Source organism: Citrus sinensis, chromosome 5 (genome assembly GCF_022201045.2).
Source record: "Citrus sinensis cultivar Valencia sweet orange chromosome 5, DVS_A1.0, whole genome shotgun sequence".
Classification (NCBI taxonomy): Eukaryota; Viridiplantae; Streptophyta; class Magnoliopsida; order Sapindales; family Rutaceae; genus Citrus; species Citrus sinensis.
Window position 1 is genome coordinate 35,572,308 of NC_068560.1, and position 69,813 is coordinate 35,642,120.

At 35.9% G+C, this 69,813-nt stretch overlaps 9 protein-coding genes and 1 long non-coding RNA gene across 17 annotated transcripts in view; 7 read left to right on the top strand and 3 right to left on the bottom strand.

Moving 5' to 3' along the window:
* Positions 1-959: 959 nt before the first annotated feature.
* LOC112497701 (uncharacterized) lies at positions 960-2,229 on the bottom strand. The gene is made up of 2 exons (XR_008054932.1): positions 1,677-2,229; positions 960-1,529 (listed from the first exon to the last, which is right to left on the bottom strand). It is a non-coding gene; the product is annotated as an uncharacterized LOC112497701 (long non-coding RNA).
* Positions 2,230-11,499: 9,270 nt separating this feature from the next.
* LOC102624204 (probable WRKY transcription factor 7) lies at positions 11,500-13,452 on the top strand. Its single transcript, XM_006473215.4, has 3 exons — positions 11,500-12,490; positions 12,586-12,711; positions 12,935-13,452. Exons 1-3 carry the CDS (start codon positions 11,700-11,702, stop codon positions 13,095-13,097), a joined length of 1,080 nt encoding a protein of 359 aa, XP_006473278.2. The 5' UTR covers positions 11,500-11,699; the 3' UTR covers positions 13,098-13,452.
* Positions 13,453-16,911: 3,459 nt separating this feature from the next.
* LOC102624485 (probable inactive receptor kinase At5g67200) lies at positions 16,912-20,154 on the top strand. Its single transcript, XM_006473216.4, has 2 exons — positions 16,912-18,756; positions 19,468-20,154. Exons 1-2 carry the CDS (start codon positions 17,334-17,336, stop codon positions 20,037-20,039), a joined length of 1,995 nt encoding a protein of 664 aa, XP_006473279.2. The 5' UTR covers positions 16,912-17,333; the 3' UTR covers positions 20,040-20,154.
* Positions 20,155-21,040: 886 nt separating this feature from the next.
* On the top strand, positions 21,041-30,926 carry LOC102624757 (uncharacterized). Of its 5 annotated transcripts, none has more exons than XM_052441956.1 (3): positions 21,041-21,439; positions 21,667-22,039; positions 24,831-25,615. In XM_052441956.1, exons 1-2 carry the CDS (start codon positions 21,248-21,250, stop codon positions 22,030-22,032), a joined length of 558 nt encoding a protein of 185 aa, XP_052297916.1. In that variant the 5' UTR covers positions 21,041-21,247; the 3' UTR covers positions 22,033-22,039; positions 24,831-25,615. The 5 variants fall into 5 exon arrangements, with proteins under 5 accessions (XP_052297916.1, XP_006473282.2, XP_006473281.2 ...); XM_006473219.4 differs by lacking the exon at positions 24,831-25,615 and adding an exon at positions 22,749-23,083; XM_006473218.4 differs by lacking the exon at positions 24,831-25,615 and adding an exon at positions 22,306-22,323.
* Positions 25,376-37,130, bottom strand: LOC102625522 (kinesin-like protein KIN-4A). Of its 2 annotated transcripts, none has more exons than XM_006473220.4 (26): positions 36,243-37,130; positions 35,179-35,325; positions 34,934-35,083; positions 33,691-33,944; positions 33,132-33,319; positions 32,927-33,051; positions 32,589-32,625; positions 32,340-32,431; positions 32,116-32,226; positions 31,753-31,866; positions 31,437-31,530; positions 31,129-31,238; positions 30,624-30,722; positions 30,421-30,534; positions 30,219-30,335; positions 30,025-30,105; positions 29,193-29,264; positions 28,441-28,534; positions 28,174-28,205; positions 27,981-28,078; positions 27,807-27,905; positions 27,477-27,698; positions 26,973-27,135; positions 26,535-26,690; positions 26,129-26,448; positions 25,376-25,781 (listed from the first exon to the last, which is right to left on the bottom strand). In XM_006473220.4, the coding sequence occupies exons 1-25, from the start codon at positions 36,363-36,365 to the stop codon at positions 26,236-26,238; spliced, it is 3,105 nt and encodes a 1,034-aa protein (XP_006473283.2). In that variant the 5' UTR covers positions 36,366-37,130; the 3' UTR covers positions 25,376-25,781; positions 26,129-26,235. The 2 variants fall into 2 exon arrangements, with proteins under 2 accessions (XP_006473283.2, XP_052297914.1); XM_052441954.1 differs by lacking the exon at positions 36,243-37,130 and adding an exon at positions 35,783-35,898.
* Positions 37,131-41,664: 4,534 nt separating this feature from the next.
* Positions 41,665-44,307, top strand: LOC102625998 (SUMO-conjugating enzyme SCE1-like). 3 transcript variants are annotated; one of them, XM_006473223.4, is made up of 6 exons: positions 41,668-42,023; positions 42,146-42,226; positions 42,944-43,096; positions 43,196-43,309; positions 43,419-43,506; positions 43,969-44,307. In XM_006473223.4, exons 1-5 carry the CDS (start codon positions 41,952-41,954, stop codon positions 43,479-43,481), a joined length of 483 nt encoding a protein of 160 aa, XP_006473286.2. In that variant the 5' UTR covers positions 41,668-41,951; the 3' UTR covers positions 43,482-43,506; positions 43,969-44,307. The 3 variants fall into 3 exon arrangements, with proteins under 3 accessions (XP_024952076.2, XP_006473286.2, XP_006473285.2); XM_025096308.2 differs by lacking the exon at positions 43,419-43,506 and having other exon boundaries at positions 41,665-42,023; XM_006473222.4 differs by having other exon boundaries at positions 41,670-42,023; positions 43,419-44,307.
* Positions 44,308-46,911: 2,604 nt separating this feature from the next.
* Positions 46,912-49,290, bottom strand: LOC102626675 (uncharacterized). Its single transcript, XM_006473225.3, has 2 exons — positions 48,192-49,290; positions 46,912-47,686 (listed from the first exon to the last, which is right to left on the bottom strand). Exons 1-2 carry the CDS (start codon positions 49,102-49,104, stop codon positions 47,190-47,192), a joined length of 1,410 nt encoding a protein of 469 aa, XP_006473288.2. The 5' UTR covers positions 49,105-49,290; the 3' UTR covers positions 46,912-47,189.
* A 2,354-nt stretch (positions 49,291-51,644) lies between these two features.
* On the top strand, positions 51,645-53,353 carry LOC102626968 (uncharacterized). The gene has a single exon (XM_052441955.1). The coding sequence runs from the start codon at positions 51,720-51,722 to the stop codon at positions 52,971-52,973; it is 1,254 nt and encodes a 417-aa protein (XP_052297915.1). The 5' UTR covers positions 51,645-51,719; the 3' UTR covers positions 52,974-53,353.
* Positions 53,354-57,895: 4,542 nt separating this feature from the next.
* LOC102627433 (ethylene-responsive transcription factor RAP2-1-like) lies at positions 57,896-58,966 on the top strand. The gene has a single exon (XM_006473228.4). It carries the CDS (start codon positions 58,108-58,110, stop codon positions 58,594-58,596), a length of 489 nt encoding a protein of 162 aa, XP_006473291.2. The 5' UTR covers positions 57,896-58,107; the 3' UTR covers positions 58,597-58,966.
* A 10,562-nt stretch (positions 58,967-69,528) lies between these two features.
* Positions 69,529-69,813, top strand: part of LOC102627740 (WUSCHEL-related homeobox 4) — a 1,131-nt gene continuing 846 nt past the window's right edge. The window contains exon 1 of the mRNA XM_006473229.4: positions 69,529-69,802. Coding sequence (XP_006473292.1) covers positions 69,587-69,802 — 216 coding nt within the window. The 5' untranslated portion in view covers positions 69,529-69,586. The remainder of the gene's footprint in view (positions 69,803-69,813) is intronic.

Sequence of the window (69,813 nt, forward strand, 5' to 3'; positions counted from 1 at the left end):
AAATGTTACAACGTCTCCAAAATATTTATAAGCTGTCCTACTCCTTCGATCAGCCCAAAATACATTTTTCAATCGATCCTGCTCATCCAAATCAATGCTAAAAAAAAAACCATCGCATTTAGCTTGTTTTGTCTCGAAGTACTTTAAAATTGTCATAGCATCTCCTTTTCTAAGCTGTAATAGTTTTGCTTTATCAATAAAATTTTTATAATCTTTTTTCTAAAAATGACATATTTTCATGCCCACCAGCTTCAATAATAATAGAATTAAAATTTTAGGCAATATTAATTCCCGCAGAATCATTCATTTTAATTTGCTTTTTTACACTTGCACTAATTCTACGGTTACAAGGGAAATATCTTGCTTTGTCCGAACTCAATCCATGATTATGCTGAAGGTTTAAAGCTCGAAGAATCCATTTTCCCTCTTCCTTTACACAACCTCCGATTTTAGCTTCACAACTAGTTTTCACAACATGCTTCAACTTCAGTATATTACTAGATCTACTATCTGCTTTGCCGCTACCGCCACATGCAAAGGTCGCATCGCTCCCTTTCTTACTTGTTAGCTTATTCATGGGAAACACTTCTTGTCTACTGTACGCTTTATAAAACTTAAACATTTCCTCATAACTATCGAATAACATGCCAAAAGTTGGCTCAAATTTCTCCAGTGGCACATCTTCAACTACACGCTCAGTTTCAAAATTTTTCATTCCTACAAAATAATTAACATTTATATTCAGTTTCATAAAAATTAAATTTACAAAATTTCTAAAACAAATAGTATTGAAATAAAACAAAATTCATAATATAACTCACAACATATGACGGCAATTCACAACATAAACACCAAATAAAATAAAATTCATAACATAACCCGCAACAAAATTTACATTGCTTAAATTCTAGAAGCTTACATTCCAACGTGACCCACCAAAATTTCTAAAACAAATAGTATTGAAATAAATTCTGCATACCATAACATAACCCGCAATAAAATTCACAACATAAACACCAAAGTTGAAATAAAACAAAATTCATAACATAACCCGCAACAAAATTTACATTGTTTAAATTCCAGAAGCTTAAATTCCAACGAGACACAGCAACAACACCAAAAAAAAAAAAACAAACTTAAATTCCACAATACGCTTAAATTCCACGTCAGATCTTTCACGTAACAGAAAATTAAAACAAAAAGAATAAGCTGAAAAAAGCCACTGCTCACTTAATGTTTGTCGAGAGAGCCGAGAGAGGGGGAGAGGGAGGAGGCCGTGATCGGTTGCTGGCTGGAGAGGGAGGAGGCTGTGAACAGTTGCTCGGGCTGGAGAGGGAGGCCGTGATTTGCGTGAGAGAGGAAAATGAAGAGTGAAGCTACGTGAGAGAGAGAGGAAAGTGAAAGATGATTTACCAGGCTCTTCCGAACCCCTAACCCTGCTTTTGCCGCAAAATAGGGGTTTCCACACTGGGAAGCTGTTCTCTCTTTCCTTTTAAAATCATTAGTTGATTGAGATCTTCCATCCCTAGCTGCAGCCATAACCCTCAGAATCAAATTAACACTAGGTTACATTTATCTCACATAAATCCACGCACGCATCTGCATGACATTAACAAATGCACATAGAATGGAACGACATTTAAATTACGAACAATAAAGAATATTCTAACAGGTACCTTTTCCTGCGCTGATCTTCTTCTTCTCCTTCAACATAATCTTCGTCACTGGCACTGTTATTACTAGCATCCTGATATTTTTCTTCTTCTTCTTCTTCTTCTTCCTCATCATTCTCAACCTTAATCTCTTCTATTAATGTTCTCTTCTGGCATCCCATCTCCCAAATATTTTAACATTGATGTCATATTCACCATTGTATTGGAACAGTAAAAAGTCTCCTGTATATATAGAATTATCTTTAGAAAACTTTCGGCAACCATTTAGAAAATACACTCTTTTATCTCTATAACCTACATCCGCATGTCAAAGTTTCCCCATTTCATTACTGAGGAAGACCTTCTCAGGTATCAATCTCCAAGGATGCTCTAATAGCATCGGGAATTTTCATAACAGAGTTTCATTTTAATCACAGAAAGAAACTACTTTTTTTTTTTTTTGTTTAATTTTAGTTCTTATTCTTATGTAATTTTACTCTTCATCTTATGTGAGTTTTAAAATTCATGGAGTTATCTAAACATATTTTGAAATGAATATATGCCTGACAGAGCAATATTTTCCCTTTATCCAGTTTCTACCAAAAAGCCATTTTGATACACTGATTAATAGTAAATACCACATATAAAAGAAATCATACAATGTAGGAAGTAGATGATGTCTTAACAAGTAGTCAACGACTATAATTCGACATGGTTGGCTACATTTTATTTAAATAACCAAAATATTCTTTCAGATTTTCTAAAAAATTGGGAGCACTGCTGGAACCTATGGCACTTAGCGGTTAGAAAACTCAAACAATATTATATCGCAAGTAGGTGGCTTCACGGGGATATAAATCTCTGATATTTGAAGGAAACTACGGTCATGCCAATTGTCTCAGCCCTCTGGGTTTCCACGGTTGACTATATGACGCCCAATTTCTGCCGATAGCTGGAGCATAGTTCATGTTGTCGTGATCCTACTTATTATAACCTCACTAAAGAACTATGATCCCATCAGCTTTTTGCATGTATGTATCAAAAGACACAATTAAAAGCACACAAAGAATGTATACAACAACCCAACCGAAGAATACGGGGCACATTGCAAATGAAATAATATTAAACAGAGGAAAAGGGCTGATTTATTTATTTTTTACAAATGAGTCACGTACTCTTCTGGATGGGCCTAACGAAAACTTGAAATTTTCCCTGAACATAATTTATGGGGCAGATATGGGGCAGTGGGTTTTTTTTTGTAACCTGTTGCTTTCGCTCGTTAAAAGGTATTTTTTTTTTTTTGCCCTTTTTGGGATTATTATTATAATTTTTGTCCTCTTCTTTTCTTTGGGCTTTAAAATGGGATGATTTGAATCCTGAAACATGCTTGATGTACAAATGAAAGAGGCAGATAATCTTACGCCTTCTAGTGAGTGTTGCCAATTGCCATTTTGATGAGAATGAAACTGTGTCTGTCCGTACTCTATTTTTAGCTTGTAGTTCTAGCGCGCGCGCAGTGGGACCACGTTATCGACGTGGATTCTTTTCGGATAACATAACTGGTTGATTATATATATATATGTATATATATGTATGTATGTATTTATATATATATTTTTAAAAAAGAAAAAATTATAACAAAAATATATCCCGCAAATTGTACGAGAAAGGTGTTATTTGGGTGACAATAGTACCGAATTTGCAAATTGGGCTGGATAAAGTTTCTCTAATGATCCGACCCAAATGAAAAAATTAAAAGAAAAAAGTCAAAAGGAAATAAAATCTGTTTTCTTCCTCCGCCAGTTCCCCACCTCTACCGGAAGACTCTTTTTCTTCGCCCGGAAAGACATTGTGAAAGAAGCTGCCAGAGAATATTATGTAGAAATTTCTAAAAAAAATTAGCTTGATAGTCAACACAAAAATTCAAAACTCAATCACATCAAAAGACCAAGCTAATTCTTTTTATTTTATTTATGATTAAGCTATTTTTTTTATTATATTTAGAAAATAAAGAGAAGTTAGGAGGAAAAAAAAAAGGGATATTATCAATTTACTACCAAAGTTTTACTGACATATCATGTCAGTACCAAGGTTTGCCGAAAAGTGCATTTTATTACCAAAGATTTGCGCGGTTATCATTTTACTACCAATCCGTTAATAAAATGTTAGTGCTCAACGGAAATAATGTTAAAAGACGATTCTGCCCCCAGGAACGTAAAAGACAATTTTAACCTTTGAAAAGAAAGAAACAATAGAAGCAAAAATTACAAGAAATGCCCAAGAAAATAGCCGTTAGAACCAAAAACGGCTATTTTCTTGGCTTATAAAAGCTAGAATTTACAGGCTTACAAACATATTAGCAAACCATTTCATCAACACCAGCAGCCTCACTGTCATAATCAACACAGTAGCCTTATAAACACACTTATTTCAAACACAATCTTATTTCAAACCATTTCATCAACCCGTTTGAAACACCCCAGCAACCTCACTTGAATACTAACAACCCCATCTCAGCAGCAACAATCTTATTTCAAACACACTAGCAACCTCACTTAAACACTAACAACCCTATTTCAAATACACCAGTGGCCTCATTTCAACCCTAACAACCCTATATCAACAGCAGCCTGATACTAAACACCAGCAATTCTGAAACACACCAGCAACCCCATAGTAAACACCTGCAACCTCAGACTAAACACCAGCAACCTCACACCAAAAGTACTGAAATTTAAACACTTTTGTCATACAAAAACAACAAGAATAAGGCACAACAAATACTTGAATTCATTGAAAACACAATATCCACCTCTTTCCTATCTTCAGTCAAAACCAAACAATTTTTCACCCTTCACACATATAAATTCAGACAGAAAAATGGCCTCCAGCAGCCACACAAGCATTAGTTCTAGGGGTCGAGCTAAGAAACCTGCAGAAGTAACCTGCAATCCTAAATATTGCAACTGTGGAGTACAGGCATGTGCTATGGTATCTACTACGTCGGAAAATCCTAACAAATTATTTTGGATATGCAGGTATAAAAAGTGTAATTTTTGGCAATGGGCAGCAAAAGAAGATTTAGAAATGCGTAACAGCACATCTAGTTATGGCTTGAACCTAAATGAAGATGTACTGAAGATGAATGAAAGACTACGAAGCATTGAAGCAAAGTTAAAATTGGTCATAGTTTTTATTTGTGGCCTCTTGATAGGCTTATTTATGAGAAAGTAATGTAATAGAAGTAATTTAATATGTAAGCAAAGTCAAAAGTAATCTAAAGTACTTCCATTATCAATGGTGAAAATAAGAGTTTGTGCTGGAAATGCCTATTCGCAGAACTGTCAGTTTGTGAATTCAAAAAACACCATAGCAGGCTAATGCACTAATAATAGTTTGTGCAATCAACAAACACCACAGCAGCCTAATGCACTAATAATAGTTTGTGCATTTAAAAAAAAACACCACAGTAGCCTAATGCACTAGTGACAATTTGTGCATTTCAGATACATAATATCCTAACAATAACAGTCTGCTAACCATCTATGACCTGTGAAGCTTGTGAGCCTTGAGTTGGATTTGGAGAAAGATTGTCAGCTTCATATCGGCCTGCACAAATATATATATATATAACTTCAGTATCTATGAAGCATTCAGAAAATTATAACAATATCAAAAAACACCACATTACCTCTTCTTGCTCTACTACCTCGACCTCTACCTCTAGATGGCATTCCTCTTCCTCTGTCACCTCCTCTTACTCTGCTACCTTGACCCCTGTTACCTCCTCTTACGCTGCTACCTCGACCCCTGTTACCTCCTCTTCCCCTACTATGCGTAAACCTCTCGTCTGGACTACTCATAACCTATTTAAATTGAAATATATAAATATAAAAAAAATTATGCAAAACTACAACAAACTAAAAATTATTCCATATTCAAACCAACATTTACCATTCTTTTTCTTCTCTTCGAAGTAGTTCCTGTATTAGAACTTTCTCCCGGCCCACTGAGACCCTATTTAAAATTACATATTCAACAAAAATTAATAAAGAATTAAGCTTGGTATACACAAAAATAATTAAAAAAGTAATACATTGATACCTGATTCTGAGCTCTTATTTGCCTTGCTATTGATGGCCTCAATGTGCACTTTCGGACATTGTGGTTCATCCCACCACAAAAGGAGCAGCATACATAGAATGATCTGTTTTTTTTCACTGGCTCAGTGGCTGCCCTCTTCCTTGACTTTTTCGGCCTTCCAATCTTCTTAGTAATCTCAGGCGGAGAAAGTTTTGGTCTATCACACGGTTCCCAAGTAACTTTATCAGGAATTGGTTTAAACATCACAGAATAAGTGTTCAAATATGCTTGTTTCGTGAAGTATTTTGGCAGGTACTCTTCTGTTGTGTGTCTTGCATGACTAATTGCAGCCATAGCATGAGCACATGGGAGTCCGGATAGTTCCCAATGACCACAGTCGCAGGACCTGCTCACCAGATCAACAATGAACCTCCTCGCTGGATAATAACTCTTGTCTTTAACCTGAGAGCAATAGAATTTAAAAAAAAACATATATTATACATATAACTCTTTCTCTACTACAAGTGAATTCAGATTGTAATTTCAAGCAATTATAAATATGTGTTTTACTTTAAACTTGATATACTCACAGTTCAGCTATATAAAAATATATTTGAAAACAAAAATATTTCAGATTTATACCTGAAAGTGAAGATCACCAGAAGCCATTGCAGTCATCTTGCTTCCGGTCTCATAAGCATCATCTAATTCCTTTTTCACTCGAGGTGGAATATTGGACCAAGATTGTGCTTCTTTTCTTCTTTCTGTGAATAGTGTCATAAACATGCATCGAATTTCTTCAAGCATAGTCAGGCAAGGCTTCTCTCTATGGGGTAAGATCCAGCTGTTGAAGCACTCCGAAGTGTTATTACTTGTGCGATCTACTTTGCAATTATTGTCATACTCATATCTTGACCAAGTAAACCCAACAAGTTCTCTCTCCAACCACTGCCATGCCTCTAACTTCTCATTTTTCAACTTTTCCATTGCAGCTGCATGGTCAAACTTATTAGTGCTACTGACAGCTCTCCAAAACAGATTCCTCAAAGTAACTCCAGGATGATCTTTAGAGAAGTTAGAATATATATGTCTAGCACATGGCCTATGAAATGCAGTAGGCCATGTATTCCTAATTGCTCCCAACAAACCCTTTTGCCTATCGCTGCAAAAGGTGATCTGATCTGATCCATTATCGAAATACGAATGCAGAATTTCTAAAAACCATGTCCAAGTTTCAGTGTTCTCTATCTCACACACTGCTATTGCTAATGGAACCATTCCATTATTAGCATCCATACTTACAGCAGCTAATAGAACTCCACCATACTTTGATTTCAAATGACATCCGTCTAACCCAATGTATGGCCTACAACCATTATGAAGCGCATTTCTTTGGGCTGGAAATGCCATAAAAAATCTCTGAAATAACACTTTTTCTAGCCTAGTTACTGTATCGCAAAGTACTTTGCAAATTGCACCTGGATCATACTTCAGAATCACTGCAGCATATTGAAAGAGATCCTCATAGCCCCTTGCATGGTCTCCATGAATGTCTGTCCTTGCCCTTTCTCTAGCTCTATATAGCTTCAAATTCCCTATCCTCACACCAAATGTCTCTTGCATAAACTCGTGAAGAACAGAAATCTTCACATGGGGATCCACAGCGACTTTGCTCTTTATTTTCTCTGCTATCCATTTGCTGGTCACATTCATTGACATTTCGGTCTGTCTGCAATCATGCTTATTCTGCAACTCTTTAATTACAAATCCACCCTTACCCCTGATTTTACCTCCCACCACATACCATGGACAGCCATCAGTCTTGCATTTACCGTAAAATCTCCTACGGTCATTGTACACCTTTGTAATTTCAAAGCTTTTATCCACCATCACTTCACCCAACACCTTCCTAAAGTGGTCAACATCATCAAACACGTCTCCTAACCTCAGCCTATGCTTACCATCATGCCTTGGCTTATACATATGCACTTCAATATAATCTTTCAATTGAGTAGTGCCCAAATCAAAATCTGAGTCAGATGTATTCGCCAAAAATTGAGGATCTGCATCAATTGATTCATCATCAGAGCTAGCTCCCCCATCATCCATAACTCCTGCATCCTCAGCTATGTTTTGGTGATTTATACGACTACCATCAGCAGCAAATTCCTTCTCAAAATCTGACAACCAATCATCATCGTCATTGTCATCAACATTCTGCTGAACATTCTCATTCCTAACATCTCTGCCTTCACTCTTGGAAGGTGATTCATCTTCATTAGCATCAGTCTCACACCCAACATTCTCAGCAAGGTTTGTTTGTGGCCCATGAATGCCTCCAGGCCTAGATAATGGTTCATTTCCACTTTCATTTACCCATGCAACTTGCTCTGCAGATAGCTGAACTCCTAAGGCATGTAGCAGGGATTGTATCACTCCACCAAGTTCTAAATCAGGACGTAGGGTTGGCAACACACTGACTTTAAATATTGGCACTTGTAATGAGTCATGTGCCGTGAACATAATCCGCAACATTGCATCAGTACCTACAATAACTTCCACATTATTCCTTGGGCTGGTGACAAGTAATTGCACACTTTCAGGAGTGGTTAACCCGTCTTCACTTGTAATCTTCACCACCTCATTCTTCAGCTGCAGCAGACTGCATTCATCTGGTTCAATCAACCCTTTACAATGGTTCTTGCCTTTGTAGATTATATGTAGTTGTATTGGTAACATGATCTGCAAAAAGCAACCAGTGAACAAAAATTAGTAACGTTAATTCTAGTAATATGAACATAACACAATTCACAACTTAATTATAAAAAGCAAACAATAACAGAAATTCTTATACTGGTAACAAGATCCACAATAAATAAGGAAAAATTCTCAAACCTAGATCTACAACAATAACAGAATTAACAAAAAATTAACAAAATTATAATGTCAGTACCATGGACAACGACAAAGAACACATTAACAAAAAATTATGCTACAAAATTAATATTATAATCTATGAAATTCAAGTATTATTCACAACAAAAAACAAAAACAATTTAATTAACAAAAAAATTAATGAACAATAAGTGAATAAAAAGGCAGATCCAGCAACTCACTAGTGGAGTCGGCCGTCACTCAGTTGCCAGGGAGACAGATCGGAGACGGAGGTTTCACAGTGAAGTTGATCGTCACTCAGCAGCGATGAAGAGAGATCGGAGACGAAGGTTTCAGAATGAGAGAGGGGGTTTAGCTTAAATATTCTGTCAAAACGCTGTGTTTTGCTTCAACTCAAAATTTCATTAATGCCCTTATTTTCGGAAATGGCTTTTATGCCCTTATTACATCAGCAACACATCAGTAATTTTTTAACGTTGTTAATGGATTGGTAGTAAAATGATAACCGCGCAAACCTTTGGTAGTAAAATGCACTTTTCGGCAAACCTTGGTACTGACATGATATGTCAGTAAAATTTTGGTAGTAAATTGATAATATCCCAAAAAAAAATACAGTATAAGATAAGAGGATACTAGTCCCAATCCCTGACAAAAAATTGAGAGTAACTTGGCATTTCTATCAGAGTTTTCCTTAGCTTGAAAAAAATTTACATGTAGTTGGTATGGTGCAAATTTCCATACAACTTCATTGATAAGATGTTTAGTGTTTGAAAATTCGAAATTGGAATTATTTCTGCTTGGAATTTTTCTTTTGACTTCATGAAGTAGGCGTTGGACTCTCTTATGCGTTGATTGTGATCTTTTAATTAATTTAGCAGACAAGCGAAAGATTAGCAAACATTTATTAGCAAGCCAAAAATTAAATTGTAAATAGTCAACAAAAGAAGAAAGCACGATTCGAACAGAATAATAAATTGTGTTAATAGGCGGCCAATACATTTGCTTGTTGTGGAAGAATAACGGTTGGACACGTGTTCTTTTCTCCTTATCGAACATTCAAGTTTATGCCAACCAACAACATAAATTTTCAACAAAAAAAATTCGGGCAAATCTTACGTTTAATGTGTCTAATGTCTATTGTCATTTTAAATATCTGCATATGAACATCCTTCATGCTTCACCTCAGATGCACTGAATTATGGAGAGTTTCATCAATAAAAACAATAGCAACCCCCATATTCAAGTCATTTCATCTTGTGATCTCAAAGTTTGTTACCCTTTTTGGAGGAAAATATTTTATTTTTCTTCCTTTTGATGCAAAATTTCAGAGCAGCAACTTATATAATTGCTCTCCAGGGTCTGATCGAATAATTTTAAAGTAAATTTTTTTAATTGATTTCTTAAGCTCGAATATTAGGATAATTGAATCATTTTTAAGTAAACTTTTTAATTGATCTCTTAAGTTCGAATATTGGGATGATAGGGGGTTAAATGTATCAATTTGAGATTTTTTTTTTTCATCCCTATATTAAAAAAATTAAATATATTCAGCTAATTGTTTTATGTCCTTTTTTTTTTCTTTTTCTGCTCCCTTTTTAATTGGGTTTATTGCGATTTGAAATTTCATGATTCATCTACGCGTTAATTCCTATTCTTATAACTTTTTGCGATGAATAATTTAATTGCATAGAATTGTGATTTTAAAATTTTACTCAGTTCTTAATAGTTCATTGTATTTAAAAAAGAAAAAGAAAGAAAACAGCATTATAATTTTGACAGAATCGGAGATAAAATAAAACGTTGAAAGTAGCTAGACGATATCAAGACAACTTCAAATTTCAAAACGAAAAAAACAAAGACAAAGTGGGGCGAGTGATGATATCTTCGTTGCCGTTTCAACTTTTTGTGCATTATTTTATGGTATAGGATGTTATAGGCTTTCGAGGTTTCACGTCGCCTAATAATGCCTCTCTCTTTTTTTGTTCGTATAGTCTTGATCTGGGTCTGGGCACATGCTTTTTCGCTTTGTTTTAATTTTGAAGAGCTGAGCTCTATGTTGCTGCCCTAACGTACAAATTATTTTTTTTCACAGATAAATTATACATGTACACATACATTGTTGACGGATAAATAATGAAGCGAAAGAGGAAATTTGATTTGATTAATTATCTCTGCGTGCATGTCAATATTAGTTGTTGGCTTTTTTTCTTTTTTTTTTTACTGGATAATAATATAAACTCTTTTTAATTTCAACGTCCACTCGTGGCCATCATTTTCAACGTCTAATTGGAGGCATCCAGGAGCAATGGGTCAATGCATGGTGTGGAGCAGCGGGATTTCAAATTCAATCAGCTGTGTAAAATGGATCTTGAAAAATGAAAATGAATCCAAGGGTGGTGGTGGTGGTGGTGGGCCATCATAACAGGAAGTAGGTTATTTTACGAAGGAAAGAAAAGAAAAGAGGGAATCCCATGTGACTTGCGGGGTGAGACTTTGACGCAGCTTCCGGTGTCCGGTTAAAGAGGAGCTCCTGGTCCCACAAAACCCCCCCACCTCTTTCACTGAATGACTTTTGCATTAAAAGCTGTTAAAGGTCAACTCTACATTACTGTCCCCAACTAACCTCTCTCCGATTTTACCGAGTCATCGATTTCCAACGGATCATCACAACCTTTTGACCTTATCCCTCTCATCATTTTACACGGTCTCCAAGCGGTTTATCCCGTTACCGGGACCCACGTCAATGAGGCAGTCAACATCCTGACAAAATCTGCCACCTGGGATGTTTTTATTGGAGGTTGGGTTCGACAGGTCAGTCATTTCTGATGCCTTGCATTGCATTTGCGAGAGGGCATCAGTTTGACTCGAATCTATAACAAAACAAAGCCAAGCGCACCACACCCCCCACTTTTATCATCAATCTTTAATAAGTCATTGTATTGTTTCTTTGCTTTTTCCTTTTTCTTTGCTTTCTTTCATCGTCATTTTAACAAATTTTCCTTGCCTTGGACAACAAGATTTAAATAGCCTCTGGGCTTTGGCTCTTATTAGCGCACGGTTTTAAAAGAAATGGCCGTGGAGCTGATGATGGGTTACGGTTGCGGTGATAGTTTTGCAGCAGCTGTCAAGATGGAAGAGAACGCTGTGCAAGAAGCTGCATCCGAAGGTATGCAGAGCATTGGTGAGTTCATAAAATTATTGTCTCGAAGTGGTCAAGTACCATCTGAACAAAAAACACAGTACCAAGAATCCACATCTCCCTCTCCAACAAATCTCGAACCCGACAAGGAAATCAAGGTCGCAGCTGAAGTGGCCGTGAACAATTTCAAGAAAGTTATTTCTCTACTTGGTAGACCAAGAACAGGGCATGCAAGATTCAGAAGAGCTCCTGTTGGTAGCCCTCCTCCTCCTCCTCCTCCTCCTCCTCAAAAAGAAGAAAAAGTACATCTTCAAGAACCAGCAGGGCCATCAGTTCAATCTACAAATCATCTTTCAAAGGAACAAGTTTCTGCCTTCAAGGTTTATTGCCCTACCCCTGTTCATCGTCTGCCTCCGTTGCCTCACCAGGTTCATAAGAGTAATCCTAATTCTACCGTGGTGACTAAGTCCGATCATGTGCCAAGTAGTATCAATTTCTCAGCCTCTGCCACAAATTCTTTCATATCCTCGCTCACAGGCACAGCAGGGGATACCGACAGCATACAACCTTCTTTCTCATCTGGGTTTCAATTTACCACACCATCATCAGCTGGAAAGCCACCTCTGTCTTCTTCCTCGCTCAAGAGAAAGTGCAATTCCATGGATGATGCTGCTCTCAAGTGTGGCTCATCTTCAGGGCGCTGCCATTGCTCCAAGAAGAGGTTGGCTTCATTTCTTTAACAATCAATTTCATTTGTTCTATTTTTCGTTTGATTTAATTCTGATTAGGTTTATGTTAAATTGAAAATCTGTGCAGAAAATCAAGGATTAAGAGAGTGACTAGAGTTCCAGCGATAAGCTCTAAGATGGCTGATATTCCACCTGATGATTACTCCTGGAGAAAGTATGGCCAGAAACCCATCAAAGGTTCTCCTCATCCAAGGTGCGCAAGTGTTAACTGACTCGCTCGGTTCATTTCTCGAACATAATCGTTTCACTGCAGCATCCACTAACTCCTCCTCCTAATGACGCCATTCGGCATTAATTGTGTTTGTCTAGTGGGGCTGATTGATTTGACTTTTTCACGTGCTGACATTATAATCTGAGTTGACTCAGGGCCTGAGTGTCTGAATTCTCATTAGTTTCTTTGGTGTCTCCATTTTCAGGGGATATTACAAGTGTAGTAGCGTGAGAGGCTGTCCAGCACGCAAACACGTGGAACGTGCACTTGACGATCCAATGATGCTGATTGTCACATACGAAGGTGATCACAACCACGCCTTCGCTGTTCATGATGCACCTGCTGCTATGGTCCTCGAGTCATCTTAGTCAAACCCATCCAACGGCCAAAAACAACATTTCCGAAAAGATGGAAATTGCGTGGGGGCAGATCAGGCGATCAGCACCGTGCTCGAATGGTCAACGTAGATACTGTTGGGCTCTGGCGTGTCCACAAGAATATTGACAAGTGAGGTTACCTTAGCATTTAAAAAAGGAGGAAAAAAAAAAATATATATATATATATATATATATATATATGGGATTCCTTTGTTTTTGGTTTCTCTTTTTTTCTTGTTGAAGACTTTTGTTTAAAGAGATTTAAAAAGAAATAGTAAAAAGTGTAGAAAATGTGGATTTTGTGGGAGTTGAATCATGCAAGTAGTGTTTTTTTCCTTTTTTTTTTTTAATTTTCTTATTGTTCTTATACTCAAATGGAATTTAGCTTTTTTTATGAATTGTATCTATGTACCCGATGGTGGTGGTGGTGGTGGTGGTGGGGTTCTTGTTAGGATGCTTACTTTATTTTATTCCAATTTTCACTCGAATAATATGCAATTTTAAATGAGAAAAATGGCGCTGCAGTCAATGGCACCGAAAAATGTTTATTATTTTAGAGGAGGATGTGTCGTTTATGCGACGGTTGACCCTTAGATTGCTATTTTAAAGGGTTAGGATACGTTGTAATCGCTTTATCATAGAGCACTTCGTTGTAATCACATAATTTAGGTGATGATGTATTTTTATTTATTTATTATTTTACTTATAATTCATTCTTTATCCTTAGAGCAAGGTGGGATTGCCCTAGTTTAATTATGATAAAAAATGGTTGAAGAGAAGGACAAGTCTTGGTGGTGGTTTTGTCAAGTTGCAATTGGTGTATTTTCCTCGGGTGCTTTGAGAATGAAGCGATATGATTCCTTTAAGACTTTCCGATAAAGCATTTGCGACAGTGACCCCACCAAAAATAGAGTGCGAATACAATGCAAAGTCAAAGTGGCTGGTTTGGTTGATGATAATTCGGCCTCCCCCACTAATTGCTTACTGCTCTCATGCACTTTAGAATTAATTATGCTTTAATGAGGATTAATCACATTTACTTGGTTACTGTATAGCGCGCGTGTATATATATATATATATAATTATTTTTAGATGCGGATATCTGTTTTTTTTTTAATACGAACATACATATTATTAAATTGTGTGGTATAAAAGAGTTAATTTTTTAATAAATTATAAAATCGTATAGTTTTAAGAAATTAAAAATTAACTCTTTTAAATGTCATAATTTTAAAATGCGTACGTATGAACAAAAATGAGGACAATGAGAGAAGAGATGTATGTAGGGCCTTTTGCAATTTTTAAAAGCCACACTTGCTCGACAACATGGCACGGCATCTATTGTAACTTGAACCTTTGGCCGTATTTGAGATGTCTATTTTTTTAAAAAAAATTTAAAATGAATTATTGGCTGACCAAGGAACCTGGTGCAATTTAAAACTGTCAATACGTTTGTTTTGTTTCACACTGTCAGTAACTTTTTGAATTATTATGTGTACAGTTCATTGTTATATGGAATCTGTCTGAATGTAAACGCTTATATTTGTTAAGAGTATTGATTATCTTGGAGCTATTTTAAAGTAAAGTATAAATTATAATTTCACACGTAAAGTGATAAATAATAAAAAATATATTATAATTTTAATCGTGTGATTATAAAAATATGTTCTACCTTAGAGCGATTCCAACACAACCAAATCCTTGTTAAATAATAGTTCGAAAATCTATTCATCTATTCATCTATCCTTATACGACGAGAAAAGTTACTCTCTTCGAAACTTGAACCCGTGCCCTCAAAATAGGGCTTTATTGCATAAAACGATTCACATGATTTGATGTTTATATCACGGTAGAGAACATGCATACGGTTGAGTTTTCCATTTAGATTCAAATGTTCCATTTTATTAATTGGTCAAAAGACCCTTGGTCAGTGCTCCTAAAATCAATTCTTCCAGTATGGAGCACCTTCATTGATGATTAAGTTCATTTGTATAGGCTTGTTTTCTTAGACTAAACTATTTATTATTGTTAATTATTAATCTTAAATAAATATAATGCTATTAAATAATATAACAATATTATTTAAATAAATATGATATTATTATTTTTTAAAAATCTGACATATTATATTTCAATCAATAGAATTATATTATATTTAATAACGGAACGATAAAAAAGGAAGAGGTGAAAGTGGATTTCCACTCTTATCTTCCCCAATCGGAGTGGGAATCCCACTCTTCGCTTAAAAAATGAGTGGGACTCAAGCAATGAAACACCAACTCCCCTTCTTAAATAAATAAATAAATATTGTTGTGGGAGCAATCGAGACACTACTCTCACTTTAATAAGTAAACATAACATTATGTTATCTCTTTCTTAGGAAAAAAAATTGAAAAGAAAGCATACTCTAAATGATACACATGTTATTGTATAATTGCCAAGATTTCATACTCAATTACAGTGATCATAAGCATGGGATTAGCAATCCAAACAAGCAAAAGCACGAGGAGATTGTTTTTATATCGATGATAAAGTCTCTTGAGTAACTTATAATTTCCTCTTAAGAAAAAAAAAAAAAAACACTTATAACTTGTTTTACATTGCTTTTTATGGTGCCAATGAACAACTAACCGTACGCATAATTATCGAAGGACAGATTAGGTTCGAGCATTTTTCTGGGTCATAAGTAGAGTGTTATAGACTATTGATACTTCTCCAAAATCATTTTTTAAGCCCTTGGATATTTAAAAACCTATATCAAAATTATACGGAGGACATAATATATCTAATTAAACATGTTTTGAATACATTATAGAAGTGATTGTTTTACAGGAAATCTTTAAATTATTATTTTTGCTAAAGAAGAGAATATCTTTATGATTATGGGGTGTGAATAATAAGAAAGAAAATTGAAAGATTGTGATTGAATGGGAAATTATTTTAGTTAAAGTTTGCCACTGAAAGTGAAAGGGGTTTTTTAAACGTTATAAGAAATATATTTTATTTTAAAATATTTGAATGGGTAAATAAAGGAAAGTGTTTTCAAAGATTTAAATTGGGGTATTAATAGTGTAGAGGTGAACTGAGCTAGCATGGTTTTGAGCCTAGGCCCACAAGTCCTTGTCGTAACTTGGTTTTTCAAGAACAAGGAAACCTAAGGGCCGTTTTAAGTTTCAACACCATGGGTCAATCTCATATCATTTGGCCCAGGTCCAGGCAGTGGGGGCAAAACGCAAATTCCAGAAATGGGCCTTGGGAATGGGAATTGTATTATGTATTTTCAATAACTTATGAGCCCACGTACTTATTCTCATTCCTTTTCTAAATAAATAACCAGTAACAGTATTGGGATTCCGGAACGTGATTTTTTAATTTTCTATTTTAAATTAAGTAGAGCCAATTACAATATGTGCTTTAATATTTTATTTTTATACTGAAGTAGATTTGCCCTTTTTTTAATTATTTTTATAATCTTTTGATTAATAAAAATCTCATTTATTTTGTTCCCATATTTTCTTTATCCTTAACCTTTGGATTTATCTTTAACCTTTGAATTATAGCCATATCTAACCATCACCAAGTCGGATTTATTGGATGGGGTGAGTCACTGCCCCACATCAAACTTAAATTACTTCGTCAATTACTCAATTTATGTTCCCATTAAAACAGTACATTACTTGCATCTCAAATTATACCCAACTGTGAACTCACATGGCACCGTCCATACGCATAGGTCAAAAAGAATTCCCCCAACATAACTTGACAGGTGTGACACACAAGAAAAATTAAAAGAAGAGCTAAAACATAAAAGCAGCAGACTAGAGAGTGGGACTCACAGGCAGGAGGGGCCCTTTCTCGCCTTGCCGGAACACCAATCATAAAGAGTATGCTGGTAACCGTACACATTAAAGATTTAGATATTAAGAGCTGATACTTCTTTCAATTTTTTTTTTTCTTCGCCCACTCCCTTTCCCTTCACGTGATTCTGAGTATGCAGTCCCAGCCAGCTGCTTCTTATCAGCTCTTACAATGACATTACATGCTTTGTCACTTAACTGAAACCTTCCATCACCACCTCTTCCCTTTCTCTCAAGTCTCTGCCCTGTCAAGGGAATGAAATGGACCTGTAATAGTTACTTTTTACAGCGAAAGGTCAAATAAACTGAGAAGAGGAAGAAGAGTGCCCCTGTTTCCTGTTTCAGTTTTCATTACACTAACCAAAACACCATGTCCACGAGAAGAAAACCCCTTCTTCCGCAGTTGTTATTTTTCCTATCAAATACTTTTCTGTTGATTACATCTTGTTCTGCTTCTCGTTCTGCGTCTGCAGTGAACTCACTGCTGCCGTCTGATGCACAAGCGCTACTGGCATTCAAAGCAAAAGCCGATTTGAGAAACCACCTCTTCTTTTCACAAAACAAAAGCTTGCATTTTTGTCAATGGCAAGGAGTTATATGTTACCAACAAAAAGTGGTGCGAGTAGTTCTCCAAGGCTTGGATCTTGGTGGCATTTTTGCTCCCAACTCATTGACTAAACTCGACCAGCTCCGAGTCCTGGGTCTACAGAACAACTCACTCACCGGACCCATTCCCGACCTCTCGGGCCTCGTTAATCTCAAATCTCTCTTTCTTGATCACAACTTCTTTACAGGTTCTTTCCCTCCTTCACTCTTGTCTCTTCATCGACTTAAGACCTTGGATTTATCTTATAACAATCTCTCGGGACCATTGCCAAAAGAATTAGCTTCACAAGGCCGGTTATACTCTCTGCGTCTTGATGTGAACCGGTTTAACGGTTCGATTCCTCCATTGAACCAATCCTCTCTCAAAATATTCAACGTTTCTGGTAACAACTTCACTGGCGCCATAACGGTGACATCCACGCTGTCACGTTTTGGTATCTCCTCTTTTCTTTTTAACCCTAGCTTATGTGGCGAGATTATTCACAAAGAATGCAACCCCAGGCCACCCTTTTTTGGGCCATCAGCGACGGCTGCAGCGGCTCCACCGCCAGTGACTGTTCTTGGGCAACAGAGCGCACAGATGCATGGTGTTGAGTTGACCCAGCCGAGCCCTAAGAGCCACAAAAAAACTGCAGTCATCATCGGTTTCTCATCTGGAGTCTTTGTTTTGATATGTTCACTTGTTTTGTTTGCAATGGCTGTGAAGAAACAGAAACAGAGGAAAGATAAAAAATCAAAGGCTATGATTGCATCGGATGAAGCGGCGGCAACGGCTCAAGCTTTAGCCATGATTCAAATAGAGCAAGAGAATGAGTTGCAGGAGAAGGTGAAGAGAGCACAAGGGATCCAAGTGGCCAAGAGTGGAAATTTGGTATTCTGTGCGGGCGAGGCACAGCTGTATACGCTGGACCAGCTGATGAGGGCTTCTGCTGAGTTGCTTGGGAAAGGGTCTCTGGGGACAACGTACAAGGCAGTGTTGGACAACCGTCTGATTGTTTGTGTGAAGCGGCTTGATGCAAGCAAATTAGCAGGCACAAGCAATGAAATGTATGAGCAGCATATGGAATCAGTTGGTGGACTCAGGCATCCAAATCTTGTGCCGCTCAGAGCTTATTTTCAGGCCAAGGAGGAGAGACTCCTTATCTATGATTATCAGCCCAATGGCAGTCTCTTCTCGCTCATACACGGTAAGTTCCTCTGCAATTGTTTTTATTTTAATTTTTCATGTGTGGTGCAATTACTCAGTGAGTCAGCCCATTAGGTGATTGGACTCGATCTTGACTCGGTTTGACCGCGGTGACCCCTAGAATATGTAGCCACGTAGGATTTTAATTTGCAATCGAAATTATTATTATTATTATTATTCTAATTTGGGGTTGTTTATTAAATATATTATACAAGTGAAAGTGATCCTTAAGAAAAGCATAATTACGTGCCTGATCAGTTTGGCATCGGTTATATCATAGATTTTCACGAGCAGCGAGAATCTTGCTGCTGATTGACATTGGGAATTGAAATGATTTATTTCGTTCCAATTATTTTAATCAACATTGGAAAGTACTCCTCTACTCTTTTTACCCAACCAAAATGCAGCGGCGCCGGGGAGACAATTCAAAAATCAAACCTCAATTCAAGTGGAGAGCAACGTAGTAGTTATGCAATTATTAGTGTAGTGGGTCCCACGTGGGTTGCCTGCGGACTCGGTCAATTCTTATTCTTTATCCTATGGTGAATCGAAAAATCCAACGCACCATCTCTCTAGATGAACTAAATAATATTACGCGCAGGGATGCGCGCTTGCACGCACACACTTTTGTTGCTTTGTCCCATTATGGAGGCAGAATCTCTATTGAGTTAATAATAATGATATGATTACGTCCGAAATGGCCAAATTGCAGGTTCAAAATCAACAAGAGCAAAGCCACTACACTGGACTTCATGCTTGAAAATAGCGGAGGACGTGGCACAAGGCCTCTCTTATATTCACCAAGCATGGAGACTCGTCCATGGCAATCTCAAGTCCTCTAATGTGCTCCTTGGCCCTGATTTCGAGGCATGTCTGGCCGACTATTGCCTCACTGCACTCTCTGCCGATTCATCGCCGGATGATGACCCTGATAACTTGTTATACAAAGCACCCGAGACTCGCAATGCAAGTCACCAAGCAACCTCAAAATCTGACGTCTATTCATTTGGAGTATTGTTGCTGGAGCTTTTAACTGGAAAGCCTCCATCACAGCACTCATTTTTGGTGCCTAATGAAATGATGAATTGGGTTAGATCCGCCAGGGAAGATGATGGCGCCGAAGATGAGAGATTAGGTATGCTTCTTGAGGTGGCAATTGCTTGTAATTTGGCCTCGCCAGAACAAAGGCCCACTATGTGGCAAGTATTGAAGATGTTACAGGAGATTAAAGAAGCTGTATTAATGGAGGATGGTGAATTGGACCCACTCTCTGGGATCTCGTAGTTATATCGTTGTTTTAGTAACATTTGTTCGTAGGCAAATCAGCAAATATATAGTGTCCGTAGCTAGATGAATGGAATTTACCCAACTATTTAGTTACTTTTTCTTTTAACATTAACTACTTGGTTCTTTTTCCTTTTTTTTTTTTCTTCTTAAAATTAATTCCTCGTCTCGGTTACCACATTGTTATGGTGGGTTCGTAGTTTTGGATAATCTCTTCCTAACAAATTTTTCATCGAAGAAGAGTTTTCTAATCACAAATTTTCCTAAAATAAAGGAATTACTAACAAATAATAAACTACAAACCCTCCTAAAATCAAGATACAAATCCGTTTAAAAGATGGGGTCTTGCACTCAATTTAGCTTGAATGGTGTTTACAGATGCTCTAAGATAGCCAAATCTTAAAGGATGAACCTAAATTTCCTAAAAAATTTACTCCTTATCGCACTTGTAGTATTGAATTGGAAGCCGTGATAGAACCATTTGTAAATTAATATTAGTGAGGTCCATCTATGTTGTTGGATATGTTCTAATTAACTTGGAGCATCTCTATCATAAGAATTCTCGTTTTATACCAAATTTTAATAATTTGCCGTTGATTGCATCATCTTTTCATTTTTGTTTTTTAGCATTTTTTTTAAAATATACAATACAATTTTCAAAAGTTACATCAACCAATAGAAATACATAATCAAAGCTCAACATACATAAGAGGTAAGAACAAAGACATACGAAGCCGAGCACCCAAAAAAAAAAAAAAACTCAACTGTTTGGTAGATTCGGACACTCAAGCAAGCCCTCCATTTTAAAATAAAAGGGAAGAACCGAAGAAGTGCCAACTTGCATGTTAATAATTTTAGTTGACAATAGATATACAATTGGAGTAATAGTGGGAATCGGGTTTAACAAGAAGAAAGATGGGTCTTTGTATCGAATATATTAAAGGACTGTAAAAATGAGAGCCCACAGAGTCTTGAAACCCAAAATTAAAAACAGGCCCGCCTCGTGAGAAATTCGAACCCGAATTCGGCAATGAATCCAAGTAACGTACATGGACATCATCATTGACAAACAAGTGGAAAAAGGGGAGAGTGGTGCGCTGTTGCAGAATTTGCTGGAATCATCTAGCAGATAACACAAAAATTAACATATAAATATCTCAGGGTATTCGTGCAGGTAATTTGATGATTGAGCAGGAGAAGGTTATAAGATGAGAGATGTCATGGATCTTCGTTCTGACACCGACGTAATGGAAACTGACTCCGCCTCTGCCGCCGCCACAGCCACGGCCGCCGAAACGCAGCAGCATCTGTGGCAAGGCCAAGACGTCGACCTAAGAGAGCTGCTCGCGTTGGCTCGCCAGCTCATCAACCAAGGCAGGCCTTCTCAGGCTCTCCAGGCGGTAATAAATCATTTTTTTTTTTTAAATTTTCTTTGTAAAAAAAAAAAAAATTGTTACGATTGTCAGTCAATATGACTTGACGTCCACAACATTGATTCCTGATTTTCTTTTACAACATCTTTCGCGTATTAAGGAATAGGGATGTATTCATATTCAAAATAATGAATGTGGTATGGCCACTTTAGCCTGTGGAATTTATTTTATTATTTAATTAATGGTCGAAACAGGTGGTGATGGCGATGAGAACCAGAGGTGGGGAGGAAGCTGTATTTCGATCACTGCACCGTGCGCGTGAATTGTACAGAAATAGAATGCAAGAGAACACTGCCATGGATCAGCTGGCTGCTTTATTTGCTGAATGTGCCATTGCTGAAGCCCAACCCCTGGCTGTTGAACCATCACCATGCGAAATAGCTAGTTCATCAACTGCACCGGATGCTGATGGCTCTTCTATACTTGCAGAAACTGGAAGAACGCAGATTGTGCTGGATGCATTCTCAGATGGAAGCAGCTTTGTATGTTTGCAGTGTGGGGGTCTTGTTAGTAATCATCGGAAAGAGGAGCACTATGCATATTGGTGTTGCAAACTCTGATTCGGAGGTATATGACATTGATATTTTTGCTCTTTCTTCACCTCGATGCACCTACTAAGCTATTGTCCTACTTGAATTGCAATTGACTGCATTATGTGAGTGTAGTGTCGAATCTCTACTCTTGCAGTGATTAAATTGCATCATCATTGTAGATAAATGCAAGTAAAAATTACCATCAAGCGGTTTTTAAAGCTCTGAACTATAATAGTATATTACTATATCTATACTTTGTAATATAAAGATTTTGAGGATGGCGTGCTTTTATTCCTGGAGGTCTTCCGTCTTTTACGTCCCCAAAACCCAACACCACCTGCTTGGCTGCATTCACTGATATTCAGCTATCTAGTACATTAATTACTTCAAGACTGCGCGTTCAGCTTTCGCTAATTTGATTATATCCCTCCCTTGTGTCTTAATTACTAGATATTCAGCTATCTAGTACATTAATTACTTCAAGACTGCGCGTTCAGAGTTCGCTAATTTGATTATATCCCTCCCTTGTGTCTTAATTACTAGATATTCAGCTATCTAGTACATTAATTACTTCAAGACTGCGCATTCAGAGTTCGCTAATTTGATTATATCCCTCCCTTGTGTCTTAATTACTAGATATTCTGCTATCTAGTACATTAATTACTTCAAGACTGCGCATTCAGAGTTCGCTAATTTGATTATATCCCTCCCTTGTGTCTTTCTCTCTCTTCGTCATGCAATAGTGTTTTGGACATGAGCAATGAAATCTAGCTCATATGCTGCTGAAAAAGAAACGAGGAAGTGCAAGAATAAATCAAGCATGAGTCATCAGTTATGACGGGATGGAATAGTTGGTGCCCTGTGGCCGGTAATTTGTCTGTGGACTTGTTGATGCTTTTGAAACTTGAATGCTTTTTCGTGGATTGTTGGGTGCATCATTGATTGGATTCGATCATCTTGAGAGAAAAAATAGACTTTTTCTCCCTGATTTTAATTGATGGAAGTGGAAGAGTAGAAGGAAGAGAATAGATAACTCCAATTTGTAGAGAATTAATGCAATTGGATGTTACTATAAGGTATCGTTTACTTTTTGGATTGGATTGTGAATCTTGGGGAGTGGGAATTATAGGATTGGGAGTGTGGAGTGAGAGTGAGAGTAGGTTGTTTACTTACACTGGAATGGAGATTAGAATCCAATTTATGTGTTTACTTTGTCTTGGATTGGGAGTAAATAGTTTCAAATTATAATTTTATCCTTATTTAAAGAATTATAATTTTTAATTACAAAACTAATAAAAAATATATTTAATGAATAATATTTATTTTATTATATTTGTAAATTTATTATAATTATTAATATTCTGAATTATGAACAATAAATTATTAATTGTAATTTTAATATAAAATGAAATGTTATTTTATTTTATTTAATATAATTATATTAAATTTATTATTATATAAAATAATAATATAATATTATTTAGTACAAAATTAATATTTTCTTAGAATAAAGTATTTATTATTATTATTAAATAAATATAGTACTATTATTTTTAAAATAAATATAATAATATTATATTTATTAATCCTCTATTAATATAATAATATTATATTTATTAATTCTCTATTAATATAATAATATTATTTTAAAATAATTTTAACTTAGAATCAATGTAAATTATTATTTAGTTAAATATAATATTATTATTTAAATAAATATAATATTAGTTATTTTATTTTATTAATTATAAAACATAAAATAAAAAAAAGGGTAGAAATGGGAGAGGTGGGAGTGGATTCCCACTCCCACTCCCCACTCCAAAAATGGGTGGAGCCCACGGAGTGAGACTTCCAATCCCTCTCCATTTTAAGTAAGTAAACGCTGGAGTGAGAGGAATCCACACTCCCCACTCCTACTCCAGCAAGTAAACACAACATAAATGTCTTCATATTCAGTGTAATGTTTCCCTCTCCGTACCTTTGACCATATGGCGGGTTGTTCTGAAAACTCAGACAATGACATATGGAGAATTCATAAATGTTATCCGTAGATAGTGTGTTTACTTAAGGGTTTAGGGAATAAAAATTAAAGAATGTGATTGAAATTCACGTTTGTTTGGTAAAATGTAATTTGAGAATGAGAATAAAATGTATGGAGCCAACACAATTTGGAAATAAGAAATGAGAATTCCATTTCTATGGGGGGTTGGGAAAGAGATTTTTCATTTCCTGAACTGACTTTTGTATTCCTTTCATTTTTTTCATATTTCTCGAATTACTCTTGTTTAAATCATAATTAATTTTATTATTTTAAATGTCATTATTATTATTATTAAACTTTTTTATTACCTTTATTATTTTAGTTATTATTGATTATTATTGTTATTATTATTTTATTAATATTATCATTATTCACATTTATTATTATTATTAATTTTATTTTATTAATATTATCATTATTCACATTTATTATTATTATTAATTTTATTTTTTAATTAATATCATTTTTATAATAATATTTATACATGTATCTAGTTAATGAAAAATATATTATTTAATACTATGGGTATTTTAATAAATTGATTTTTCTTGTCATTCTTCATTCTTATTTATTTTGTTAAGTAAACACATCAATGACATTTCAACACATTTTTATTTTTATTTATTTTTATTTATTTTTATCAAGTAAACATTGGAATTTCATTCGCATTCCAACTCATTTTTATTCTAGCCCATTCTCTTTCACAATCCATTTTTATTTCACGAAGTAAACGCACCGTAAATAAAATAATACATCTTTATATGGGTAGTGATATTAATTTCAGTAGTCAGTTATCCAGAAGATCATGATGCTAGGAAGAATTCCCCAAACCTATCAGAGCTACAGTGGAAAAAGGTCTAAATGACCATTTCTGTATATTTGTACATTCGTTCAAAGAAAACAGAAAAAGTAAATGGAGGAGTGAGGACTAGTGCGTTCCAGCTGGAAATGATTTAAGCGTCGTAGGAGCAAGACTCCTTGAGGTACGACCTGTACAGTATGTGAGTTGGTAATTTGCTGTAGAAGATGGAATAGTCAAGGTTGCCTCACGGTATAAACTAAAATACAGCTTATTTATTAAGGTGGTCGAAAATTTAGTCAATTCTTTTTCATAAGTGCCAGTACCACTTGGCCCGTGCCCTTGGTCAGCTTGGTATCAAATATACAACACTTGTTTGTTATTACAAATATCTGGTAAAATATTGATTTTGAGTTTTCACAAAGTACATTTGTAAGATAAGTGCATTTGTAAGGACTAATGTCTCAAGGGATGACAAAAATATAATAACATCGTTATGCTGGGAAGTGGAAATGGAATGAAATGGCGAATATTGAGAAAAGAATTTTCTTTCACTATAATGAGATAGTAGTTGCTACCGACAAAATCAATATTGCGCTTACACTCAATAAAACCCAAAATTAATTGGACTGAATACTATTTCACCAAAAAAAAAAAAAGATATATCAGACTAGACTGGACCTTCGTACAGATGTCTGTGCGCTTGGGTGTCTTTATCCCTCAAAAAAGTGTTGTTATTGATAGAAACTGCGAGTGTCACTTCTTCACCACCCGTGTAATCTCATGTATCTAGCACCTTCTGGCAAATTTGCGGTGGAACCACCAACGACAAGAACACTACTATACACAATGTACTCCTATTGCATTAATCACAGCCAAAATTTCCAATCTTCATAAACCTAACTTTTCCATCCGAGCTCCTTGAAGCTCTTCACTCTGTATCCATCAAATGAAAGTGTAAGATTCTGTTGTATGTAAGCTATGAGCAATATCAAGGCCAACCAGATATCATGCCTGACGTCCCAACCATAATATTTTTCATGTAGTACTTGACATCTGAAATTATATTTTGTTTCTGACTATCTTTTCAAAACATTCTGCAACTATCTTGACATGAGTGAAGAAGTTTGCTCATAGCCATACATGTAATATTACCAGAACAAATAGAATTTAGCCCGATACTTTTTAGTCATAGGCGAAGATAACAATGTGATAAATACTAGCCCCAATGATGTAGACTACATTAAGTATATGACTGGAAATAGATGTAAAGAATACATTACCTGCACTCCTTTTGTGGCTCGTCCGGGCACCATGGGTTGTGATCATACTCGTGCAGAGATTAGTATAGGTATAGCAAGATTAAGCTTGTGACCAGGACCACAGAATATCACCCTGCATGTGGCAGGGCCCGTGGACGAGGCTTTGCCCTCACAATTGTTTCATCACTGTGACGGATCCATTCTGAGAGTCTCCATGGCTTTTGCCACTTCCATTTAAATTGCAAAAGCCATTGGTGGTGACTTCTCTTCCATCTCCATAATTTTCCACCCTGTCCTAGGGCTGCTAATTTTTTCATTGACAACTGCCCAAGGGGTACCCTCTGAGCTAACACAAAACCTGCTTATGTCAGCCAAAGTAGGAAGGTGGATATCAATCTAATAATAAAGGATGGAAAAGGACTTTAACCTTTCTGTTTTGATTTATAAATGCTGCTGACTCTCTTATTGAGCCATTGGCAATGCCCGGTGTATATTTCAGTTGCTTCTGTGCCGGGACAGACATTGGGGAGGGAGGACCACTTGTATCATCAGCAAAGTGTTCAAGTGAATTGTGCAAGTTCCCCTGTCCATGGCCAGGAATGAAGAGTTAGATGTACAATAATAAAAGTTTAGCAACACAAACTCTAGAATGCTGAACACACTTCCGTCCAATATTAAGAAAACCATTAAAATGAACACAATTTCTTGGCAAACCTATAGATAGGCCTCAAAAGTCCTAGAATTTTGTCAAAAATCATCTCAATGTGTGCTTTCCGATAGAGTAGTCTTCATTTGTACACTGATAAAGTTCTAAAAGTTTTTATATGATGCATAAGAACAAAACTCAAGTGACGTCTAATCTCACCGAAGCCGATTTAGCCAGTGTGATTGCAACAGCCTGTTCTCTCAATTTTAGCTCCTCCTCCACTTCCTTTCTTCTTACCTCACTCTGTCGCAACAGACCAACAAGTTCTTTTAGTTGCTCTTTCATTTCCTTGATCTCTATATCTTTCTCCCACAGTTGACACCTGTTGCAAATGCACAAGGGGCTATTTAGAATTGACCTCTAATCACAGAATTCAAATAAGAGTATGTACATGTTCTGTGAAATCTTTATGGTTTAAGCATATAAATCAATGGCCCCCTGATTAAAGGAATTCTTTTAATAAATTCCATTTAATGTATCCTTAACCAGATCTACCGTTAGAGATGCATATCACTCTCTGGAATTCCAATCAATTTTGAGCACGGTTAATCTAGTAGATTTGTATAAATCATGGAACTAAAGGTATCAATATCCAAAAAAAGTCTGAAACTGAAAAAAGATAAAATAAAATAATTTGGGTTATATTTATTTAATAGAAAGCACCTTGCATCTGCTAGAGAATTGAACATGTATTGAAGCAAGTTCTTAGCATCAGCCATTGAACGCAACTGATTCCAACGTCCACGGTTAGTGAAGAGACGGTCCCGCTCTTCTGCCTCTGAAAGTTGTGAAGCCATTGCTACAAGTGAATTAGATGATATGCTCAGCATATTCTCAAGTGAAGATATTCGGGCCATTCTTGCATTTGGTGACATAGAGGACACTCTGAACAAGTAATTAAATCATGTTAACACGTCAAGCCATTCTTCATCATTCCCAGACCATCAAAATGGAAATAATTTGGGGTGAATAAATAACTTTCACAACTTATACCTAGCAAATCCATTCTTTCCCCTCGGAGGACTGAGTCCCTTTGAAGCAAACTCATCCACTTGCTTCAGCACTGCCAACTCTTCCGCCAGTGCAGCTCGTCTGCAGATTATTTGTGTTAGCATAAAGAAAAACGTTTTAATTCATATTGGAAACAAATATAAATAATGAACCTACACTTGGCTCTGCTTCTCATAGTCAAAACGAACTTCATGCACATTCACCATGACCTCTAGCTCATGGTCAAGCCACCGTTGAAAGGATTTCTCATTGCTCTACATATATCAATTAATTCAAAAGTATTAATGAGAATTATACAAATTTATTAAAAATAAAACTTATCAGTAAAAGAGAAAGCAAAGATCATTACCTGCCCATTTGTTAAATTTCCATTTGTGACAGCTGGAAGATAGCATGAAATTAGATAAATTGAGTATAAAAGCAGAGGCCCATGGTCTAAAAATGCCATGTATCTGGTAAACAAATAGCCCCTCCAGTATAGTAACCATTGATCAAGTATGTGATGAAGAGTGATGGATTTTCTAATCTTTATATAAGAGGTGCTGTATGTTTACCTGAGACAAGGGCTTTCTAGTCATCAGCCATAAAAGGGTAAAACTGAAAGTGAAAAGTTTACCTGAATTCTCACGGGCAGAAGATTTACGTGATTCCAACAACTCTTTTAGCCTCTTGGTGGCCATTGCAGCCTCTTCAGTCTTTCTCTGAAGAACCTGCATGAAAGAAATTTGTTCCAGTTAACAGTTTATTTCTAATACGTATAAATCAGGGAGACTTATGAAGCCTTTTCTACCTAAGCAATGGACTAGACTAATAATTTTATTTTATTTTTTATTTTTTGAACAGAGTAATACTTGAAATGGACTCAACTAGAATGGGTTCCACTTTTTCTTTCTTGAGGTCAATTCGTTCCTTATTAGATTATTTTGAAATATCAACTCAGGAATTAGAACATACTGAATTTCAATTATAATATTTTGGGCAATTCGGCATTTAAAGCGAAACTTCCATAATAGGTTCTTAACTTGTCAAAGTGAAACAGCCTTAAATATGATAGCAGCAACTGAACATGCCAAAAAGTCGGAAACATAGCAAACAGGGTTTGAGGGAGACAAACCCATGATAAGAATCTAGCTGATAAAACAAATTTGAAGAAGCAGCAAACATATATAATGAAAATTGGAATTGAGGCCAGATAGTTTGCTTTCTTAGACTTTTTGCTATTATCTGCTGTTTTCACCACATTGTGAGGGCAAAGTCAGGATGGAAATCTTAAGAGGCAAATAAATTGCTACATTCAGTGGTACATTCTTCTTGGAAATATTATTGAGATAGATTCATAACATAAGCAAGCAGGAAAGATTTGCTCACCAATTTCTGGCGTTGGTTCAAAGCTTGCAGCTTATGCCTTTCATACTCATTTCTTCTTCCCTCCTTACGTAACTGCTTTCATCGATATGTGAATAAATAAGTTAACATACATACATACATGCAGACAATATCTTCATAAAGTTTACAGATCTGAAGCATACTCTATACATACTTTGTTTAATTGTTTTGTTTGCGTTACCTTATTCAAATATCTAAAGTATAACTAATCCGTAGGTTCTCTTATTTAACCTCCTAAAAAAAAAAGGTTCTCCTTCAGGATGAATAAAAAAATATAAAACAGCTTTGGCAATTAGTAAATTTGACTACACATTATCATATGACTTTATGCAGGGGTGAATCCAAGCTTGCTCAGCTTGCTGAATCTTTTAATTCAAATTATTTATTGGCAGTCATAACCAGCTGCTAGAATTCTTAAAAACGAATTTATAATACTGAGTACTGCCACCGGGAGTTTAGGGTTTAAAGGAACAAAAGTGCATGCAACAAAATTGCACTACATAACATTGTGCAAAGATGAGAACAAGTTTTGTAGTTTGCAGGCTTAACTACCTAAAGTAGAATTTCAACAGTATTGTCAGAAAGACCAAACCACACCCCTTAAAGTTACAAACAAGTAGTAACAAAGATACAAACGAAAAATGTGTTCTGTATAAAAAGAGAATTCAATAGATCCCAACTATTCCTGCTCCACCCAATAATCTTCCCTTACGTGAAATCGAATGGACATATATCATTTACCAGAATGAGCATAAAAGATATTGATACTGCATGTCTTTTCCAAATTATTTGTTTCACAGAACAAGTAAAGCACCTGCAAAAGTTCCTTCTCTCGAGAAGCCTTCCACTGTCGGAATTGTTCAGCTTCTTGTTTTATCCTATGTTGCAATTGAACCTACACAAAGATGCAAGGGAACAAGAAGAAGAAAATCAGCAGTGGACAGAGTAGAGACAACAAAAAAGGACTGAAAATAACACGATGCATTAAAAGCCAAAGTGACAGTTAACCTTTTGAGCCTTTATAAATTGAATTTCATCTTGCAACCGCTTTGCTGCTTCATCACTCTTTTGTTTCTGCTTTAAAAGTTGAACCTGGTTCTCCTGTTTTTTCTTGAGATCCAGAATCTGTTGTGCATAGATTATGAAGACTGTTTACTACTTGAATTAAATTGTGATATTTATATGGAATTGTGACAAAAGCCAACATTACCTGTGCCTCAAGTGATTTTAATTTATGGGCATGTACATCTTGCAATTTTTGTGTTTGCCCATCAGAATTTGAGGCAAGATTTTCAATTTCAGTCAGCAAATGATCTCTTTCTTTCTGCAGCAATAAAACAGGTGTGAGATGAGTCATCTGTTATTTCAAGGAGTGTGAAAATTGAAGAACAGGTCAATAAACTTCTTTTTGACCTGCACAGTTCGTTTTTCATCCTCTAGTTCTGCTATTTTCTTCCCAAAATGTTGCTTGAGTGCTGCAGTGTCAGAGCCACCAACAAGTTTCATTTCTGACTGCACAGACATTATATGTAAATTATGAAGGGTGCTGATGACTTCTTTGTCCAAAAGATTTGCAAAAGTTGAAGATATACAGAAGAAATGTCAGAATGTAGAAGAAAATTACTCCAGAATCATGAACCAGCCAACAGTTCTTAAGATTTTTCTTTAAACAGAGGTAAAATTCCAGGAAAAAAAATGAAAATAAAAAAAGAAAAATCATCAAATATTTTTTCATGGGAATCCAAACTGAGCCAGACTATCTTCCAGATGATTGAGGAAGGATGAGATTAAATGGAAGTACATTACCCTTATTATCTCATGCTATGTAAGAAGTTAATGAAGTAAGAATACACAGTTCCCAAAATTGCCAAATACTAGGAATAAAAACATAAAAAATATATATTCTGATGAAAAGTACCTCTTTCTCCTCCAAACGCCTGTTCAATTCATTCAACTCTTTGTCCATAGAATTCTGTAGAAGTGTGTGCTCCCACTCCTTTGCGACTTCATCAATTTCTCTGGAATCACCTGCCAAAATTGACATTGTATTCTCAATGTCATAGATCCATTGAAAGGAAACTTGAATTCACAATATCTGAAAGAGAAACTGATTCAATCCAATAGATGAAAGAACAAGTAGAAGACTGGAAGTCATTTTGAAGCTTACCCAGTTTACCAATGATTACAGACATTTTACCTAATTACTATATCAGAGAAGTTTCATACCTGTTATATTTTCACCCATTTGATAATCAGTTTGCTCAATACTATTCAAGCTCCTTTTAAGCCCATCACTTTTCAGAGGACAAGGACTACCATCCTGAAAGATGAAGTATCAATTTCACACGTATAGTGAATCATCCATTGATCAAGCCTAACTGTAATAATAATCATGACTAAAGAATTATAGTCAACTCTCCCATGTCCTTTTTTTTTTTTTTTTGTGGGAGGGCAACACAAAAGATAAAATCTCCCATCTTTTAACAAAAGGAGAAAAGAACTAATGGAAGAGTTCCAAAAGACAGAAGACATGTTCACATACTTGAGCGTCTGTTTCACGCTGCTCTACATCAGTGCATCTGCTGCGGTATTCATGGAGTTCACGGCAAAGATCTTCATTAGCAGCTTCAAGCCAAGCAATCCTTTCCTTGAGAACCTAGGCAAATGATTAATGAGAGAACTTATGAAATCGATTAAGATACAACTATCTCCATAAACGAAATTGATAATTATTTTGTTTGTTCAAACCAAACTATCCTTTACATAGAGAACCTCATAAGTTTTACCATAGCGTAAAGTAATTAATCCAGTATAATTTTTCTATATAAGAAGATGTGAGAATAAAAATATTGAAAAATTCTTATGATCAACAGAATATCCAAGGTAAAAATTTAGAACCAGATACCTGTACTTCATCAGACGAAGATCCTCCACCACGGGCGCAAAGTTCTGCCTGCAAAAACTCTAGTTGTTGACGCATCTTCAGCATCTCAGTGGACATGGGATCTCTGTTGACCTATTTAAGACAATTCAAAACCAGAAATAAAAAAAATCATAAATGCATGAAAAAGATTGTGCCTTTACACAAGTGTAAAGAGAATGAAATCAACAATTTTCTGTTGAACTTACAACAGGCTTATTTTGTATATTTCGAGCACGATTTGCATATTTTAGAGTGTTGAGGGTTTCCTCAGCATTAATATCAGCAGGACTAATGCAGGCTGTAGAAGGTAAAATTGTATTGATATAAGAAAAAACATTAAGATCACCAATCAAATGTCAGAGATTGCCAATGAAAAACCAGGGTAAGAAGGAACTAGAATATATGATTAAAGATAAAGGATTTACAGAGATCAAACTTGAGGATAAATAAGTTACCTATCATAACAGTTCTGCTGTTACCACCAAGTGAATCCTGCCAAAATACCTGAACTTAGTCTAAATATATAAATAGAAAAGGATGAAATATTTATAATAAAAAACACAATAACAATTAAGAAAAACATCATCATAGACTCTCCTAAAGAGTTTCTGAAAATCACATCTCATTTCAACCCATTATTTCCACAATCAACTGGCCGGCTAATACCAGATTATGTATGAAATGCTTAGGGAGAAAAATTCCTATCAATAGTTCAATCTTTCTGGACCATACTTCTTTATACTATCAAACTAGACTAGATAATTTACCCCTTGCATCAGACGCATCAAGTTACCTGCAAAAGCCTAGTAAGTTTACTGTCCCGATAAGGCACATGTACGCCTTCTTTGCGCTTTTTATCATCACCAAGAGCGCTGATAACGTTACCAAGTGCAAGAAGGCCCCTGTTAATATGAACTCCTGTTTAAATGTAAATGCTCTGTTATCATGTTTTGACCAAAAGCACAGTATGATTCTACTTATGAGTAATCTCCACCAACCTTCCTTGAAACGCAAACCATCAGAACCAGTTCTTTTGGCCCTCTCTGATCCAGCAAGATCTACCAAATGCAACTTGGCACATAGATATTCTTCATTCATACTCTCATTAGGACTGCTGTCTCCCAGAGAAACTGGACTAAGCTTACGCATTTGCTCTAGGGTGATGGTGAAGATGGCATGTGAACGACTGTATGAACACATACCAAAAATATACACATGTTAACAAATCTGATAATACCTCTCAAAAAATTAAAAAATCTGATAGCTACTGTAGATTTTACAGTCATTATAGAGATGCAATGTTTTTCAAACCAGCATGTTACACAAATACAATATTCAAAAGGTTTATTTGGGAAACTTTTTTTTTTATGGAGAGAAATCTTTGTATGATCCCAGTATGTCCAAAAATACTGAACTCATATTTGGAAAGGTACATGACAAATTTGGAAAGATAAAGATCTTTTTCCATATGATGGAAGGATATTGTCAAATAGCAGTTATAGATGAAATTACCTAAACTTAAATGTAACTGATCAAAACAGAGTAGTAAAGATTTACCTTGATTGATTGTTCATGTTTGTACTCCCAGTTGCCCTGCTCAATGATCCTTGCTCTAAACAGGCCGCCATTTCTTTTAGTGAGCTAACACTAACTTCAGTGGATCCAGCCAACGTAATAACACCATTTGATGTTTCTCGGATTTGTATTGGAGGTTTCCCGGGTACAGTTACTTTTCCTGCGTGTCCATTTGCAGTATCTGGTTTGTTCAAACAAGGGGGATCTAGCAAATCCCGTACTTCTTCTTTTAGAATCTTTTGACAACACAGGATTTTTTGGTTAGATATTTACCACAACAATGCATTCTACTAGAAACATATAATATTTTAGAAAATACCCAATTATGTAAACAACTCTTCAAACCATGACTTCAGCAGTACATAGTTTGATAGGGAAATTCAGCTCAACAAAGATCGAAAGTTTCATTCAGTAAAACAGGATGCCAAAAAAATATACGGTAGCTAGAGATTAGAATTACTGTGACTATGTTGCATAACTGAACAGAATGTACACAACAAGGAATCTCAAATTGAAATAGTTGAGAAAATGATTTAAAACAAAGAAGCTACATGATGAATATAATAGACATCTTTATCTCATATCTGGTTTGTTCAAACAAGTGGGTGTAGCAAATCTCGTAATTCTTCTTTTAGGATCTCTGACACAGGATTTTAGTTAGATATTTATCACAATAATCATTATATTGGAAACACATAATATTTCAGAAAATACCCGATTGTGACAAAAATTCTTCAAACCGGAGCTTCAGTGGTACATTGTTTGATAGGGAAACTCAACTCAACAAAGATTGAAAGTCTCATTAAAACAGGATGCCAGAAAAACATAAGGTAGCTAGAAATTAGAACTACGGTGACTATGATGCATAAGTGAATCAAATGTACACAACAAGGAATATCGAATCTAACTAGTTAGAAAATGATTTAAAACAATGAAGCTACATGATGAATATGATAGACACCTTTTGATCTCATATGACTTCATGACAAGCAACAAATACTAGATAAATATATCCTGTTTAGTACTTTAACAAAATTTATCAAATTTTCTCTTGCAGGGATTTTTCTGTGTTGCGAGGAGGAACATAGATTTTCAGTCATATGACTGATGTTTGTACTGAACTTGATAAATTTTTAAGAGAACAATGCTGAGGCTCATATATAGAAGATGGCACCACAGAGTGTAACTGATGGATATACGAAGAAGAAGAAAGGCATCAACAAACCTCAATGAAGGAAACATGCAATTGGAATTCGGTTTGATCCTTTAGAGTTTCGATTTTGCTGAACAGAACATTCATAACTAGAGGAATTATTCCCGTTTGGTATCCATCTTTGAAGCCAGTTCCCATTGTATATGTTTTTCCAGATCCTGTCTGTAACATATTGAAACGTTAACTGAAAGAAAGATGATTACTCAAGCATACATTGCTTCAATTGAGCAGCTTTTTCCACGGAACATAATCTTTACCTGACCATAAGCGAGAACAGTTGCATTATACCCTTGAAACAAACCATCAACAAGTGGAGCAATACATTCATCGAACATGGCAGATGAAGGAGAACCAGTGCTCCCGTATACATGATCAAAAGTAAAGGAGTGTGTCCCAATTTGTACCTGCAGCATAGTAAAAACCAGCATCAGAAAACACACACGCAAGCACATATAGACACAAACATTCACAAAATTGCAAGCACTGCAATTCATATCTTATAACTACTGAAACTCTAGAAACCTGTTAAACTTAATTCACAAGTGGAAATTCTGTTACTCAGTATGAAACGGAAGGAATATTTATGAGACAGCTTAAGTGCTAAAATGGTGTACCATGTTTGGCCCTTTCATACACAAAGTACCATAGATATTAATCATATTTACATAGAAATACTTCAAAATATGAGAATAGAGACGGGGACAAGCTGGGTGATTCCAGAAAGTTGCAGAAGCTTTAGCTTGATCTTATAGTAAACAACAAAAATGCATATGTAATTCAGATTAATAATATACCGATTGCCAATATGAAATGTAGCAGACGCAGTGAACAGGCTACAAAAGAAATAGCAAGAAGACTTACGGCACTGTTCAATTTAATTAATTTTTTTTCCTTATCTCCTGAAACTTAATTAGCTGAGGACCACTATGGGGAAAAGCTGGATACTCGTAATTTACACCAATAAGCTTAGGGACAGGCTTTACAGAAGAGAGTAAATGGACCAGTCTGATTATTCTAACGTTTTTCCATAAAAGCAAACAAAGGCCATGGCAAGGAATTTCCTGAATTGCATCATAACAAACAACAAGCGCAGCCATTGCCTCTGATTGGAACTTATGAAACTAATCCAATCAGCGGAAGTAACTAGTGATGACTAAATTCTCTCATCCAAGTCAAAAATGCAAGACTCTCAAAATTCTCACAAGACTGTTCAGCCCCTTAAGATCCAGATCTTCATAACATTTTTAACAGTGAATTCACGCACGCTGAACATTCACGTTCTTACTACTGTAGTGTTTCCACTTTCCTGCAGTATCCATACCTGAGGCTTCCCGGGAACGACAGCGACACAATCCTTACAACCTTGTGCACGTTCGTCACCAATGAGCGGTCTTACGTGCACAGCAACCTTCACGCAACAATCCTCTCCACCGCCAGTTTCCATATGAAGCAGCTACGGATTAATTCGAGACACTTTTCAGAAACGGCAAGAACAGAGAGAACGAGCGTTATTATTGTGTCTGAAAGATCAATCAGTCTCAGCTATAAAACCGCTGTCATTGTCTCAGAATTTGGAGAATTTCGGACAAAGAAAGTGATGAAGCTAATGAGGGAGCAAGATATGAAAACTAAGAGTTAAGTTTCAGACAATGTGTTAGAGAGAGAGAGAGAGAGAGAGAGAGAGTATGTGTAGGAAAAAAAATGGTAAAAGATTAGATACACAGAGAGAGAGAGAAGGGTAGTTGGGGAATTAGAGGATGGCGAACAAAGAGGGGTACAAGTAGCAACCGAACAGTTTAACTACAAAGACAACAACCACTATCATTTTCCTTAGGCTTCACTGCATCACAACAGCTTTCACGGTTGTGTGTGCGCAAAAGTTAAACTTTCATGACACTCTTTCCCATTTTGCCCTTCTCCTCACACAACGGCTCTCACCTTCCTTCCCTCATGGCGTCGTCCCCGACTTTCCCGGATCACTTTTACGGTTTTACCCTCCCTCTTCCACGTATAATACAAGAATACAAATCATGATTGTCCCCACAATACAGTAGAAAAAAGAGGAGATGGCACAGCACACAAGCCACGTGACATGGAATCATACACCGATTTCTTTGAGAAGTTTTGGGCACGAGCAGACTAAAGAGGACTCCGTGTACAACTAAATTTTTCTTTGCATGTGCAGTGCATGTACGGGATTTGCTCTATGATTGAGAAGAAAGTGAACCGTCCTTAAATTATGTACAATTTTATTAGAACATACACTAGCTTAAAAATAATAAATGCGAAACAAATGAATATTAATTTTCATTACCTAACTGCCAAGGTCTTGATTTAAAAAACAAATTAAAAAAATAATAATAGTAGCGTTGTCAATGAGTTTTGGTATTTGATGGGAAGAAGAAAGTGATGTGGGGGAAGGTGGTACTGGCAATGGTAGAGGAAGAGAAGTAAAGGAAAGGGTGGGGTGGGAGAGAGAGAGAGACCCACACAATGGACATAGCCAGCTGGTGGTCTCCCATCCTCACATGGCCTTTTAGTGTCTGTAGACCTGACTGGACCCCACTTTAAAAACTTGGTCAGACCGAAACTGGTCCCCATGTTTTTACTGATTTTGAAGCAGTTCATAAATTCATCTTTGGTCTTTTGCAACTTGAAGGATCATCTTCCTGTGTCATGCCAACGCACCCGGCTTATCCTGTGGATACAAACCAAATTATATCATGACCTACGACCATTTTCTGTTTTCTGACCTTAGATTTTAATTATCATTAAAGCCTTTTCGAAATCTCTCTCTCTTTATGGTTTAAAGGAGCTAGCTAGATCAGATCAGATCAGTGAGCGAGTCCCTTGCATAATTGCACCAAATGTACTTTTGTGGCTCAGGAAAACACGTGCGGTGCACGAGCCGATCAGTGTAATGGAACAATTTGTGCTTAGTGTTGAGCATTCATGGGGTCGTTTAATAGGGGTTAAAGCAGACCCTGGAAGTAGATAAACCTGACCTTCGGTGATGATAAACATAGGGCTGAGCACGTTTTGGCCGGCATTGGACCAGCGTATCTGTTACATGAAACTGTCAGATAAATAGTTTTGACAGCGATGTTGAGGATTTTAGGATTGCATTTTAAGCAGGCTAAATTGGTTTTGCAAGCATCATCACGGGGTCAAATCACATGATTTTTACTGTGATTTTTTGTATTCACAGAAATGCATAAACGATAAAATAAGGTTTTAGAAGGTTTGATAAGATTTCCCTACCACATAATGGAGCGTGCCTCACCTTTTTAAGTGGGCCTTAGCTGAAACATCTTGTTCTTGTCATTATAATATTTCCATTCTGGGAGAGCGTAACCAACTAATATTGCAAATTTTGAAAAAGAATAGAGAGTATCTAAATCTTGACAATTATTTCCCATCTCTCAGGTGCTGTGCAAATGTGGACGTATTTCCTAATTAACCCGTTAAAAGGTCTAATAACGTACAAGTGACTTTGCCATGTTGGCGGGTGGGTAAAATTTTACCATTCCTCTGCCTTTCGTAGCCTTTTTCTTTGCTGCGGTAGACTGCAAGTTAAGCAAGCCGCTGGGGAAACCAATCCAATTGGCTTCTGCAGTAATCTATCCAGTTGCGTGCTTCATTCACAAGAAAGAATTGCGAGGGCAAGAAAATGATGGAAAGAAAAAAAAAAAAAAAAAGCTGATGCAAAGATCCTAATCTGAAGTTTCGTTTCACGACCTAACTCTCCATTCATTGGATTTTTCATTTTTCCCAATTCGGCCGTTAGTTTGGATGCACACCAAGCAACCACAGAGACCCCACTTAATGACTTGCGCTGGTTCATCAGCTTTGTCCAGACATTGTATTTTGCAATTTTAACCTATAATATAAGAAGAATTACGATGATACTTCTTGTATAGCAAAAGGGATTAATTCTGTCACACGGTTCTTCTAATACTACGTATGCGCTCTTCAAGTTGTCTTGTTGTCAATCCCCCGACGGAAACCCAACACTGCGTTATCACTGGATCATGAGAACAGTACAAGTATGCAACAACGTGACTGGGGGAAAATTAAGTCCATAGCTTTTTTAGTTTACTAATTAAATTTCAGAGACCAGTTGCTACTTCTGCAGAAGTGCGTTCTTTATTCTACCCCCAGTGTCACCCGACTTTTTTCGTTATGTGGAGCTTAGCATCACATGCTCCTACCTGCTTTACATCACACTATGATTCTCATTTCTCAGTCCTTACTTTTTTATCCCAGACGCCCTCTTTCTGTCCCCTCTCATTCTATCACAGCCCCATAAGCAGCTCTTTTTTATTTACGTGAATAATTTTTAATACCGTTATTAAACTAAGTTTGGAGTGCATATCTTAATGTCCAATCCCATTGTTCTGAGTAGCACTCATTTTTAAGCACATTTAACATAATCTTAAAGGGTTTCATCCATAGAGGAGATATGATTCCACATAGGCATAATGATCACCGTGGCCCTTTTGTCAACCCAAAGCCAATATACAATCTAATGGTGCTTTATTTTTAGTTTTTCTTCTCCATCATACATTGTCTTGGATATAAACTGCAATATCGCAGCGAAAGCTCAAGCTTTTCCCCCTCTTATACAGAACCTTTAAGTTATTAAGCTTAAAAAGCATTTGATTTTGAAGAGTGTGGAGACATAGCATGTGCAATATTGCTAGAATTCATTATGCGCATGCTTCATTGCGTGGATAGGCATACATCTAGCTGTGGGGCAGGCTCCTCTCATGAAATGGAAATACTTTTTCTGTTGCTACTTGTATCTAGTGATATTCATTCATCCAAATCGAATGTGTTGATGAATGTTAACGTGGATAATCTTCGGCCACATAACAAGTCTTCCAACAATTTCATGGCCATGCTATATCATTCATTCAATCATTGTTCTGATTAACATTTTAAGGTCAATGATATTTGGCAATTCTGGGTTCGTTTAGGGTCATATTGCTTCCTTGTGAGGATTAGAAGAGCACACTAGCACTTGCTTCCGTAGAAGTCACTTATTTTAGGGGAGATTGGAATTTGAAAGTTGTCTTCACAAATCCATATCTTCTCTTTGTTTAGTTAACCCCTCCTCATATGAACCAAAAAGCATAGACCTCAAATCACATTTTGGAAATGTCGATTATGTAGTGTAACATTTTTACGAGTTTACAGTTTAAACGCTTGAAGAGGGAGAGGAGTTTGGAAATTGAAAGAGATTCCAATGTGACCTCGGGCTCATTTTCAACTGTTGAAAGGAAGGGTATTGTTACACATTTCAAAATTTATCCCCAAAAAAAAAAATCCTTCCCAAATGAGTGATTTATTGTGCTTACATTATTTACAAGCGATGCCCAAGTTGGAACAAGTTTGATGTTTCCAACTTTCCATTACTCGCTGCAGAGAGTCTTGTCTTTTATCTGGTTTATGCGTTCAAATCTTGTACCAGGCTGAGCCCTTTTTGGGCTCCAACAAACTCTAGGGCCATTTTTTACTTTAAAAGCCCAACAAACTCAAACTTCAACAGACATACGTGTGTGTGTGCGTGTGTATATATATATTGAAATGAAAATTTCGAAAAAGGAGACCGAAATAAAAAATCATACTAGTGCATTGTTTTACACTTTCACTTTAACTCAACACCAAGTGAGTGGGCTCAAACACTCTCCGCTCCTCAGATATAAATAGAGAGAGAGAGAGAGGGGTGTCATAAAATTCAATTAAAAATTTCTCGGTAAGGACTACTGTATTAATAAATAAGTTTCAAGTTTGTACTAAAAAGGTTGTAATACACAAATATGAATCATGGAAGAAACAAAGTAAAATTAAGGGTTGGTTATTCAAATCCACCAAATTCTTCTTTATACCCATTTTAAAAAATATTTTATTATTAAAAATAAAATTTTAAAATTACTATTCACTAATCTATTATGAATGAATTGATGAGAATTTATGAAATTGAGAAGAAAATTAAAATAAATAATTAATTAAGTAATTTTTAAAAAAAATTATGAGTGAGACTATTTGAACCCACTGATTTCCTTCCTACATCTTTTTTCTAATTAAGAATTTTATTATTTAAATAATTTTTAATAAAATTACTTAATTAACCGTTTCCTTTTTTTCTCATCTCAATTTCATTAATTCTCATTAATTCATTCGGATATTTTTTTTTAACTGTAAATAATTAATTAATATCACAAACTAAGATAAACAAAAGCAACATTTAAATTGAATATCAACAATTTCTTATTAGCCATAAAATTAATAAATATCAAGAAATTATTTTTTACTAAACATAAAAGTTGATGAATATAAAGAAAAAATTCTTATATGCAGAAAGCATAAAATAAAGATCACGATCTTATAAGAAATACCAAAAAATAAATTATAAAATAGTAAAATTGAGTGTTTAATGTACAGAATGTAAGAATAGAGACAATATATAATAGTAAAGTAGGATGAAAAATATTAATGAAGAAACAATTTGAAAATTTGAGATTTTTAAATTTTAATAATAAATTTATTTTTTAAAACAGATATAGGAAAAAAAACTTGGTAGGTTCAATTAATTTCACTTAAAAATTATTTATATAATAAAATTCATAATTAAATAGGGTAGGGAGGAAATTGGTGAGTTAGCCCCAGCCTAAAAATGATTGGTCAATGGTCCGTGATGGCAAGCATTTAGAAAAAGAAAAATTCCCTTATGTTATGTCGGTGCAGAGAATTAAAAAAAGTCGAAAAAAGAAAGTAAAATAATAAATAAATGGCTAAAAGGACGAAGCATATCTTCGTCTTCGAGTCGGCGTCGTGAAATATAGAAGCATGGAAGTTGCGTAAGCTTCAATCTTCCGTTTAAGAATATCAGAAGTCAACATCCCGGGCAGCAAGCACGTACACGGTACTCGGTACTCGGTACTCATAAGCTTGTTTCTTCTGCAAACAAACATTGATTAATACAGTTAGTTATACAAGCGATCATAATTCAAACGTAAGAGTCATCATGTCGGGTGGTGGTATTGCTCGCGGCCGTCTTACAGAGGAGCGAAAAGCCTGGCGCAAGAATCATCCCCACGTATTTGATAATTTTTTTTAAAAAATTTTTCCTTTTTGTCGTTTTAACCGCTCGCTATTTTCAGTTCTGTGTCTCTCCATTTTATTTGCACAAATGTTGTGAGGTTTGATTTCCTGTTATAGGGTTTTGTGGCCAAGCCTGAAACCAAAGATGGTTCCGTGAATTTGATGATCTGGGAGTGTATCATTCCTGGCAAGACTGGGGTTAGTCTTTCTTTTACTGAGAGAATGAAAGTTGTGATTTTTTTTTTTTTGGGGGGGCGGATGGGGGGCGCCTTTGTATAAAGTTTTGATCTCGAAGTTTAAACCTTTGAATGATTCAAGGTACTGTGTATTAGTTAGGGCTTAGAATTAAAAGTTGTTATATTTTTCATATATTCTTCAATTATCTGTCAATGTGAGGCTATCAATGATGTTTTTTAATTGTATTACCTTTTATACAGCATTGTCTGATCTCTGCCCTTCGGGGATTACTGTACAGTTTTGTAGTTCTTATCAATTTTATTCCCCTGTTTCTTGTCCCGCGGCTCTTTTCAAGATGCCCAGTAATTTGGAAGATGTAGTCTCAGTTTAAATTTGCTGGATGCTCCAAATTCCAGTCTTGTCTAAATGTCCCATCAACTAAAAGATCGATATTGTTGATTACGTTTTTGAGATGCAAACAATATCAGATGATTAGTTTAACAGACAGAGTGGAGATACTGGTGCCATTTGCTTGTCCACTATTGAATCTCCAATTTTAGACAATTTTATGGTGATTTACAATTTTATTTTTTTTCCCCCACTGAAAAAAAAAAAGAGGCAGGGCTTAGCTTTAAGTTTTCAGGGATGTGTATGGTTACTTTCTTGTTAGTACCCATAGTGATTACAATGAGATGTTACTGCCTCATTTGAATAATACCATCCTTCTTAATCTTGCAGACTGATTGGGAAGGTGGCTACTTTCCTCTTACTCTCTACTTCAGCGAAGACTATCCCAGCAAACCCCCAAAGTGTAAGTTTCCTCAAGGTTTCTTTCATCCTAATGTCTACCCTTCTGGAACAGTATGCCTGTCAATCCTCAATGAGGACAATGTAAGTACTTCTTGCCGCTTTGTCATATACTTCCAAATTATGTATGGTAGTGGATTAGCTAAAATTTCTAGTTTGGATGACATGATGGCTTTCTTCTAGGGGTGGAGACCTGCCATTACTGTGAAGCAAATTTTAGTGGGCATTCAGGATTTGCTGGATCAACCCAATCCTGCTGATCCTGCACAAACTGATGGATACCAGCTTTTCATCCAGGTGCTTTATTGGTTCATATAAACTCTCAGTTTTAAGTTTACTGTAGTTTCCATTCTTAGTATTAAAGAATGCGGCCTTTTCCTTAAGCAATATGGCTTGACATGAACAGGATCCTGCCGAGTACAAGAGAAGGGTGCGACAGCAGGCCAAGCAATATCCACCTGTTCTATAATGCAAGCTTGCTTAAATGGATATGAGTAACTCATTTGTTACCTCACATGGTTTATGTCTATCATTATTTACTACAGTAAACTCAGTTACAAGTGCACCAACTTTGGTGTTGAACATGGTTATAATATGCTACCTGTATCATTTGTGAAGGGTGCTTTTATTGGCTGTCTTGTTTTCTTCTTGTTCTGTTGACCGTTTGGCAACTTTTAAGGGTGTTACAAATTATGCTGGTAGTTATGGATATTGCAAATTATGCTGATTGTAATGAAGTTATGTGTTGGCTTTTCAATTAAGTATACAAAGATGGAGTAGGTGATATAGTTGCTAATACATAATTATGAAATTTTTTGGCATTTAAGACTATACAGTTCTTTTCTGGATACAGGTACCTCAATGATTAGCGGGTGGTATTGCTGTGTTGTAAGTTGCTTAAATAATTTGTTGCTTATTTGATGTGCTTGGTTGATATGGGGTACTTGCAATTGCAGTAAAATCTGAGTGGGTTGGGATTAGCAAGGTGAATGTGTGAAAATACTGGGAACGACATGTAAAAGCTGATGATAGAAAGTGGCGTCAGCAAATGTATAAGTGTGGAAAGTGAGTTTGGGTGAGAACCTGAGAAAATGATGATGGTATGTGATGCCACTGGGAGGAGGATTCTGGTGGATCAGCTGAGGGTGACAACCTGAGAAAATGATGGTAGTATATGCTGCTACTTCTGCTTTGACAAAACAACAATTGAGTTGATTTCTAGTACTTGTAGATATGAAGGTTGACACTTGTATATGCGTATATGTTTTTTTTCAATACAGTGGGTTATTTCTTGATATCTGATTTCCACCTCTTCTGTGTTTCAAGGCTTTGCCCTTGGTGGCATTTGAGAAATTGCTGGTAAAATTTGATAGCCTGTGGTAATATCAAAGGTTTATAACTTCGCATGATACAATTAACAGTTAAAAATGCCATTTTGTCCATCCATTTGTGCCTTTGGAGATCCTATGTTCCTTGTACAACTGCCTTCTTTGCCATTTCCTTCAGATGGTTTTGCATTTTTCCCCATCTGTACTGATATATCACTGTTCTCATGACTGCATATGTGCCTTCTTGATCTTACCTTTCTTAATTTGAGGTGACTCCTCAGTTTCCAACATCTACCTAATGTTTGGTGCCTATTGGTACCCCGAATCTAGGCCCTTCACTTACCAGCTTTTCATTGTGGAACTAGCCTAGCTAATATGACCTTCGGAAGTCAGGCACTCACCCTTGGAAGTATGGAGTTGCAGTCCCACTGCCAAACACCATCTAATCAAGTGGATGTTCAAGTATCAAAACTTGTGGCGCCCATCTATTACTGTCATCTATGGTTAGTCTGTTCTACCATCCTTGTAGTCACCTTTTTGATGGTCTTTTAGAACTTTTCATCTGACAATAAATGAATGGTCTGATTCTTAAAATGCGCTGGTTATATTTGTGGAGTGAAATACTGAAATATGCTGAATATATTTAGCCGGGAGCCCCTTCGTTACGTTAATCGTAACGTACATTCACACACAGCAACAGTACTCATGGTGGGATCTGCTACTGTTGCTGTGTGTGGCGTATGTTACTATCAACGTACCGTAGCACTGGCCATATTTAGCCTTCCAAATGAGATCCATTATTTATTTATTTATTGTGCGGGGACATATGATTGAAGAAGTCAATTTATGGCGTTTTGTTTTATATGCTGACGAAGAATTGGATGGCAGTTTATTAAGTTCTGTTTCGCATAGTCCTATAACCAACTGAAGAGAGTAGAATTTAATTAGCATAAGCTAGAGGAAATTAGGAAAGCCTTGAAAATAGACACGATATTAAAAAATTGTCATTTCACTGGCACCCGAGGATTCGCTCACAGCCTTCTCAATCATCTGCTTTACCACAATTAAACTCCTCCTCTATCCATTGAGTCCATGTCTTAGCCCCAACCTCCATCCACTCCTAATCTTAGCACCCGAGTAACCAACCTCTGGATATAAAATTGCTTACCCGAGATTGGCCGAGTCATTATTGGCAGCATTCTTAGTATAGCTTCAGCTTCAAATGTCAGCTAGTCAGCTATATATGAAAACTCAAGTGGGGAGACGGAACCTGTAATTTCTCCGACAATTTAAAGAATCTTCCGTCGAACCAAGAGAAAATTTAATAGCGTGGAATTTTGTGAACTTATTGTTTTCACGTGTCACAATTTGGTTCATATTTCAAATAAGATCAGACCAAGCGGTGACTAAATAAGAAGAGACCAAGCATGGAATGAAAGTTGCAAACTCGAAGAGCTTAGACAAAAAATTTTAATAAATTGAAAGCCAAAACATATAATTTTCAAATAGTTGAGCTAAAGTGTAATTTGAACCCTCATTGTGGATTTTTTTGTTTCCGCCGGGGGGGGGGGTGATGGTCGGAGATAATAGGAATAAGCTTGTTATCGGCAATAATTCTGTAACTTTGTTATGGCTCTTACTAGACTAGAGTTTGATTTTGATGTCATATGACTCGTATCATACCTAAAAAATCTTGTTCTCCCTGTCCACAGAGCTTGACCAAACAACCCATATGAAATACTCTCGTTTTTTTAATTCTTATTCCTTTATCATGTGCGTTAGGTGTTGCAATAACGACGTTGCGTGGGCACCCATTAGCACTTGTGTCACTTGCCATAGTCTTTGACCAGTGAATAGGTGTCATGTTTCTCTTTAAGGCATTTAATCTAGAATCTGAGGTTGATTTGCTCCGTTCTCTTTCAATCATATCATCCCACATGTTACCAACAAACGTATTTTCAAGCATCTTATTTTGACCTTCAACGCATCCCAACAAATATTTGACGCCACACTCTGTTTTTATTTCTTTATTAATTTCTCATTTTAATTGTCAACCAATGCCTATTTTTTTCAGTATGCTGAGCAAATTGTCTTCTCTTTTTATCGAAGGATCAAACCATCTTATCCTGAGTATGGAGCTGTAATTTTATCTATCAATGTGGGGCATTAGACAATCTTTAACACTTTTAGTAGTTAGAGCATTTGTTTAATTTAGCTATTTGGCAGATTATCCCCCAAAGTGTTTGATAACTCTTGCAACTTAACTTTGGCAAGATAATTGATTATTTTTCACAATTATTTACTGAAAATGAGCTCTAAAAATGAAAGTTACTTGACAGCTAATATTTTTTTACCAAACACTTGTCCCTTGATAGCAATCCAGAACTTTCATTTCACAACACCTTGGTAACAAACAAAAGGAGCCTCAACTTTCCAATGAATCAACATGTAAGTGTTTTATTTATTTATTTCCAATAAAGGAGCGTACATTGAACATTTGAACTCGACTGAGAAAAAGCATATCAAGGATCAATAGATTGGACAACTTGAATGAAACATCGGTATTAAATATGTACAAAGGAATGAATTCTTGAGAAGGCAAAAGTATACAAGACACCAAGTTAGAAGAGCAAAAATATACACCCTCTAGTCCTCTAACTATTTGCAGCGTCTGTTTCTGTCATGTAAGTTTCGAAGTACAAAGTAGTCGTCGAGAGTCCGATGTAGAAATCCATGGCGCTCGCACAATAAACACATGACTCAAAACGGAAGAAAAAAAATAATAACAATAAAACAACACAACTTGCATTGGTGAAAATTTGTTTGTGATCGACCCTTTAATCTCCTAGCTACAACACTGTGTTTGGTGATCGTCCAGAACTCTCCAATACAATTTCAAATAAATCAGCCTCAGACTCCTCATCAAATTCCTCTGTTCGATTATTAGCACCAGTGTTGTGACCGCCTTTGGTTGAGGATCGGTTAAGCCATTGAGAGTCAATTCTTCCCATAGAGAAGAGCTCTTTGCTGTCCTCATAGCCCAGTGCTGCAGCAGGTGGGTTTACAAGAGGGCCAATGAAGCACGGGTTTGATGTTCTTTGTGCATTTGCTGGTGCATATGTGAAAGCACTTTGTCCAAAATTGACAAGTATCAAAACATCAATATTTGCCGCTATAGTTGGATAGAGGGGAGTTTCAAATTCCTCAGATTTGCAATTGATCACGTGCACCAGCTCTGAATCTACTGTGAAGAACACTTTCTTTTGCCTCGGATCAAACCCACAACCAATCACCCTTTCTGTTCTTCCCCATTCTGCTTTCTCGGATTCAAAAACAAGCTTAATCCCTGAAAGAAAAAGAAATCATATGATTGATCTTCAAAAAGAATTTTTATTATTTTATTTATCCATTTTGTTCTTTTGTGGCCACCACATAGAAGTCACTCAAGCACTAAGAATGCTAAAGTAGTCACTTCACCACTAAGAATGCTGAAATAAAACTGTTTAAAAATTGAGTTCTACAGATAATATAGCAATAGTTTATGACCCCTAACTAAAAATTGGGTCAACAGCTTCATACCTACTTTAACATACATTGAAGACAGGCTAAATAAAAGGATCTTTGCAAATAATAAATCTCTATTATAAGCCATGACCATGTCATTTAGTGGGCCTTTTATCATTATCTTTCACCAATATTGGGACCTTTTAGGTGGAAGAGATTTATTCATTAGTGGGATGCTACTGCTCGCTGGTACAGTGAATAATATCGTAACTGTTGTATATGTTGTAACTCTAGCCTTGGAAATTAAAAATATATTAATAAATAAGGAAAAAGATGAAAGATTTTACCGTCCAGATAGACAGAACCATCAGAATTGAATCCGATTGATCCCGGATAACTTCCGGGGAGTCTCAAAGGAAGGGAGCCACCGGGAGTGAGCCCCAAAGACAACATTACAACTTCGCCCTTGCCATCATCTTTAGCAGCAGCAAGCTTCAATTCTTCAACCTTGTTCACACTATGACTGCTTGTAACATGGACTAGAGATTCGGAATTCGCATTTGCATAAGAATTTTCTTGGATGAGTTTAGTCTTCTCGCCTTCTCTAGTCTTTCCAACTGATTGAGATTGACCATCATCGCGAGCATACAGAATGGTAATTTCAAAATAGGCCTCTTGAGGAAAAGCAGAGCTGCCCAGAGGCGGCCCAGGCAAAGGCAGAGCTGTTCTAATAACGGCAGCAGCAGACATACAAGGGCTGCTTGTATTAACCTTCTTTAGTCCTGAATTGAGCCTAATCTTTTGCATAAAATCTGCTGATCCTTGGCACACGTCCCAGCTTATATCCGCTTGAGTTTCTCTTCCGTAATCACCAACCGCGCATATTCCTAATAGGCTTGATCTAGTGGACGGAGATGACATGTAGGTCGTGAAACCAAATCTAGACCATCCATTTTCGACAGCATCTGTCACAAGTTCCGGATGATCAGCCCAGTTGAACAATGGTTTGGCTGAAACTCCACGTCGGAAAACGTAGTAATTCCCTCTCCTCTTGCTATCTAAATCAAGATGATTATGCGGACTCGGACCGTTCTGTTGATGAAGCTGCTGCGGAATCCGAGTTTGAAGACTCTCGGGGGTTGTTTGGTTCGCGTCAACAAAATCCTTGCGGTGTCTGTTGCAACACCATCGCCAAATAAACACGATCAAAAGCATTATAAGAACTCCTGCGGAAAACGCCACGAGTATAACATGAAGCATCTCGTATTTTATGTGGGATTCGGAGAATAGTTCTGTAAGGAAATGGGGCAAGAATATGGAGAGGCATCCAATTAAGAAGAAACAGAGGACAGGTCACAGGCCGACGCAGGCGTGGACTAGGACTGATTCAAGAAAGGCAGGAGAGCAAAATATTGTGCAAGCTAAAGCAGTAAACCCAAAAAAATAAAAAATAACGTGGAGTTAATGTATTAATTTAATTAATTCTAAACCGAAAATATTTCCCACTTAAAAAAATAACGCGTTCGTCGATTCATTAAAGCCTGTGTTTGTTTATGCAGCTATGCAGTCATAAGCACTTCTAGAAGGGCCACGTGGGCAAATACTTATGGTGGGCTGTCACACTTTTCTGAATTGACTTGTCTGACAAATAGAATTTATGGAGGAGACAACATGGAGATTGGTTAAAAGGTAACGTGAATGAAACAAAGGAACATCAACTTATTGTAGTACGAGTTTGGGAAGTTTTTTGTCTGACTAACACAGTAAACAGTTAATCCTAAAAATGTTGTGACCTCTGCTAATTAACAGTGGTGTTGTCTATCTAATGATTCAATTCTGTTTAAACGATAAAAGAAAGCAATGAACACCGATCCCCGGCGAAAAAGTTCATTAAATTTGGGTAATTGAAAATAATTTGTTTGATTTGCCTTCCTTTCCATGACTCCACTTGTACATTCCATATAGAAATTTTGTCTCATTTGGATTTTGGGCGACAGCAAAGGCTAACTGTGCCTAGATACATCGGAGGGGGCACGCGCCTAGTTTTGCCAAAACCAATTTGGGGTGCATGTGGGGAAAAGTAGACGTGGGGACTTCAATTCTTGTGTTATAGCCTTTCTTTAATTCATTTATTTATTTATTTATTTTACTTTTTGTATGGTATCCTTTGGTTTGCATTTAGAGGCATCTTGGTTTTATTTATTTGATTGTAAACCTTTTATGCCATCAAAATTTGGTTACAGATAGAATGAGTTCTATCTTCTGTATGGAATATTTCTGCTCGCTGCAGAGGCAAGTTGATTATGTACGGGAGCTAAAAGATGAAAGATTCTGTTTTATAGCATCTGGGCAATGGCTTAAAACTCAAATTTTATTGTGAGCAATAACTTCACAAGAGAAACCCCACCATATATTGTACATACTTGGTTTGCCTAAGTCATTATCATTCATCCCCTGAATCGATTGGAAAACATGAGAGCAATCATCAGAATAGTTTATAATTATCCTGTTTCGTAGTAGTTGATGAAAGGTGAATATAATAATTCTGAGGATAATTGCCATAATTCAAGGAGACATCATTAAAGGGAAATAAGAAAGTTAAAAAGACACTTGATTTGCAAAACCCTTAAAATTCTATGAAAAAGAGATCTTATAGGGCTTTGCTAAGTTGAAAATAAGAAGCAAATTTTGCTTGCGCTTAGAAAAGGTAGAAGGATCCTTGTTTTTGCCATTTTTTTTGCAATAAGAAATTGAGTGACGAGACATATCACTCAAGACTATTAGTGAAGTCAATTAACAAAAGGGTTTTTTAATTTTGTCCTTCTATTTCCCTCTCAGACTGGCATTGATAGACGTCTTTCTCTTTTTATAAAGGAAAAAATGAGAAAGTGAAAGAATGGCAAAAAAGAAGAAAAGTTAGCATGACGATCATAACCTGCAACAAATAGCTTTTTTTTTTTCTTCCCGGGGAGTGTGGGGAGAAATTAATACGGGCACGGGGACAAAACCATTTAAGTAGGAGCCCATTCATTTCACTTGTCTCTCTTGTTGCGGACAAGACTTCTCACAAGTAATGATTGGCTATAGAGTTGCTTAATTCTACTGGCATGCTAATCTGGGACTTGTGAAAATGAAAATTACATTTGACATATTTCCAGACGTTGGAATTGCATCAGCGCAGAGTATCAAGTATCGGTTCGTGCGTGTTGTAACAGTGGATGAGGATATTCCCACAATCCCACTGGTATGGTGGATGTCACAGGAGCTTTATGAAAAATGAATTATAAAAGTCCCCTGCTGCAAAAATTAAGATTCTAATGATCAGATTTTTTAAGCTATCAGAAATTAAATTGGAAACCGAATCTACAAGCTGAAAATTTCGACATCGGAGACAACCTCAATTGAGTTAAGATGAAGGAAAAGCAGATAAAATAAAATTCAACTCACTTAAACACTGGTTTCATGAATGTACAAAGTCTTCTAACAGAGCATGAATTGTCAAAAAGTCTTCTATATGAATGTACAGTGCTCACTTGTCCTCAAGTGTGTGATTTTTGAGAAATGGCAAGCAACCCCATTGTCTTCTTTGCCATCATATTCAATTATTCATCTTGATAACACACTTCTGTGTCTTGAAACTTTCCATCCATCTCTCTCAAAGCTTTTCAATAGTACAGTTAAATGCCATATTGGGTACTGGTTTCGAATTCTCAACTTGAGATAGTAGGCCCAAAAGACACATGTCTAAGCCCATGTTAGACAATGGCAGGTCCATTAAGATCGGATAAGACCCCCCAACAATCTATCTCGGTATCTCCTCTCTGATTAAATTCAATTCGCGTCTTAATAGCAAACAAGAACAAAGAAATGAAAAAATGAAGTGGCTCTGCAGCTCGCTCGACGCACGCTCTCTGAAACCCCTGGTTCGTTATAACAAAAGTGACTTCCATTTCTCCCAATCCCTTGTACTTGAGAAACTCCCCACTCATTTCAACACCAAACTCGCGCTCAAACCCTCGAAGTGTTGCATCAAAACCAGCTCAGCGTCGGCGTCCATTGATATCGACATGGTGAGAAACAAGCAAGGAATCTACACGCAAAAACAGAACAACAAAGTGGTGGTTCTGTGGGACCTCGATAACAAACCCCCGCGGGGCCCGCCTTACGACGCCGCCATGTCGCTGAGACGAGTGGCGGAGAGGTTCGGGGAAGTCACGGACATCTCGGCTTACGCCAACCGGCATGCGTTCATTCACCTGCCTCAGTGGGTCATCCAGGAACGCCGCGAGCGCAAGCAATTCGACATTCTCGAGCGCAGAGGAGTGGCGGTTCCAAATGATCCGTACATTTGCGGGGTGTGCGGACGCAAGTGTAAAACCAATCTTGATCTGAAGAAACACTTTAAGCAGTTACATGAACGCGAGCGGCAAAAGAAGCTGAATCGGATGAAATCCTTGAAGGGTAAAAAGAGGCAGAAGTACAAAGAGAGGTATATAAGTGGGAATGACAAGTATAACGAAGCTGCCCGGAGTTTGTTGAAGCCTAAAGTTGGTTACGGATTGGGCTCGGAGTTGAGGAGAGCGGGGGTGTTTGTTAAGACTGTTAGGGATAAACCACAGGCAGCTGATTGGGCGTTGAAGAGACAAATGCAGCATTCCATGAGTAGCGGGGTTGATTGGATGTTTTTGGTGTCGGATGATAATGATTTTAAGGAGATGTTGAGGAAAGCGAGAGACGCCAATTTAGGGACGGTTGTTGTAGGGGATTCTAATAGAGGATTGGGGCAACATGCCGATTTGTGGGTGCCCTGGATTGAGGTGGAGAATGGGGAGTTAACTGAGAGGGATTTGGTGCCTAGGACGAGGAGGACCACAACTGAGGACTTTGAGAGGGATGGTCTTGGTTTATTTTCACTTACTGAGTTTGACGGGGTAGTTGGTTTCGAGGATGAGACTGATTTGGATAGTGTGGTTAATGAACTTGTTGCTGAAAGAACCGAGTTTGGTGGTGTAAGGATTTCAATGTTTTCTGAAGGGGAAGAGGAAGAGGATTATTGGGTGACTGAGGAGGCAGGCGGAGATTATTTGTTGGAGGGTGGGGAATTGGAAGAGCAAGATAGTTACTTTTGATATAAGCAAGTGTGCTTGGTTATAGAAGGCTTCTTATTGTTTTGGTTTCGTTTCGTTCTCTAACCTGGGATTAGTTTTCAAACTAAGATCGATTATGCATTGAGAACACGGTTGGGGAAGTGAATTTTTCTTGTTGATAGTTTGGTTTCTCTTGAGGTTGGATAATTATGAATGATTTTATCCATTTGATGGTCCAAATCATTGTGCAATCATGAACAGGTCGGTTTTGCTATCAAACTCTGAAAGTTGATGCTTTTTAGTCTTGAGACACACAATGGGTAGATAATCTCCTCATGTTTCCTCTTTTAGTGTATAGTATTCCTATATTTAATTTGCAGTTGCTACTGATGGGAATATTACAACACTGTGATTCATCCGTCTGCGTTGCTGTTTCAACTGTCCTCATAGTAAATGCTTTAACATGCCATCTGATTGTACTTAACTAGATTAAAACTTTATTGGTGGTATAAGACAGCTCTTTAGTTCTTCTCCAAACTTTTGTCTTATAATCCTATCTATGTCGAAGAAACTTATGGCATTCTAAAGTTTATATATTTGCACAAATTTTACCATTGTAGTTTCCCTCAGAGTTTGTGCATATCTAGGTTAATTGGCTGGAATGCATTTTACCTTGATTGAAAACCTGTTCATATCATTGTCGTCTATTTGTTGTTGTACATGCTTTTGGTTTTCAACGTTGTGGCTTTTTGAGAAAACGTGAAAATGTTTTAACGGTCCTATTAACCAGTATCTCAGGGTGATTCTTGGTGTGTCAAGGTGCAGTGGATAAATACAACTAAGTTTATGGCAAGTTCTAAAGATTTAGAAGAGCAAGACATGAGAAGCAATGACAAGATTAGGAACCATCTGTATTCTGATTCAAGATGGATTTAATTATTTATTTAAAAATAAAATAAATTGTTTCTTGAGAGTACCATGGTGTGTTGCTGCTACCTGCTCTGAGAACGGTGGAGTTTAGCATTAACTGTGATTCTGGTATCTGCAATAAGACCATCATTAAGGATTTGATATATTATTCTGCTCAGTAACCTATGAGCAGTGGGAAACTAACTTATGCCGAACTAAGAATTATCCAATAATATGACTTTGGGTTAGCTTAAAGTTAGGGCTTGAAGACATCAGCACACCTATAAGTTTGATTTTTAAAATAAAAAAATGTAGGTTCTAGTGTTGGTTGTCATGATAATATCGACATCTTACCTTGACTTTGTATAAGAGGTATTCAACAGTTCTGTAACTTTAATATCTTTGTGAAACATGAGATGACAGTAATTTTATGCTAATTGAGTTCTTTGGTTTAGTGGTGGTGGAGTACAAAACTACATTGTTTAGTGAGGTGTTTATTCCGATGACAGAATTAGTAGCTCTTGTGAACTTATCCGGGGTAATAATTGTTGATTAATTACTCTGACTACTCTACCTAGTTTTTCCTCTTAAGAGTACAAAATTAAGTGGAGGAGGAATTCAAATAGAGAAAGAAATATACTGCTTATGATGGAACAATTGAAGAAAAATCATTGGCCAATAGCATTTGGATATCTATTGTACGTTAAGTCATTTGTCTGAATTTTCATGTACTTGATTCCCCCCCCCCCCCCCCCCCCCCCAAGCAAAAAAAAAAAGAGAAAATTCAGTGTCAAAAACTGTTGTATTTTTCTTCTAGATTGTTCATTAATCTACGTATTACATTTGGCTTGTGCTGCAAATGCTGTGTGAAACTTCTACTGTCTTCAAAGAAGTGTTAGTCGGCAGGTTTTGGGGTGGCTGAATCCTCCTTCAGTTCCATGGATTCATGGTCCCTGGCCAGCAGAGGTCCTTTTCAGTCTAGTGGAGTTTAGTGATTCTGATTGACAATTTGGAGGTAAGGTTCAATGACTTGAATCTTAGCTTAGATCTTTACCCATAGGCAGGAACTGCCGCCACTGCGTACTTCGTTTGGCTACTTGAAACAGTGAGTTTCATCACATCATGTTGTATCACTGGATGTCTTGCTGTGACATCAATGGAGAAGTGGAGAAATGATATAATGACAGCAGTTCCTGTGTATCTAGGAGAGAAATTTGTGTATGATAACTACTGTGGGTAATGATGACGAATTTTTGAAGTGGACCATCTGAGGGAAAGACTAGTTTGTTCAGCTTTAATGCGATAACCCAGTATTTTGTTACAATTTTCATGATATTTGAAAATTTTATAATGTTGGAGAACGTGTAGGGTGCGTTTGGAATTAAAATGCAGTAGTTTTTAAGTTAAAATTATTATAAAAAAAATTATAATTATAAAATAAAAATTAATAATATATAGTAAATTTAAATTTTAAATAATAATTTTGATAAAATTATTAAAGATGTAATAAATTTTTTATTTTATAAATAAAAAATTATATTAACATAATTTTTAGCAGTTAGTGTTTATTAAATATTTTACTGTTATAATTTTTAAGTTGCGGCTGTTCAACTTCAATTACAAAAGCACCTTCAAACATGTAACTAAATGTCTAAATCTATGAGGAAAAAAAAAAAACCGTGTGATGCGATAAATTGATTGTAATAATATCATCATGTGTTTGGGTTGTTCTTACCAGCAGCAGGTGTTTATTTTGTCAAAAACATGGCGGGCGTAAGATTACGACTTTTATTCGGAACGAGTACGGCACTTTTTATATTGGGCAGAAATAAAGTGAAGCCGTAATTGTCAAATTTTATGCACAATATTTTTTCTTGCGTTTTGTTTTGTTTTTTTTTTTTTAATAAGCCACTTAGGATTAATAAAATCGTAGAAAATGGTATTATTTAGATTTTAAAATTTCAGATGAGCTGAAGAATCCAATCCAAAGTTGAAAAGCCTCAGCGGCTGCGGCAAACGATAGCGCCGCTAAAAATTGTACGCCGACCCAGAATCTTGCACTAGATTTACAAGCGAGAGAGTTGAGATTGAGGCTGGAATTTGTCCCATTAAGATTAAGTTCAAGTTGCGAAGCAGAACCCCTGGGAAGTAGGAAACCTGCGTAAACTTCTACCTGGAGTGAGTGAGTGAGTGAGAGAGAGAGAGATTAATATTTATATATATACATTAAATTTTGTTAACTGTTGTCGGTATTATATTGTATTATTGCCGACTGAATCTCCAAGTTGGCCAGTTGATCATACTGTTGATCAAACTTACTATTCAAAATTATAATAATCATCGCAATCCTTTTGTTTTATTTTTCGGTTTGGAGGGAGCAGGGGTGCTCTCAGAATGCACCGTTCTTTTCATTCACTAATCAATCAATTATTTGTCCACATGATATGATACCATTGTAGTTCACTTCCTTACTTTATGTATTATTGCAAGAACTAAACTCAAAGAAAAATAAATATATAAATTTTAGTACTAACTACATCGCATTAAAATATGTCTTTTTATTCTTTAAATAAAAAATATCTCTTATTTTAAAAAATTAGTCAGATATTATCTATCCAATTTTATTTTTGTTTATTCTATCACAATTACGCTTTCAAAAAAAATATATATATATTGGTGCCGTTCTTAACAATGACTCACGACTTCAAAAATTCTAAAAGAAGTGATTCAAAGTAATTGATCGTGGGGGATTTTGTATTCAAGCTTTTCCAAGAGGCTAAAGTCAATAATTATCAAGCTTTAATTTTAATAATTATGTCAATTATCAAACCGATCCCCACTACGAATTAGACACATATTCAATATGATGTTCGTGGCGGAGGCACTAACAATTGTTGAATTGAATGGTACATGTGGTGCCACTCAAAAGTTTACAATTAATCAGGTGATTAAGAAAGTCGGATGATTAAGAAAGAGAACCAAATGGAAAAAAAAAAAAAAATACGAAGTAATCAGGATTCTAATAATTGCAAAATTTGCTATTTCCAGTCCACTACATGGTAAGGTGATTGCGTGGACGGAAAGAAAGTCACACTCAAAACCCCCCATCCATTCATCCACCACCGACCCACCTCTCTCTTACCTCACCCTAACTTTGGTTCCACTTGTCAACAAACCAAACTCATCGCTATCAATCTCGTCCATCCAAACAAATCAAACTAAATCAACTAACTATTATCCTATTTCTTAAGTTTGACAGACCAAACCCAGGATTTAAAAAAAAAAAAAAAAAAAAAAAACAGTCTTCTTATTAAAAATAAAAGAGGTTAATTAATTCTCCTTTCGTTGGCGTACTTGGACGTGTTACCATCTACGTCGGCACTCACATGCCCTCCAGCCGCTGTGTCTGTTCGTATCAAAACATTGTGCTACAAAAACTCCTTTTCTTAAAAAAAAAAAAAGACTATATATATATATATATTTACACGGGTATATATATCTACCATAAAACAACGCTGTTTTATTATTTGTTATGGTGATTACCTACCTCCAACCCTTATGTGAAAGAATTTTACTCTCAAGATTTGTATTACTAATCTGCTTCATTACTCTGATTTTATGATATAATATTATCCAAAACTTGAGATGGTCAATTAAAGTATGTACTAAACAACCTTTGTATGGATAGAAATTTCCCATAAGAGCATAATAGTTTTGAATTATTAATTTTAAATTTTTATTATGTTACATAATTATATAACATACATGATTATGTAAGCGCCGTTGAATTTTTATTCAATAATTATGAAAATAACGTGATTTTATTATTTAATATTTCTACAATCATTGAATGAAAATTTAACAACTGTTATATAGCTATACATGTTACATGTAACATAACAATCTCTCATTTTATGATTTGGAGCAGCTGATGGATTGTGTCGGCCAAATTTGGATTTATCTTAAAGGAAGATCAACGTGGCGGCGTGCACAGACGACAGACAAGCTAGCAGCCAAGTGGGAAACTAATGCTTCTTCGCCTCTTTTCCTTCTTTTTTCTATATAATTTAATTTAATTATATGTATATAATAAGCATCCTCACAGCTATATCATGTATCATATGAATTCACATATATAAGTGACTTGTACAGCATCTGCGGCAATAAAAGTGGAGTCGCCTTAATTATTTTTGGGTTGGGCATCGGTATGTGTCCCTCAGAACTCACAACAAGAAGAAAACTTTGATTAATTATCTACGAAAACGACATGGAAGGAGGCGGGTGCTGCAGCACTTCGACTTCAACGAAAAGCCCAGAGAAGCGGAAGCCAAGGCAGCAGCGGCAACACCAACAGCAGCAGGAAAAGCCGTACAAGGGGATAAGGATGAGGAAGTGGGGGAAGTGGGTCGCTGAAATTAGAGAGCCTAACAAGAGATCCAGAATCTGGCTTGGTTCTTACACCACGCCTATAGCCGCCGCACGTGCCTACGACACGGCCGTCTTCTATCTCCGGGGCCCTTCCGCTCGTCTTAACTTCCCCGAATTGATTTTCCAAGAAGACGATCTTCGAGACGTTTCTGCCGCTTCAATACGCAAGAAAGCTACCGAAGTTGGCGCTAAGGTCGACGCTTTACAAGCTGCTCTCCATGCTGCTAATTCAGAATCTGAATCCAATTCCAATTCCAATTTCAATTCTATTCGATTGTCCGAGAAGCCTGATTTAAACAAGTTTCCAGAGAGTTCTGATGAAGATTGATAACACAAAATACTTGCAAGCTCACAATTACCTACCCTAGCCTTTCCACGTTTACGTACTGTTTTATTCCCATCATCAGTTTCAACTTTGAAAACGTACGGAATCACAAGGATTCTGTTTCATATATTTATATTATATATAGGTCGATCTTCTTAATTAGTATGTAACACGTACGACTGTTATTTATTTAGTTGATTAATTAGTTATGGTCTTAATTTTTGAGTTAACTTAATTGTTCGTTTTTCGTGTTTTTCCTTTTTTCTAAAGAAAAATTTGTTTATGAATGAACATGTAATCAAGCCTGGGAAAATTATTGAATGAAATAGGAGGAGGGAACTGAGATGAATGATCAAGAATTTTGTATTGGTCTTACTCATAGTTTTGTTTTGGCTGCCAAACCGGGAAAAAGAAAGAAAAAGATTGTAGATACAAAGATAAGGCTAGCAATAGTGACGTTGCTTATGAGCCCCTATGACTTGCGCTGTGGCCTGTGCTGATCCTCACTCCTGATGATCGATAAGCCTAAATTGTCACCCTCGCGAATATGGTGGGAGCTTACGTGAACGGTCGCTTCCTGGAGGTTGATGGGTGATCAAATGTGGGCGGTGAGTGTTTCTTCTGTTTATTCATTTAGTTTTCAATTAATTATATCAAAGTATATATATATATATATATATATATATATATATGGTTATTTTTATCAGTTTTGCTAGTCAAAATATTTAAGCAAGGATTCTTCACCTGTTATCTGTTTGGGGGCCGACTATGTAAAACATGTTAATTTATTATCATTTTTCTTTTTCCGTTTCTTTGCATGCGGCCGTTTGCTTGCAATTTGTAGGGACCAAAAAAAAAAATTGTAGCTGCCCAACTGTCCTCCAATTAAAAAAAAAAAGAGAGAGAGAATTGACCTAATTACTTGTTTGATTTATAAATTATCAGCCAACGATGTTAATGGATCTTCCGGTCCTACTCGATGTATCTGTCTTGAAGATTTGATTAGCTACTTGCCACTAGCTTATGGATGTGTTCGGTTGGCTATTGTGATCTTTTGTTTAACTAGATTGCAAATAATTGTGCAAGCTCCGGCTTGGCTCTTCCAAGTGAAACCACTACTTTTTCAATTTTTTAAATATTGAGGCCATATGTGCATGTACATAAGATCCTTTAGACTTCATTTTGTATTAATTATATAATTAAATTATTCATCTTTCGACCAAAATAAATATATAAAGCAAACGGAAACAATGTATTAAGAGTTATGATATACGAATGGAACCAGCAACACTAAAGTTTTACTTACATATTTTTTACATTTTCACATCACAACTCATTAATGTGAAAAGCTTTTCCTTTTTCTTGTTTGGTATAATATCGTATGAAGAATAATGTATAAACAGTTTTGAGGAGTATTCTCTTTCTAATATAAGATTTTCCTCATCGAAATTTAAATTCCTCTTTTAATAAATCTTACTCATATATTTTTGAACTCAAAATTTTTAATATCTCATCATAACTCAAATCATAAGAAAATTCTTATTCCTTTAAATTTTTAAGACACACTAAGATCATTTTTATCTCAAACTCGAAAGTACAATTAAGACTATTTTCTAAAACGTACATGTGATTGATTACTAAAGGTGTTGAATTTTTTTTATCTTCACACGTATTTATAATTTGTGGAGAACTTGTCACGATCATTGACCTGGAATCTGACAAGGTGAGTACCTGAAAAAGGTACTCTGACGTCCAATTTAGTGTTTAATCAAGATTAAAGAATGAAGAAAGATGAAGAATGTGAGCTTCTCTTTTTAAGTTTGAACAATAGTTTTGGAGGTCAAAGACCCTTTTCTCTTAGAGATGGGTCTCTATTTATAGATGATAAGTTATGTGGATTTAGGATTTTGCTTTGAACCCTCAACCTAATAACATGTGTCCCTTGCCGTTTTTGTACGCGTGGAAGTAAATTTGGTCATAGGAAATTATTCCACATGTGCATAGACCAATGGGTTGAGGAAATAACCTGTCATTATAACTTTTGGCCGTGATTTCCCTAGACCAATGGGTTGAGGAAATAATTCCTCCTCTTACATCTTTATGAGCTACGAAAGAATTTTTTCTTGGATACTATTCCCTCAGAATAGTTGGAGTGTTATTACTCTGAAAGAGCTTCTTTTATCTTAAAAGATAGACACATGGCATTGTTTGGTGCCTTTGAAATATGACACTTACACTACTCCCTCCGCAAGTGTATTTTCTTTAGAAAATACTTTGATTGGCATACGAAGTTCTGACTTTTGTTTTATTGAGCACGTGGCCTTTTTGAAGAACTATGCCTTGGACATTTGAATATATTTTGAGAGGAATATATTAATGAACTTTTCTTTTTGTTGATTTAGGAAAAAGGTGAACTATTTCCTCTGAACTCAAGTTCCTATATGAAATGTTAACTCTTTGAATTTTTCCTCTAAACTGAAGTTTTAGAAGGAAATGATAGTTTTTCTTTGAGATTTTCCCCTTAACCAAAGTTCCAGGAGGAATTGTGATTGTTCTTTAAATCAATGTAATCAAATCCACTAAATTTTCCCTTTGAACTGAAGCTTCAAGAGGAAATGTCAGTTTCTTCGAATTTTTTTTTTCTAACCATTCTAGTTAGTTCAGGAATGGTTTATGATTGTTCTCCCCACAGACGGTGCCAATGAAGGTGTTGGATTTTTTTACCTTCACACGTATTTGTAGTTAGTAAAGAACTTGTTATGATCGTTGGCCCCGAATCCGATAGGGTGAGTGTCTGAAAAAGGCACTCCAACGCCCAAGTTAATATTTAATCAAAATTAAATAAAGAAAAAAGATAGAGAATATTGATTTCTCTCTCTAAGTATGAACAATGCTTTTAGAGGCTAAAGGTACATTTCTCTTAGAGATGGTTCTTTATTTATAGATATAAGTGATGTGTATTTAGGGTTTTGCTTTGAACTCTCAACCTAATAACATGTGTCATCCGTCATTTCTGTACACGTGGAAGTGAATTTGATCATAGGAAATTATTCCACACGTGTGTATTTTCATGTCATTTTAACCTTTGAGCGTGATTTTCCTAGACCAATGGATTGAGAAAATAATTCCCTCTCTTGCCATCTTTATAAGCTCCAAAAGAATTTTTTCTCAAGTGTTATTCTCCCGGAATAGCTGGAATGTTATTGCCTTGAAATATCTTTTTTTTATCTAAAAAGATAGACACGTGGCATTTTTTGGTGCCTTTGAAATATGGCACCTATAATTACGGAGAAATTAAACAAACAAAATTTCAACGACATCACCTTTGCAGAGAAAGTCAAAGCCGCATCATGTAGCTTAATCTCTCTCTTAATTGGAAAGAAAACAGATAATTATGGATCATATAGATCAGTTACAGAAGGAAAGAACTTATAACCCAGTTCTAAAAATATCAATAGTACCAGAGAAAGTACGTACTTTTTCCAATTTAGCCAGCTATAATGATTTATTACTCTCGTTTTACATACTCAAAACAATTAATTTGTAGTTTTGCCAAAAGTCCCATGCTCTTCTACTTGTGCTGCTTCTACGTACTATTAGTTGATAGGTGTTACTGTTACTTTCTGATTAAATGCAAATTGAAACTCTAATAATATACAAGCCAACTGGTTGTCGCAACTATTAGGTTGTCAACTTTGGACTAAGCTAGCTTAGGTCGGTTTAATTGGTATTATGGTGCCGACAGTAAAGTAGCTAGGGTAGTGCTAAGTTACATAATTTGTAACTTATACAGCAAACTCAGGTACAGTTATTTATGATCTCGCAATCGTTTCATATGTTTGTCATTTTTTTAAGTTAGATGACTGCTTTTTAGTTGCTGTAATATCAGTCTTTTATTTAACAATTGTAGTACAAAACTACTTTTAACTTCTACGCCATAGTCATGCTAGAGCAGCTAAACAAAAAACACCAAAGGGAGCCTTAAATTATTATATGCACTAACGGCATCTTTCTCCATCCACTTTAATGCCAAATACAAGAGGATTTTTCTTATGAATTTTATTAAAAAATAATGCTAGAGTTCATAAATAAATAATATATATCCCAGAAGATTGAGACCAAACCATGTTGCTGCTGATTTGTGACTCCCACATTCTTTTAAGTTATTAAGTTTTATTAATAAATTAAGTTATGCGATAATTACAAATCAACTTGAGATATTATTTGACACATTTCTTCAATGATGTGAGGTAGTAGTTATATATATATAATAGATCAAATAATAAAATATAGAATTCATTCAGAAACTATATGTTCTATTGCCCACATAATTATAAGATTGACTCTTCAAAGCGCCAACAACTCTCCAGTAGGGATGGCAATGGGTACTTCCCACAGTAGGTTTGTCATTACCAAACATAAATTCGCACAAAATTTAAATTATCAAACTCATCCGCAACCTGCAGCAGGTTTTAATTTTTTTAAAAAAACCCACCCGCTGTGGGTTTTGACAGTTACCAAACCCGTAATGGTATCCGTCAAATTTTTTGTGGGTTTGTACATTTAAAATCACAAATGTTCAATATATAAATTTACAATAATAACTTCAAATTTCACATAACATGCTCAATTAAATTTAACCAATATAAATGAAAAATTAAAATTTCAATATCAATCCAACACAAATTCTCAAATTTAAGTGTAAAATACACAAATCCATTAAAAAAATCAAAAACTAGAATCTAAAAATAACAATTACATTTCATATTATCATTCAGCATAAATTCCAAGAAAAGATCTTCATTTTATTCACCACCATTAGCACCCATCCAATATGATGCCTACAATAATGATTTAGATTAATATTTTCCAAAGAATAATACTTTTCAAATATTAATCTGAAGAAAAAAAATTATAATAATGAAATAATTCATGCATTAAGTTAAAGAAAAATAGTCCATAAAAACTTATAATAAGTATATAGTAATCCATGAATTAAGTTAAATAAACTTAGTTCCTTATCTCATCAACAATATATTCATTTTCGGAGAATTTTCTATTTCCTACTTTATTAGAAGATTCTGCATCTACAAGTAATAACTATATCAAGAAAAAAGATAGATGATTATAAGTTTGTAATGTATAACATATATTCTATTCTATTGAAGTAAAAATGCATTTTCATACCATTAAATTCAGCACACAACCAATTTTGAGCACACAGTAAAGCTTCCAACGTCTTTGGATGAAGTCTACTACGATGCTATTTGGCACTTTGCATAATTGCATTATTTTCTTTGTATATTTTTTAGATTTAAATATTTTTCAATTAAAATTAAATTAAAAATATTTAAATAAATATTACAGGTCTAGCGGATATCCACCGAATATTAGACTAATTTCAATTTGTAATATCAAACCCGCCGACAACCCGTAAAATTATCCGTAGCGAACGAGTTTTGACAAGCGAATTTGGGCGAGTTTGTTGGTTTGATGGCACAATTGCCATCCCTACTCTCCACTCGGAAGCATTATGGGAGTGCACAAAACGACCAATTGGATTAATTGGGCTACAAGATCATGATTCGTTCATTGGGGTCCAACACGAAGCCCAACCCTATTTTGACATGTGGACCAGCCCAAAACGCCAAACTTCTTTTTATTTTCTCTGGAAGAATAGTACTTATTCTTCTATTTTCTTTTCCTTTTTTTGGGGGGAAATAAAGGTCAGCAGTGGCAAGGATAGTAAAACTAGGTCTAAACATACAGAGAGAAAATAAACAGATTGATTTTCATTTTTTCTCTTTGAAATGAGTTATAGAGGCAATGTAATCGGTAAAGGCTTTGATTCCAGAAGTAATAAAGGTCTTTATAAAGTAATTGATTTTTATCCCTTCTAAAGGTAGCATTTGGTATTCATCTTAATTTATCTGCTTCATATATATGGCTTGCAAGACCTTTATAAAGGCTTGAGATTTGTTCAATCAATCAAAGAATGATTAAAAATCCTCAAAAAGTGGATTCAAATTACTCTCTTAAAAAATATACCCCCTCTCAGACACAAATACAGGCAAATATATACAATAAAAAATTCAAATGCCGGTATCCCATTTTTATAGGCCACGAACTCATGACGTAAAAAATTATTAAAATACAGGGAAAAAATAACAAATTTTTTTCTTTTAAATATTTTTATGTCTTTTTTTTTTATATAATAATTGTGTTTGTTTAAGAATTGGACCAATTTATGTCTGTAAGAGAAAGGAGATGTAAAAGAACTTTCTGAGTTAAGAAAATTGGACCAACAACCCAAATATCTACCGTCAGATGATAAGCGTCGCCCTCACGCATGCGATATCTTTTGGCGGGAAGTTGAATGCTTGAGCTGGTGGCATATAACATTATGTAGTGAATAGACGTGGGCATTTTGGCTCTCGGATCAATGAAAATGGTGGATGATTTTAACGCACTACACAAAAAGGACGATTGATTTATGCTTTATGAAATGGCAATTCTAATGTTGAGGAGAAGAAGACGACGATAAAAGAGATGTTAGACTTTAAGAGGAGTCAAGATATGATTTAACTCTTCGAGTTTGTGCAAGCACCACAAGGAGGTTAAAATATTAACATGGGAGAAAAATATTGGGAAAAAAAAAAAGCTAAAGAAGAAGTATAAAGACACAGAGAGAGAAAGAAAAAATGAAAAAAAGGCTAGTAAATAGTGAAGGATCTTTCAGTGCCATCAATTCAATTAAATGTGTTTGGACTGTCATCCATTTACTCTTAGAACAAAATCGCTTTCCCTGCACATTTGCAGCCACTTTTGCTTACAAGACAGGACAATTTTCTCACCATGCGATCATGCTCCCCGTCTATTCTTTTTCCTTTTCTTCCCTCTTTCTCGAGAGAAAAAGGAAAAGGAGGTTTAAAAAGCAAAGAGAATTACACTGTAGAACCATAAAGTCATGAGCTAAGTGTACATAAAGATGCCCCATCTAAATCTAATTGCGAATATATTTCAATCAAAACAATGATGCCTACCCGCATTCACTTTATTTTTGGAGATTAAAGGCTCAGTAACTATAGCATCAACAATCACTTTCTATCAATTTCCAAACTAAAAAGGTTTCCAAGCCAAACGAAAAACTAGAGTGTAGAAATATAAAGTAGCCATTAGCAAAAGTGGGTGAAGATGACCCTTCTTCATCCATGATATCTATTAATTATATTTATGATTCTTTTAAGTAATGATATTTGATGCGTGGCAATAGCCAAATGTCATAACCGACATGTTAGCAAATGGTCCAACCCCTAGCTAGATGAAGTCGAAACTTCAAACACAAAATTTATTTGCATTTTATGGTAAGAGATTTCATTTTGATTGGCAATCGATGAAGTCTCTGCATATTGATTCCGGCAATAACTTAGAACGGTTTAAGCCTACAGGCTCTAAAGGCCAAGGGAAACATTATTTTGGCCCCTTAATCTACACAAATTAGTTTTGAATATGTAAGAGCCAACAGTTCAAATTGACACGGTGTTATGAAAACGTTTAGGTATATATCATAATAAGACATTCCATTTTATAATTTATACTGATAAAAAAGAATAGTCCCAAGGTTTTGGCTGAGTTCCGTTTAAGGTTTTTTTTTTTTTTTAAATAAATTTTTGCCGACCACATATATTTGAATCTTCGGGAAGAAAAGGGCCAAAAAAAAAAAAATTTGAACTTTGTCTATTTCTTTTTTTATTTTTCAATATTATATTCAATTAAAATTCAATACAACTCAACCCATTTAAACATACAATCAACCTATAGAGTAAGAATGAACAAAATGTCAAATATCCCGTCTGCGCAAAAATATATAGTACTCCTTTAAAACCCTAACAACATAGGAACAGATAACTAATTTGTGTTTAATTTAAAGCGCAGAATCTCCCCATGAACAAATTAATATATTTACACTGAAATTGGATCAACTAAGTGGATTTACACCAATTAAAACGTACTGGTAACCTTTCTTAATTAGTTGGAAATACAAGTCAATGAAGTCTGAGCCCTCTTTCAATCTCTAAAGAGTCGAGGATATTGAAGATGTGCATGCATGTTAATTGTTGAGGTTTAAAAGCTACATGTCGTTTTGTTAATGTACAATGATAGTGGTACTGTTAATCATGGACTGATGGACTGGTGGTGTGGTCCATTGACACGTGCAAATGATGACAATGTCGTCCCTAATGATGGATTCCCACCGTTTCTTCCACTGTGTGGGTTCCACTCCTATCATGCAAAGTTACCTTTATCTTTGACCGAAGGAAAAAAGAAAAAAAATTACCCATTTTCACTTTCATATCTTAAACCAGCGAAATTTGCTTCAATTTTTCATGCATATGTTCATCTCCATAAATAGAGCCAAATCATGCTTTAACAAGTGTCCAACTTACAGTCATGGTTTCAACGTTGGCTTTTCCTAACCAGCGACGTGGCATTTCATGATCGGCCAGTCATCATTCAGTCTCTCCAACTACTTCAGTCTCTTCATGTTGAGTGGCTGTGATTCAATGTAGAATTCTGGACGAGCACCTGAATTTTGCAGCTGTTTTTGTTGAATGATCATAGCTGCAGGACCCACTTACATTTTCTTGTAACTTATCGATTGATCATCACTCATATCAGAAGGATAAACAAACCATTCGATGCTTAATTGACATCATCTTAGATTCGGTTCGTGGGCGCTCATCACTTTATCTTAGAACAATAATTAATGTGATATGATTTAATAATAAATAATTGAGACAACTGTCCCAACACCAGCAATCGGAAATCCTGATGGTTCTCGATCGAATATATACTTCTTTTACTGAGTGTTTCTAGTTAACTGCAGGGGGTTCAATTGTAGTTGCAGCTAGCTATTCCATAATCAGCTGCTTTCATAGCTGTGGACCGGAAGTAGTTAACAGATAAAAGGGATGATGTGCATGATTGCGCCAATTCATTGGATAAGTAACTGGAAACAAATTAAATTAACTTAGGTTAGGTGCGAAATAATGAGTGCCTACGCAAATAGGAATGAGAGATTATCATTGATTTAGGAAAATTTGTCGTGATTGAAGGTGTAATCAGTTGTGGGATTTGCTTACGTGAGGCCAAGAACATGGATTCAAGCACATAATCTTAGTTGTCAAAATTGATATCATTATCCCACACATTGTCTTCAAGCTAGAATGACACCTGGCCAATAGGATTTGAACTTGAACGGCTCACTTTTTTGAAATAATCTCTCCCTTTCGAGGGAATAGCTAGGGTTTTTTTTTTTTTTTTCACCATGCAATGCAACCGTTTTACTTGGCACGTATATGCTGCTACCGTAACTGTAGAATAGTAAAATTCCTTGTTAAAGAAGCAATGATTGACAGGTATCGTATCTATACAGTGTTGAAAGTATAATGATCAAAGAAATGGATTCATCGAATGAGACATTTCTTGTACAAGGTATAAAGTTAAAAGGATAAGGTGAAGAGCGAGTCCAAATGAGTCCAAGTAATCACGATAAGGTAAATCGCATGACGAGTTAAGAATGAGCTGTTCAGCAAATAAACATGGCAACTTTGTCAATGTCAAGATCCTCATTCTACTGCATTACCAGTCTTTGGTCGGAAGAGAAGGAGAAAAATGTCACATCAAGCCAGCGACCAAATCTCTAAAGCTTGAATTCTTGTACAATATATATCTAAGGAAAGATATAATATCAGATGCATGAAAGTTTCACCATAGCGGTGGGATGCTGTTAGAATTTGTAGCTACATTCACATTTAGAATGTTTTCTAATTATGACTTCGGGAGGAATTACTCTTACTGGCCTATTTTCCTTCTGCACTATTCGCCGAACGTGCGATCGAGAGTTAAAAACCCTGACATACAATAATTGATGTTACGAAGAAGAAGTTACAGTTAGCAACTGCAGATGTTTGTATAATTGAAGCACATGCGTTTGCTTTTTATGTTTCACTTCATGTGCCCCAATCACACGTGCTAATGTGCAATCACTCAAACGAGTGTCCGTGATTGCAGTCATCAGTCCCCCACTTTGAATGATTCCAATTTTATTCAAAACTCATCATACAAATTGGAACATGGAATCATTACTTAGTCACACACACGTAAAATTTATACGTTTGCTTAACATATTACTTAATTTGAGTTGCAATGTGTACGTACGGTGGCATGTGAGGTACAAGACCCAAGATATTAGTAATTTCTTTTAATTATACATAAAAACTGAGGGAACGAAAAGAAAGAAAAGTGGGATTTGGAAATTTTTGAGTTTAGGAATAAATTGGAGCTACAGTTTCGAAAGAAGAGGATTGTGATTGCGGATATGGCATGCACCCAAAGTAGATTTTGTTCAAATGTGTGTGGTTTTTTCAACATTCTCTACCAATTAAAGACGACGGCTTTCACTACTTTCTCTAATAAATATCCGTATCCAGAAAAGCAAAGAGTTGCATTTTCAAGTGTTGGGATTGGAGTAATCCTTTTTTATTCCTCTCCCTCTCCTCACTTTATGAAAAATAAAAATAAAAACAAAAATAAAGTTTGAGAGAGAGCACCGAAAAGCATAGACACCTTATCATGAAAGCAAGAAAAAAACGACCCGATTAGACGGGGCCAGCCCACACGCATATACATGTAACACAATCACTCACTCACTCACACAACCACACGCTCATTTACAATTGTGAAATTATTTCTAATTCTACTGCTTTCATCATCGCTCACTCTCTATAATTACGTGTCTCTTTACTTTTCACCTTTTTCTTTATCACTCATCTAAAGTTAATTAAATGGAAATTAAAACTCAAGTCAACCTCTCCTCATCATTTGGTCTTGGTTCTTTTAAGCACCACCTCATGTCCACTTTCTTCACTTTTAACTCTCATTCATCTGGCTATATAATAAGCGCACTCTCTCTAGCATTCAACCCTCCACCATGGGAAGCATGAAGGTTCATCAATTGGCACGTGGATTCTGGGAGCATGCAGAGCCCTCTCTCACGCTTGGCTGTAAACGGTTACGCCCTCTTGCTCCCAAGCTCCCCAACGCAGAAAGTACTAGTGTCTCTTCTTTCGATCTCAAGAGCTTCATTAGACCCGAAAGTGGTCCTAGAAAACTTGTGTCTTCTGACGAGAAGAGAAATCCCCCTCAGGTTGTCTGTCA

Coding starts and splice junctions, on each gene's coding strand:
- LOC102624485 (XM_006473216.4), top strand. CDS start 17,334: ATGTCCACGAGAAGAAAACCCCTTCTTCCGCAGTTGTTATTTTTCCTA. Junction 18,757..19,467: donor TCTCTTCTCGCTCATACACG/GTAAGTTCCTCT, acceptor GCCAAATTGCAG/GTTCAAAATCAACAAGAGCA.
- LOC102624757 (XM_052441956.1), top strand. CDS start 21,248: ATGAGAGATGTCATGGATCTTCGTTCTGACACCGACGTAATGGAAACT. Junction 21,440..21,666: donor CTTCTCAGGCTCTCCAGGCG/GTAATAAATCAT, acceptor TGGTCGAAACAG/GTGGTGATGGCGATGAGAAC.
- LOC102627433 (XM_006473228.4), top strand. CDS start 58,108: ATGGAAGGAGGCGGGTGCTGCAGCACTTCGACTTCAACGAAAAGCCCA.
- LOC102625522 (XM_006473220.4), bottom strand. CDS start 36,365: ATGGAAACTGGCGGTGGAGAGGATTGTTGCGTGAAGGTTGCTGTGCAC. Junction 33,320..33,690: donor AACATGAACAATCAATCAAG/GTAAATCTTTAC, acceptor GTGTTCATACAG/TCGTTCACATGCCATCTTCA. Junction 31,531..31,752: donor AGCGTGAAACAGACGCTCAA/GTATGTGAACAT, acceptor TTCATCTTTCAG/GATGGTAGTCCTTGTCCTCT.
- LOC102626968 (XM_052441955.1), top strand. CDS start 51,720: ATGAAGTGGCTCTGCAGCTCGCTCGACGCACGCTCTCTGAAACCCCTG.
- LOC102624204 (XM_006473215.4), top strand. CDS start 11,700: ATGGCCGTGGAGCTGATGATGGGTTACGGTTGCGGTGATAGTTTTGCA. Junction 12,491..12,585: donor TGCCATTGCTCCAAGAAGAG/GTTGGCTTCATT, acceptor AAATCTGTGCAG/AAAATCAAGGATTAAGAGAG. Junction 12,712..12,934: donor AAAGGTTCTCCTCATCCAAG/GTGCGCAAGTGT, acceptor CTCCATTTTCAG/GGGATATTACAAGTGTAGTA.
- LOC102625998 (XM_006473223.4), top strand. CDS start 41,952: ATGTCGGGTGGTGGTATTGCTCGCGGCCGTCTTACAGAGGAGCGAAAA. Junction 42,024..42,145: donor GGCGCAAGAATCATCCCCAC/GTATTTGATAAT, acceptor TTCCTGTTATAG/GGTTTTGTGGCCAAGCCTGA. Junction 43,097..43,195: donor CAATCCTCAATGAGGACAAT/GTAAGTACTTCT, acceptor GCTTTCTTCTAG/GGGTGGAGACCTGCCATTAC.
- LOC102626675 (XM_006473225.3), bottom strand. CDS start 49,104: ATGCTTCATGTTATACTCGTGGCGTTTTCCGCAGGAGTTCTTATAATG. Junction 47,687..48,191: donor TGGTTCTGTCTATCTGGACG/GTAAAATCTTTC, acceptor TTTTTCTTTCAG/GGATTAAGCTTGTTTTTGAA.